Source organism: Oryctolagus cuniculus, chromosome 11 (genome assembly GCF_964237555.1).
Source record: "Oryctolagus cuniculus chromosome 11, mOryCun1.1, whole genome shotgun sequence".
In the NCBI taxonomy this organism is placed as follows: domain Eukaryota; kingdom Metazoa; phylum Chordata; class Mammalia; order Lagomorpha; family Leporidae; genus Oryctolagus; species Oryctolagus cuniculus.
In genome coordinates this window covers 21,064,850-21,134,083 of record NC_091442.1, presented here as the reverse complement: position 1 = coordinate 21,134,083, position 69,234 = coordinate 21,064,850, and the positions used below count along the sequence as shown (strand labels likewise).

General features: G+C 55.8%; 2 protein-coding genes across 7 annotated transcripts; one reads left to right on the top strand and one right to left on the bottom strand.

Annotated features, from left to right (window-relative positions):
• Positions 1 to 34,850: 34,850 nt before the first annotated feature.
• Positions 34,851 to 55,183, bottom strand: BLCAP (BLCAP apoptosis inducing factor). Of its 3 annotated transcripts, XR_011379914.1 has the most exons (4): positions 55,169 to 55,183; positions 54,754 to 54,920; positions 38,330 to 46,860; positions 34,851 to 38,068 (listed from the first exon to the last, which is right to left on the bottom strand). XR_011379914.1 is itself a non-coding variant. In XM_008256011.4 (2 exons), the coding sequence occupies exon 2, from the start codon at positions 46,683 to 46,685 to the stop codon at positions 46,422 to 46,424; it is 264 nt and encodes an 87-aa protein (XP_008254233.1). In that variant the 5' UTR covers positions 46,686 to 46,860; positions 54,754 to 54,910; the 3' UTR covers positions 44,855 to 46,421. The 3 variants fall into 3 exon arrangements, 1 of the variants encoding a protein (XP_008254233.1); XR_011379913.1 differs by lacking the exon at positions 55,169 to 55,183 and having other exon boundaries at positions 54,754 to 55,084; XM_008256011.4 differs by lacking the exons at positions 34,851 to 38,068; positions 55,169 to 55,183 and having other exon boundaries at positions 44,855 to 46,860; positions 54,754 to 54,910.
• NNAT (neuronatin) lies at positions 47,413 to 51,065 on the top strand. 4 transcript variants are annotated; one of them, XM_008256010.4, is made up of 3 exons: positions 47,419 to 48,812; positions 49,741 to 49,816; positions 50,051 to 51,065. In XM_008256010.4, the coding sequence occupies exons 1-3, from the start codon at positions 48,741 to 48,743 to the stop codon at positions 50,278 to 50,280; spliced, it is 378 nt and encodes a 125-aa protein (XP_008254232.1). In that variant the 5' UTR covers positions 47,419 to 48,740; the 3' UTR covers positions 50,281 to 51,065. The 4 variants fall into 4 exon arrangements, with proteins under 4 accessions (XP_069907959.1, XP_002710819.1, XP_008254232.1 ...); XM_002710774.5 differs by having other exon boundaries at positions 47,420 to 48,812; positions 49,741 to 49,821; XM_070051858.1 differs by lacking the exon at positions 49,741 to 49,816 and having other exon boundaries at positions 47,413 to 49,092.
• Positions 55,184 to 69,234: the final 14,051 nt, after the last annotated feature.

The window sequence follows — 69,234 nt, the reverse complement described above, 5'->3', positions numbered from 1 at the left end:
GGATTTTCTGCTACATTTGGTCCTGCTGATCCTGCTCTCCTAGAAACGCTCTGTGAGCTCAGTTTCCATGGCAACCTGCTCTCCGGCTCGGCTCACGTGGCCATGTGGTGCTGACATTTCTTTCTCTCTGCTACGTTAGTAGGTGCCCCTGAAATGGTGGGTGGAGGGTCCGTGGACTCCGGCGGGGTTGAACCGAGCCATGGTCAGCAGTGTGGCAGCCACCCCAACACCCTTCATGTGCGTGTGACATCCTCCCAACAGCCAGCCTGTGGGCCCTGACTCCAGGCTGGTCATCTTCCACAGTCCACAGGCCTCTCCAAGCCAGCCCTGGGCTGTGGCCAGGTGAGAGCCTCAGACAACAAAAAGTCTGTCCATGACTCTCATCTGCTCTGAACTCTCCCAGGGTTCTCCACTGCCCATGAGATGAAGCTCGAACCTCTTAACAGGCATGAGCCGCTCGCTGCTGGCTTTTCCTGTCCTGTTTCCCACCATTTCCTGTCTTATCCCAAACTTCAGGAACACCCAGCAGCCTAGAAGCACACACAACGGGTCCTGCCCTCCGTGCGCTGGTTCTCACTGTTCTCTCTGCCGCGGAGCCTTCTACCCGGCCCTCAACGTCCTGGGAAGGCCACTGCTGTGGCACTTTCTACAGAAAACTTTGTCCAAGCAAACCTTCCCCCGTTTCTGGGTCCCAACCTAAGGCTACAGCCCCCTCCTCGTGCTCTCTTAGCTCCAAGCAAAGCAGAACATCTCTGGTTGCAAGCAACAGAAACCACACTTGAAACAGCTTAAGGCAAAAGGAATTCCCCAGGTCAGGGCGGGCAGGGGTTCATGTGGGTTTCTGGAAAATAGAAAATAGAGTTGAGGGGAGGGGAAACATCTCTGATCCCCAGTTTCACCAATGCAACTCCTATGTTATGCTTGTATATATTTAACAGCTTCATGAGAAACAATTGACATAAAAACGGCTGATGTTTGAAACGTACAATCTGGGGTTTGTAGTGAGGCGAGTTAAGCTGCCAGCATCTCATGTTGGAGCACGAGCCCCAACTTCTCAGCCTCCAGTCCAGCTCCCTGCTAATGTGCCTGGGAAAGTAGCAGATGATGCCACCCTATCTGGACGGAGTTCCCGACTCCTGGCTTACCTCTGGCTGCTGTGGCCACGTGGGGAGTCAAAGAGCGATGCAAGATCTCTCTCTGCCTTCCAAATAAATAAATTTGTTTCTAAAAGTAAATAAAATGTACAACTGGATGAGTTTTGACATTTGCACATACTCATGAAGCCATCACCAGGCAAGATGCTAGGATAACGAACGCCCCTCTCGCCGCCCAAATTTCTTACTCCTTCTGTGGCCCTTCCTTCTCTGCCTCCCGCCTACCCCGTCCCTCCATCCAGGCCACCGCGGATCTGCTTTCTGTCACTCTATGTGGATTGCACGCAGTACTCTTGCATTGCTGGGCTTCCTCCGCGTAGCTGAACTGCTCTGAGACCCCTCTGTGTTGCTGTGTGCGTTAATGGTTTGTGGCTTTTTGCTGTTGAGTAGTACTTCATTGTGTGGGTTATGGTGGTTGGTTTGTCCATTCACCCTTGATGGAGATTGGTGAGTTTCTAGCTTTTGGCAGTTACAAATAAAACTGCTGCATGTATCCAGGTACCAGTTTCCTTGTGGATATGGGCTTTCACAGCTCTGGCTGAACAGCTAGAGGGGAAGGGCTGCATTGTATGATGCATGTGTATTTTGCTGCTTAAGGACCTGCCAAGCTGTCTTCCAAGGTGGTTGCACTATTTTACATTCCTACCCTGCAAAGTATGAGAGTTCTGGTTGGCTCCATACCTTAATCAACATTTTGTACAATCCATATTGTCATTTTTTAAAAATTATTTTATTTAGTTGAAAGGCAGAGTTATAGAGACAGAGAGAGAGGTTTTCCATCTGCTGATTCACTCCCCAAACGGCCTCAAGGGCTGTGGCTGGGCCAGACCAAAGCCAGGAGCCAGGAGCTTCGTCCAGGTCTCCCCGTGGGCACGGGCCCAAGCACTTGGGCCATCTTCCACTGCTTTCCCAGGCTGTTAGCAGGGAGCTGGATTGGAATGGAGCAGCTGGGACATGAACCAGCACCCATATGGGTTGTGGGCATCACAGGCAGTGGCTTTACCTGCTACGCCACAACACCAGCCCCAGTACAGTCAGCGTTTCTAACAGTAGACATCCTACTAGGCCTGTGTGGCATCCATGGTGGTTCTGATTTGCATGTCCCCAGTGCCTAGGAGTGTTGAATATCTTTTTGTGTATTTATTTGCCATTTGTTTATTTTTTATGAAGTGCCAGTTCAAGTCTTTTGTTCATTTCTTATTTTTTATTAATAAAAGTTTTAAGATATCAGTATATATTCTGGATACAAGCCCTGTATCTGATATAGGACTTGAAAATACTTTTTCCCAGCACATGGTTAGTGTTCTCCTCTCGGCAGTCTTTTTTTTTTTTTTAAGATTTATTTTATTTATTTGGAAGAGTTACAGAGAGAGGCAGAGCCAGAGAGAGAGAGAGAGAGAGAGAGAAAGGTCTTCCATCTGCTGGTTCACTCCCCAGATGGCCACAATGGCCAGAGCTGAGCCAATCCAAAGCCAGGAGTCAGGAACTTATTATTCCAGGTCTCCCACGTGGTTGCAAGGACTCAAGGATCAAGGCCATCCTCTACTGCTTTCCCAGGCCGTAGCAGAGAGCTAGATTGGAAGTGGAGTGCCCGTATGAGAAGCCGGCGCTGCAGGCTGGGGCTTTAACCCGCAGCGCCAGAGCACCGGCCCCTCTCAGCAGTGTCTTTCTACTTTTTTGATAAAGTTCAGTTCAGCGGTTTGTGGAAACCTTTGCCTAACCGAAGGTCAGGAGATTTTCCCCATGTTTGATTCTAGAAGTTTTCTAGCTTTAGATTTTAGCCTGTTTACTTTCACTGTTAGGCCGGAGTTGGAACTGGGCTTCTGGTGTTGCAAAGCACCCTGGCTGACACCGTCTCCATGTAACAGGAGCTGAGCCCTCCACTTGCCCGCACGGCTTCCTGGCTGGACTCCCCCACGCCCCTGCAGCTCTCTGACCCAGAGGCAGCGGCTGTGTTAGCTTCTCTAGAGGTACCAGGCTGCGAGGAGGGGCCTCCAAGGATGGGAAGGGGGATTGGTTCACACCACAGTGGCAGCTGAGGGGTCCCACCGGCGGCTGTCTGCAGGCTGATGGCCTCCCACCGGTAGCACTGCGTGGCTCAGTCCAAGTCTGGAGAAACCAAGGATTTGAGTCTCCATTCAAGGCCCAGAGCCTGCCTGGCAACACCGGGGCTGCAGGCGTGGCCTGCAGTCCACAGGGGCAGGTGATGTCCCAGACGGGAGCCGAGCGTGTCCCGGGTCTCTCACAGACCAAACTGCCCCTCCCCACTTGAGTCTCTCCTGACTCGCAGCCCACCCACATGGAGGCCACATCTTCCGGCCCAGCGCACACAGACTCATGGGCCAATCTCGCCTGGAAGCTCCTCGCAGACTCACCCCAGATAACGCTTCCCAGGTTTCTAGGTAGTCCTGATCCAGAGAGGCTGACCCCATCAAGTTAACGCCCACACTGGCCAGGGGCAGCTCCTTGAACTCGGTGCCACAGCAATCCGTTCTTGGAGCTTTGGGGCTGGACCAGATAACCAGCCTGGAGCCAGACCCTGCCCCTCTCCTCTTTGAGTGGGAGACCACGCCAGCCTCCTGTGGCCATGGGCCTCCCACTCTGCCAGGGACGCTAGCTCGTCCCGACCCCACGCTCTCAGGCCGAGGTCCTGACACCTGCTGCCTCCCAGCCTCTTGGTGCTCCCACGGCCCAGGTCCCCTCCTGCGTTCCAGTCGCACTGCGGCTTCCCAGCGGCCTTTCTGCTTTTCAGATCCTAAGACTATTCCAAGCTTTTTGTTCAAAATACGATTAGCTGATGAATAATGGCCCGTTTGACTGGATATAAAACAATTTGCTTAATGTTTTCCCGATAGTTGGCTATTTGGGTTGTTTCCATTTTTTATTGTAAACAAGGCCACGCGACGTCTCCTTGTCCGTGCGTCTTCGTCAGTTTGTGATGACTTCCTCCTGGTGCAGCTCCGTAAGTGTAATTACTGGGTCAAAGGATTCCCATCAGCAGTGTTGCCCGTTTCATCACAGCCGAGCCAGCAGGGGGTCTTCTCATTAAAATTTCCTTCTTCACTCTGTGATGGGCCAGAAGTGTTATCTCACTGTTGTTTTAATTTACTTTTTAAAAAATAATTAGATATTGGAAAATAGGTTCAACCTATGAGCCATAAAAAATTAATCTTCTGTTAATTGAGTGCTCCTGCCCCTTCACATCCATCCAGCAGTGAGCTGAATTTTTAAAACTCAATTTGTATGGATTCTTAAACACCAAGGAGATTAACCCTCTGCATGGCAGCCTCAGTGTTATTTTCGATTTTCCTGTGGTTAACTCTAAAATTTTAAATCTAGTTTCTTTTTCTTTTCTATGGGATGGCTTCCCTCACTTTCAAGCTTAGACGGCTCAGCCAGTGGCGGATGGGTGTTTACTTCTGCTTTATTCAAGTGTGATTTTTAATTTAAATCGTTAATCCTTCCGAACCTGACGCTGCTGCATGACAGGAAGTGAGGAATGAAGTGGATTTGCGTCTCCAAATGGCTCTGTGATCATCCAGCAGCTTCTACCGACTAAGCCTGGGAGCCAGGGTGTCCATTTTGAACAGTGCGGAGTGCGTAATAATTTTCTCGTACTCTGTGTGTGCCTTTCATATATGGCCTCAGGGACGAGGCTTCCTGGAGGCACTGGTCCTGGGGCGCCTCCGTGGCCTCGAGCCCCACTCTGGTCGCTGAGCGCCTGTGGGCTTCTGGGAGGCTATGGCGCAGGGAATGGCCTTGGGGACCGCTCGCTGGCTCCTGGGGAGCCCAGGGGACGGAGGGAAAGAGCACTACTGCCTGGCTCCCCGGGAAGGGGCTCCGGCCCCAGCACTTGAGCTGAGTGCCAAGGAGGAAGGTGATGGCACCCAGGCAAGGTAGGGGGACCACAGGGCCAAAGAATCCAGTCTTAGCTGGAGCTTGTGTCTGCAGTTGAAGACAGCATGGGCCGGTGCTGCCCGTAGACAGAGGCACGCGTCCCGGGGTCGGGCGCCCTCGGGGGACGGGGCGAGGCTGAACATGAGCGAGGGGCAGGCCCCGGGGACCTGGGACAGCTCAGGAGGGTGCAGCACCAGTGGAGACACTGCTGTGGTCACCAGCAGGCCAGGATGGGATCAGAAGTGGCAAAAGCCTGCGTGCTAGCGCTGGGCAGCTCATACATCCCGCCAGCGACGATGGGCACCCACAGTAGGCGTGCCGGGTCACCCGGGCCTGGCCCCACACCTTGCCTGCGTGGTGTCACAGACGTGGTTCGGGGTACACGCTGATGCCGGCCTGCCCTGGAGCTCAGCCAGTCTTCTCGTCCTGTCTCCTAACGACGGGGAACTTGGCTTTCACCAGCATGACCTTCACCTTCTGGGCCCCCCTTCCCCACCTCCTTCCCGCCCCTCCCCAGCTCAGTTTGGACAGGAGCCCCACAGAGCTCACCCTGGGATGCCGGAGCCAGAGGCCCAGAGCGCAGAGGCGGAGTCCGTGGTCTGCCACGCACGCCGAGGTCTTCAGCAGCCAGCGCGCCCTGCAGGAGCTCACCTGCCTTCTCCGTCCCCGTGTGGCGGCAGCGGCTTTCACCTGCTGTGCCCAGGCTGGCGGGCCGCCCTCTCTCCCGCAGGCCCTCGGCCCTGACACCTCCTCCCACCTTCCCCTTTGCTCTGCCCAGCAGCGTCTGGCACACGCGCGAAGCGTGGCCTTCGATGTCCCGCAGGCCACAGACTCCTTTTGGCTGAAAACGTTTTGAACCTTCCAGCTCAGACCTTTTATTTCAAACTAGAAAATATCCAGCTGCCTCCCGTTGGCTGCTCTGGGGTGGGGTTGGTTCCAGAATGAAGGAGCCAGGGTCCCAGCCTCGGGACGGAGGGAGGCTCCTGCCAAAGGAGACACAAAGGCCGCAGACAGACTCCCTGCAGGAACGTGGGACGTGGGTGACCCAGGCAAAGACCGCGCGAACTCCCCCGGGGAGGCAGAGAAGCCGCTGCCGTGGGCAGAGCAACAGATGGACAGATGGAGCATGGCTCTCCCACGTGGCCTCATTCCCTCCGAGGCCTTGTTCAGTTCGTTGCCCCACACTCACACCCCAGAGGCAGCCTACCCGGGGGAAAACTCATGCGTGAGTCCTGCTCTCTTGGCAACACCGTGACCAAGCCACAGGCTCTGCCTCCTTTCTCTCCTTTTTCCCTTTAAGGGACCCTGGGTTGCTCTTGCTCCTGACCTCCCCTCCCTGTCCTCCTATCCAAACTGGCTAAGGGCCCCAAAGGCCAATTAGGCCGCCCTCCCCTGCTCCCTGCCTCGGGCCCTCTGCCCTATGGGACTCTCGCCTCCCTGGGCTTGACCTCTGGCCTCTGCTCTCTCCCCTGGGCTCTGTCCTTTACTGTCACCCCTCCCCGCCACCTCGCTCGGTCTCTGGCCTGTAGAACCCAGACATCTGAAAACACCTCACCCCCAGTGTAGGCAACATACCCCTCTTCTGGCGACCCAGGGCTGGAGCCGTCAGGGCAGGTGCCTGGGGTCTCACTTGCCTCACACCCCATCCACAGTCCAGGTCTTTCCTGCCCCAGCATCCGCGTCCCAGTGGCCAGCAGCATGCACTGGTCAGTGGGCAGGAAGCGGTTTTCTGCAGCCGGGCCGCATCCACTGTGCCCGTGGGAGCATTCACTGCTGCGTGTCAGCGCCTCCAAAGCACCCCAGCCTGCTGACCCCTGGTCCCCTGGTCCCCTGGCCCTTCCCTCTGGCTGCAGGGCCGTGGCCTCTGCAGGGACGGTGCTTTCTTCCGCACCTCCTGCCCTGGCTGACATCTTCCTGGTCCCTCCCAGGAAACCGTCCTGGCCTCTCTCGCCTCTGGCAGTGGGGTCTCCTCACTGTTAACACCCGTCTTCCTCGATCACCAGTGATGGGGTGGGGTGGGGGGCCCTGCATATACGCCATGCTCCAGGTGGGCAGGGGTGGGTGTGTCCTGTCCCCCGGGGTCTCTCCATGCCCAGCCAGCAGCCAGGAGTGCCTAGAAGACATGGGTTTGGATTGAGCTGGGAACTTTCTCGACTCCCCAGCTCCCAGACGATCGATCTGTCTCTAAACTTTTCCAATTATCTAAACTTAATTATCTAAACTTCTCAAACAGGGCCGTCCTCCCCGCCCCACTATCTGTCATCCTCAGGCGCTGCAGGCGGGTTCTGCTCCACCACAGCCCTGGATCTGCGCTCGCTGAGGGCTCCGATAACCTCCTAATTACCACCTTTAGTGCTGTTTTTCCATCCCTGTCTTAGTGGAATTCTCTGCAGGGTCTGATATTGTTGATCACTCTCGCCTCCTTGAAACACTCAGCTCTCTCGGTTTCCATGACAACACCCTCTCCTTGTTTTTAACCCATCTCTATGACGACTTTTCCTTCCCAGTCTCATTAATCAGAGCCTCTGACTCAACCACCCTTGAAATGTTAGGGTCCCGAAGACTCGATATTGTAAAGATGTCAATTCTCTCCAAATGAACGCACAAATTCAATGCCTTCCTAATCAAAATCCCACCAGGAGTCTTTAATGGAACTTCATGTGCTGATTCTTCAAGTCACGTGGCAGAGGAGATGGGCAGGGATAGCCAAGATCACTCTAAGCAAGAAAAACAAGCGGTGGGAACACAGTAGGAGGAGAAGGACTGGATGTGTCCCACGAGGCCACGCCAGGGCCACGGCGGTTGTGCAGAGTGGCCGTGGCACAGGGAGAGCCACTGCCCGCAGAGCTGAGGGGCTCAGGATGGGATGTGGGGGCGGTTTTCTACATATCTGGGGAGGGGCACACCACCTGCTGGGCAGTGGGCACCAGGAACTCGAAGCCCCTCGCTCCCTGGCTCTGATGGTCTTGCGGGGCTCACCCAGGTAGCCCCCTTGCTGCTGCACCACTGTCTTTCCTCCCCTGCCCATCCTCCGCACTGACTCCAAACCTCGCCTGGTGCAGGTGCCATTCCCTCACTTATCTTCCTTCTTCTCGATTTTCCTATTCTAAAGGAAACACATGACCTTGGCTGGTGGATCTACTGTGTGTTGTGTTCATTACATTATCCTGGCTGTCTTCTGTGTTTTTGAGATATAAGATCATAAGGACAGTGACATCCAAACACAGCAGACAATTTGGAGAGTCACTGAAGGCAGGAAGAACCAAAAGAACCTCAACGAGAGGCTCAGCATCCACCGTTGTGTTCTGAAAAGTGTCTCTCCTCTTGGTCTTTTTCATGCCTGTATTTATACGGAATGCTTTTATTATCTGTCATCTGTCTGCCCAAGTATCTTCTATCTGTCTGTCTATCGGGACGTGTCATCATCCAGCAGCATCATCGTCTCTATCATCCGTCTACCTACCTTCCTCTCCCCCATGATTTTTATTCCCTTGTGCACGGAGTATATGGAAACACTGCCCCGTGCGAGCCAACATCCTTCGTAGTGGCCCTGTTGCACGGCTGCCCAGTAATCCGTTTAATGACTAGAACCTGATCTGGCTCATCATCCCCGGAGCTGGAGAGTTTCACAGCTTCCCTTTGTCTCGTTTCTGTCTCCCTGGCTCTTAGGACCAGAGCCGCAGAGCAGGGCTTTCCGCACCCGTCTCTGGACGCCGCGCCAGATCGTTTCCTTGGGGTGCGCTGCCTGTAAATGGAATTACCGACTGGAACCGTGTGAGGCTTCCTGAGGCTCTTCACGCCTCCTCGAGAGCTTGGCCACTTGACAGTCCCGCCAGCCGCACGAGAGAGGCCCGACGCCGTAGGGCTGAGTGAGCGGTGGGTGAGTGCCTGCTCCAGGGGCCGAGAGTGAGAGCTCCGCATTCCAATTTGCATTTATTTTCTTACGAAGAAGTTCAATGTTTGCAACTGAACTTGCCTGTGGATCGGCATCTTTCGTAAATGGACGCTTACCTCCTTTTTTATTTATTTATTTATTTATTTATTTATTTATTTTTTGACAGGCAGAGTGGACAGTGAGAGAGAGAGAGACACAGAGAGAAAGGTCTTCCTTTGCTGTTGGTTCAACCCTCAATGGCCGCCGCGGCCAGCGTACTGCAGCCAGCGCACCGCGCTGATCCGAAGGCAGGAGCCAGGTACTTCTCCTGGTCTCCCATGGGGTGCAGGGCCCAAGCACTTGGGCCATCCTCCACTGCACTCCCGGGCCACAGCAGAGAGCTGGCCTGGAAGAGGGGCAACCGGGACAGAATCCGGTGCCCCGACCGGGACTAGAACCCGGTGTGCCGGCGCCGCAAGGCGGAGGATTAGCCTAGTGAGCCGCAGTGCCGGCCTACTTACCTCCTTTTATGACCCCGACGTTGCGTTCTGAAAATTCTCACCACCTCTAGGAATGTTTTATTTGTGAGAATTTTCGACACACGTGCAAGCTTTGCATTTCCTATGGTCAGCGATGTTTGCATTTCCATTATGAGTCTCTCTGCTGCTGTAAGGGTTGCAATGGCCTCCTTCAGCCATGGTTTAGATCATAACTCATTTCAGTGTTTCTCTACTTATTAGTCTGCTTTTTTTGCATTTAAATCACTAACATGGATTTAGACACCTGATATAAAGGAAGGTAAAAGTTGGGTTTTGTTTCCAGGCCCTCGGAGTGACAAACCCTTGTAGTCCCCACTCCTGTGTGGTGGCTCCGCTCCCACAATTCAATGTGATTATCTAGGGTCTGGCATCTGCGCTTTCTATCTTGTTCCTTTGAGATGGCCTTCATTTTTCTGTAAAAATGTGATTCTGTTTGCTGTGAAGCTGCGGTGCCTGTTAGGGTCAGAGCACTGGACATCTCTGCTTCCTATCAGGTCGGCTGCCCGAGTGTCTGACACCCACAGCTGCCTTCCATGCTGGTCTCTCACGTTGGCTCCCACAGTGCCACCTTTTAACACAGGCATACATTCTTCTAGCAGCTTCCTCTCCTTGGAAGGCAGGAGGTGTCATCGCGCTCCGTAATGGCCTGCCCGTGCTGTGCGCAGGCCTGAGCTGTGCCCCTGTCAGCCGTGCAATGGGCTGGGTCAGGCAGAGACAGCTCCTGCAAGCCGGCCTCCCGCTGGCCAATTAGGGGAGAGTTCTCCGCCAAGGAGGGGAAGGGTGCCAGCCAAAGCCGGAATCCCAAGCGCCACAGAACGCTGGGGCAGCAGGGGCGGGCTGCTGGGAGCACCCGGGTGACTGGGAGCAGGTGCAGCCATGAGTGTGCCAGGTGTAAGCAACTGCAGGGGCTGAAGCTCCAAGCCGGGAGCCAGCGTGGTGCATTTGAGGAACTAGAAGATTCTGCGTCTCTCTCTCTCACTGTCTCTCTCTGTGTCCATCTGCCTGGCTCCCTGTGTGTCTCTGCCTTTCAAATAAGTAAAGAAAAGAAAGAAAAATAGGGACGGATATTTCATGCACCATTTAAGACACTGCTTGTGACAACCACAGCCCGGACTGGAGCACCTGGGTTTGAGTTCTAGCTCCACTTCCACTCCCACCATTCTTGCTAATGCTCACCCTGCAGAGTAGCAGGCGACAGCTCAAGCTGGTGGCTCAGTAATGCCTGCTACCATCTAGGAGACCTGGATTGAGTTCCCTCATAGTGGCTTTGGCCTGGCCCACCCACGCCCTTTGGGGAGTGACCCAATAGACGGAAGGTCTCTCTTCGTCTCCGTCTCTGTCTCTGCCTTTCAAATAAAATAAACAAATAAATACCAGACTCCCTTTGTGGATGGAGGGCAGCGCCTGGAGCAGCCAAGGGCACTGATGGGGGACAGAGCAGATCCGGGGGGCCTGGCAGGTTTAGCAAGAGACAGACACGTCCCAAGGGCAATGAGAGGTCAGGGGAGGTGGCGACAAGAAGAGGGATGAGGAGACCCAGGTCTTAGGGCATCTGCTTTCCCTTCTGGGAGACACACGGCCGTGGGGGGGGAGGGGTTGGCGTGGGGCGGGGAAGGGAGCAAGAAAGTGGGGGGGGGGCAGTGGGGCAGTGGGGCAGGGCCAAGGGCCAGCCTGGAATGGTTCTGTGGACGGGAGCTCCAGGATTCGCAGGGACTGGCTGGGAGTGAGCAGGGAGGGGACTGGTTGGGAAATTGGTTGAAGGGTAGACCCTTTGTGGGGCGGGGGGCAGAGTTTCGGGAAAGAGTTGTTGGTGCTCTGACTGGGGCGGCCCAGGGAGCTGGGAAAATGGAGTCGTTTGTGGCCACTCAGGGTGCCAGGGTGGACGACAGGGGATCCGACAGTGCCGTGGGGAGTAGGGTGTAGGTGTCATACGGAAGCCGAGGAGAGCTGCTCCGCGGAGGGGGTTGGCTGTGTCAGATGCTGCCACGAGGCTGAGCGAGCTAGGGCAGAAAAGCATTTTCTGGGCTGCACGGTGGGAGTTGTCCAAAAGAACAGGTGAAGAGGATGGGGGCGGCAGGGACGGGGGAGCCCCGGGCCAGCTGGGAGAGTGGGCCCCCGTTGGGTTGAGTCCTCCGGTGGCCAGCACATGCCCAGCTGTGCACTGAGCCAGGCCACACTTGAAGCCCCCGAACCCTCCACCCTCACCCACCGTAGTGCCCCTTTTCCTGGCATCGCCCCCAGTCATCATCACACCTTCGGTAAGAAGAAAGGTTCTGATCGTCCTTCCATTTCAAGCTGACGGCAGGCCTAGCTGGCTGCCTGTTGCTAGGTGCCCAAAGGTGCAGACGGGGCCAGACAGGGCCCCCGCCACAAGCAGGATGGAACGGCTGCTAATTAGGGCCGGAGTCGGCACCCGGGGCAGAGCAGAGGCCGCCCGGGGAACATGGAGATCAGGTTCCCCGGTAGAATGTACATGATTCAGTTCTGTCCCTTCCCACCAACACAGCTAATCCCTTGCCCGCGACACTTAATCCCAGCACCCCAGGCCCCTTTCACGCCTGTCCCTGTGCCTCCAGCTTGCTCCCTGCACGGGGCGGGGGTCGGGGGAGTGTGGGGGGGGCGCCCCTCCAGCCCCTCTCCCTCCTGCTCCCAGCCAGGCTGCTGTGCCCGTCATGGGTGCTGTGGCCGCACCTGGCCATGCCTGGCCTCTGCGGAGGGCCCACCTGCAGCCCCTGTGGTCTTCTACAGCTCCCTCCCTCCCTGTCTGTCCATTTCTGCTTCGCGCGTCCAGCTCCGGCCTGTAAGTGCCCATGTGGCGCGGGTTCAGGCCCCGGCCTTCTCTTCCACTGGGCGCCTCTGCCCCGATCTTGTGTACCCCCGAAGTTTTGGCGATCTCGGCGGGGCTGTTTCCCAGAACTGCTGCCCACTCGGGCCTTCTTGGAGCTCTCCACGTCTCCTTAGAGTCCACGCTCCTGTTCCAGGCCAGGCTCTCCTCTGAGCCCGACCCTGCTCCAACCACCGTGGTCATCTAGACGTGACCCAGGAGGAGCCCGGTCTGGTTTTCCTTTTCCACTGGACTTTCCCTTTTAATGAAGATGAAGCAGACCACGGGTTTCACTGGGGTCTTTTATTTTTCTTTTTTAAAAGATTTTATTTATTTATTTATTTGACAGGTAGAGTAATAGACAGAGAGAGAGAGAGAGAGAGAGAAAGGTTGTCCATCCGTTGGTTCACTCCCCAAATGGCCGCAACAGATGGAGCTGTGCTGATCCAAAACCAGGAGCCAGGTGCTTCTTCCTGGTCTCCCACGCGGGTGCAGGGGCCAAGGAGTTGGGCCATCTTCTACTGCTTTCCCAGGCCATAGTAGAGAGCTGGACTGGAAGAAGAGCAACCGGGACTAGAACTGGCGCCCATATGGGATGCCGGCGCCGCAGGCAGAGGATTAACCCAGTGCGCCACGGCGCCAGGCCCTCATTGGGGGTCTTTATACACCCACCTCTTACTTAAACCATTCAGCGGCTCTCAAAGACCAAACTTGAACGTCTGCAGCCTCATCCTAATCCGTGCCCCAGGGCCATGGGGGTCTGACCCATGGTCCTTTCTCCTTGGTTCTGTGTATTTTTTTTTCTTTAAAGACTTACTGAAGTGAAAGGCAGAGCAATAGGGCAAGGGAGACCTTCCATCTGTTGGTTTACTCCCCAAGTGGCTGCAGCAGCCGGCGTTGGGCCAGTTTGAAGCCAGGAGCCCAGAACCCCATCCAGGTCTCCCGTGTGGCTGGCAGGGACCTCAGCACCTGGCCCATCTCCACTTCCTCCCAGGAAGCAAAGGCAGGGAGCTGGATTGGAAGCAGAGCGGCGGGAACTCTGCTGCGGCATGCAGGGCTAACCCGCTGCCTCACAGCATTGGCTCCTCCGCTTGGTTCTTGCTATCAGAGACCGCTCTCCACGGCCATCAGAGGAGGCCTGGCCCTCCCAGGGGTCCTCTGTGGTGAGCGGGCCCACTTGTCCTGCTGCTGATTATTTAAGAGTGGACACTGATGGAGACCTGATCAAGGAAGGGTGTGTGTGTGTGTGTGTGTGGTGTGCGCACGTGTGTGTGTTGGGGGTCTTCTGAGAAAGTTTCTATCTTCAATAGAACTATAAAGAAGGGCTGCCTTTCATTCATCTCTGGACACTAGAATGTAGAAGCTCAAAGAATGTCTGGAATGACTGCAGCCATCTTGTGACCACGGGGACAAGAACCCATATGTTGAAAAACGGCTAGAATGTGGGTCCCCAGTGACGTTAGGGCTGCCGCCCTTGAGAGTTCCCATTCTGTGTGACGCTACATCTATTATTGGTCAGGCATTTTTGAGTTTGGCTTTCTGTCAGGTGTGTCGAAATAACGGCCGGCGCCACGGCTCACTAGGCTAATCCTCTGCCTGCGGCGCCGACACACCAGGTTCTTGTCCTGGTCAGGGCGCCGGATTCTGTCCTGGTTGCCCCTCTTCCAGTCCAGCTCTCTGCTGTAGCCTGGGAATGCAGTGGAGGATGGCCCAAGTGCTTGGGCCCTGCACCCGCATGGGAGACCAGGAGAAGCACCTGGTTCCTGGCTTCGGATCAGTGCAGCACCGGCTGTAGTGGCCACTTGGGGGGTGAACCAACAGAAAAAGGAAGACCTTTCTCTCTCTCTCTCTTTCACTGTCTAACTCTGTCTGTCCAAAAAAAAAAAAAAAATCACTGACAACTGTCCCAGCCAGGATGGCCCCTTTGCGCCTTTTGCTTCCGCCACTCCTGGCCAGGCCCCTGATCCAGGCAGGTGTCTCCGTGCCACCTGCCCGAGCCAGAAATGAAGCATGGCTTTCATCGCTTGATTGCCATCTGGGTCTCTCCTGGATGGCGAGGGCTCAGGTCTGGTTGCCTCACCACTGGCTACCCTCCCACTGTGCGAGTCATACAGCGTAGACCAGCAGGTTCACAGATTCACCTGGGGTTCTTGGGGGAGAGCAGTGGTGTCCCCTGCGTACGCTCCCCATTCCTCCTCCCTTGCTCACAGACAAGGAGAAGCCCAAATCGAGGCGCCTGCGCGGTGTCGAGGTCGGTCCAGGTCTCGGTCCCAGTCAGCTGGGGAGCCCAGCACGGAGTGGAAAGCTGCGGACCGGCCTTGCAGAGGCCGCTGGGGAGAGGGGTCCTGGCCGCTCAGGTCCAGGCACCTGCCCCTTGCTGAGTAGCCTGAGCCAGCCCGCAGGGCCGACTGCGCAGCCAACCCCGGCTCAGCTTTCCTGGGGTCAGCCAGGGCACCGCCAGGGGCTCCTCCCGCCGCGCCCTCTGCCCCCCGCCGCCCGTCACAGCCGCTTGCTTCCTTTCTGGGAGGTTTGGAGGGCGGATCCCAGCGCCTCACAAATATCATTTCATCCTGTCTGCCCCCATTCGAGACTGCAGCATTCTGGGGTCTCTCTAGTTTTCTCTTTTTTTTTCCCCCAAAGAAACTTATTTAAGGAACACAGACTTTATGCATTTCGTAAGTACAACTTTAGGAATATAGTGATTCTTCCCACCAGACCCACACTCCCACCTACTCTCCCACCCCTCCCCCTCCTCCCATTCCCACTCCCAGCCCCATTCTCCACTAAGATCCATTTTTGATTAACTTTATACACAGAAGACCAACTCTATGCTAAGTAAAGAGTTCAACAGTTTGCACGGAAAAAAAAAAAAAAAAAACAGAAAACAAAATAAAACAAAAAACCACTCCTCAAGAGTGGAGACAAGGGCTGTTCAAAGTCATTGCATCTTGAAGTTAATTTCGCTTTTTTTAAAGAAACTTAATTTACTTTAAAGAAGCATATAAGAATGATACATCTTTTGCAAGCACTTAGACATAATTATAATACAACTCTTGGAGGACAGAGGTCCTGCATGGGGAGTTAGTGCACAGTGAATCCTGTTGTTAATTTAACAATGAACACTCTTACATATGACGTCAGTGATCACCCGAGGCTCTTGACATGAGCTGCCTAGACTGTGGAAGCCTTTTGAGTCCACAAACTCTGTCAGTATTTGTCGCTCCCCGTCTTCGTGGAGGAACGACACAGGACCCTGCGCTGTTCTTTTGTCTGCTCGGCCCTCCCCGGGTTTGCTGCTGGTTCTTGCTGGGTTGGCTACTGTCCCTTCCACCTCCGTGGAAGGGCGGTTCCCCCTGGCCACATTCCCCACTTCCGCAGGGGAGCGGCACACCACCGGCCGGCTTTCTCGGGGGCTGCACAGGTGTTCCCCTTAGATGTTCCTCTTAGATGTTCCTGGTGCATGTTGTCTCTCTCCTCCTTTATAGTCCTCTTCCACCAATCCCAACTCTGCTACCCACACGCCGAGTATGCTGCTCTCCTCCAATCAGGAGCAGGTCCTACAGTTTATTGGTTGAACTGGAGGCAGCTGTGTAGAAGCTGCTTCTCCCTTCTCAGCGCCATATTGTGGGAGAGCAGATGCATAAAATAAGTCTTAATTCCAGTAACTTAGTCTAGTCCGAGTTGCTCCCCACAGATCCCCCTTTCTTTTTATTTTTGGCGTTGATACGCGCCTGTCTTCGGTGCCCCGCGGCACACACTCTGCTCTGCTTGCTAGAGTTGCCCACAGGTGCTTACAAGCCCTACCAATCAGGCAAACCGAATCCGGGTCCTCTCTTCGCCATGTTGTGAGGAGGTTTTTAGGCTCTGATGCGTGCCTGTGTTCGGTGCCCTGCAGTGCATGCTCTGCTCTGCTAGAACTGCCTGCAGGTGCTTACAAGCCCCATCAATCAGGCAAACCAAATCCAAGCCTTCTCATTGCCATATTGTGGGGAGACTTATTGGTGTTGATTCGTGCCTATCTTCGGTGACCTGCAGCTCATACTCTGGTCGAGCTGCCTACTGGTGCTTATCGCCTTACTAATCAGGCAGACCGAATCCAAGCCTTCTCATTGCGGTATTGTGGGGAGACTTATTGATGTTAATTCGTGCCTGTCTTCGGTGACCTGCGGTGCATAAGCTTCTAGCCGCCCGCAGGTGCTCACCACCTCCCTAATCAGGCAGACCGAATCCAAGCTCTCTCATTGCCATGTTGAGGGGAGGCCTATTTTTCTCTATTTCTCTACCTCCGGGCATTCCTATTTCTTCTATATTACTTCTATCTACCAGCATTCCTATTTCTCTCATTTTACTTCTAAAACTTCTGTTTCTCTTATCCCTGTGGCTTCCCGGCGCCCGCCCCGAGGCTGCTTCTCGGCGGCTTCCCGGCTCTGAGCCGCTTCAGCCCGCGCTTCTCTCATCTGCGCGGCTTCCCGGCTTCGCGCCCGCACCACGGCCTCGCACTAGCCCCACGTTCCCTATCTATTCACGCCGCGTGCTCTCTCTGCACGCGGCGGCTTCCACGAGTCACACAGCACAGTTCACGTTTCCGCCACCACCGGTATTCAATCTAAGTTCCCCGGGCTAACCTGGCGAATTCAACCTAGCTTACGCGTCTCCGCCTTATGGTTTGGCTTCCCGTCTTTTGCTCTCCGGGCTAATCTGACGGATTCCAACCTGGCCCACGTTTCCGCCTCTGGTTTAACTTTTCACCTTTTGCTCCCCGGGCTGACTTAAAGAATTCCAAGCTGGCTTACGTTTCCGCCTCGGCCTGCCCCCGCAGCTTCAATTTCCCTAACATTTTTCTCTACCCAGTATGTTTCCCTAAGTTTTCTTCCAACAATATTCCTCCCTCATTTCTCCTGGCTTCTCCCCACAGTCCGTATCCGAGTCTGTTTGTTCTAGCTTTCACTTTCGCTTTCGACCTTAGAGATTTCTCCCAGCTTCCCCCCGTAGTCCGTATCTGAGTCTATGCCTAGGCTTTCAATAGCTTCTTCCGGCACCTTTTTCGTCCAGCTTTTCCCTAGGCTGTTTGCTAGTCTCTCTCTCCGATATTTTCCCACTTCTTCCTGTTTCTTCCCTCCTAGGTTTCCTATCCGAGTCACGGCACCATTTGCTGCTCCTCCGCACGCGGAGGAGCCGCACCGGACCGGACACTTGTTGTTCCCTTTTTTTACAAGTCCTTTCTATAGTAAAGTAAGAATAAGTAAACAGCAAACTCCCAAAGCAAGAATGAGTAGAGAGAAATGAGAAAGAACGAAGTAACGAACTTCCCCGCGAACTCTCCAACGCACTCTCCAACCAACCCACACCACCATGCCGTCTCTCTCCTCCTATATATTCCTCTCCACCAATCCGTGCTCTGCTACCCACACGCCGAGCGCGCCGCTCTCCTCCAATCAGGAGCGGCTCCTGCAGCTTGTCAAGTTGGTGAGAGGCAGCTGGATAGAAACTGTACGCTCCTCTCCCAGCGCCACATTGTGGGAGAGCAGATGCATAGAATAAGTCTTAATTCCAGTAACAGTATAGTCCGAGTTGCTCCCCACAGTATTTAAGCAAGAATATAAGCAAAGTGGAAGCTCTCTCCTCCTTCTTTGATGACCGCTTCTTTCCACTGGGGTCTCACCCATCGAGGTCCTTCATGTAGGACATTTTTTGCCATAGTGTCTTGGCTTTCCCTGCCTGAAATGCTCTCATGGGCTTTTCAGCCAGATCTCTTGTTTACAAAGCCCCTCCCTTGGTGTCCCACACTGTTCTAGCTCCTCCCTGCCCCATTCCTCCCCTGGTCATCACTGTCTCTAGGGAGGGGACTGTGGCTCCCCTCCCCACAGCTAGCTGTCAGCCCTGTGCCCCTGAAGCCCTTCCTGCCAAGTCTTACAGTAGCCCCCTGATTGCTGGATTTGGAGGGGGCGCCTGCCCAGAGCCGTGCTGGTCCTGGCCTCCTGGAAATCTTTCCCTAGCTGGGTTGCCATGGCAACACCTCTCCCAGTGGCCCCTGCTTCTCTACGGCCCTTCCTCCCCCCTCCCCTTTGTTGCCCACCTGCACCGGAGCAGCCTGGAGATGTCTCCAACAGCTCCTGCCCCGCCCCCGGCCCCCTCTATGGGGCTCCCACTGACCCCTGTGTTGGGGGCTGGTCCCTCTGACTCTAAGGCTCTGCCTGCGGGCTCCACCCTGCTGTGCTGGCTGGGCCCCCAGCCCCTCGGCTCTCGCTCTCTGAGACTGAGCCCACTGCCGCTGCTGGCACACTACCCGCTTGCTGTGCCTCTCTCCTGAGGGCCCCCGCCACCCACCGAGAGTCCCCCCAGGAAATGCAGGTGGCCCCTGGCTCGGCCTTCTCTGTCACCTCCCAGCCAAGCCTCCTCCTGCGTTTCTGGGCTCCTACCTGGACCCCGTCACCTTTCCAACGTAGCCTTCACAGCGGCCACCACGGCCACCCCCAGCCATCCATCTACCCAGCCATGAGGCTGGAGGGCTCACTCCCCTGGCGTTCGACTTCTACTGGTGCTGCTGACAGCAGGACGGGGTCCAGGCTCCTCGCCACGGGTGCCGTCCAGGGCCTGGGCTCTGCCCGTGCCCTCTGCCTGCCCTCGTGTTCCAGGAACACCGACGGCCTTGCTGCTTCCCGCTTCCAGGATTCTGCTTGTGCTGGTCCCTCTGCTTGGAATGTCCCCAGTCCCTCTATGTTGCCCATTCCCGCTCACCCAGCCAGACCAATGGTCACCCCCATGTCCCCCACTGCTCCTGCCGCTTCCATGTGGCCTGTGAGGTGCGACGCCGGCTCGCAGCGCGCTCCCGGGCCCAGCCCTGGGTTGCTGCATGACAAACTACCCAGCGTTTATTGTTTCTCATGTCTGGGGAAGGCAGGGCTCAGTGGGGTCAGACGGTGGCTGTGGCCTCCTGCACACTGCCGACAGTCAGCTGGTGCCCACACCGGGTGATGCTGCAGCTCCCGAAGGAGATCGGGGCTGGCCCAGAGCACAGGGCACAGGAGGCTGGCTGCTCGGTGTCTCCCGGCCTGCTTCTACCTGCACAGCTTCTCTCTGTCTGGCGTTTAGCTCAGGCCCACCTCGCTTCTCACCTGGCCGACAGTGACGCCTCTTAGGGGTCTCCCTCCAGTGGGGCCCCTCCTGACTTTGCTGCCTGCGGTTAGAGGGCTGGCGAGACCACCCACCTTCTTGATCCAGGGCAGTGCCAACCCCCACCCCCTCCACCAGTCACTGCCCACCCCAGCCTTTTGCTTGGAATGGAGCGCACCTTCTGATTGGCCAGGGGTGGGCTCCGACTCAGGCTGAGCCAATGGGAGCCTGGGTTTCTGGATCTGGGTGTGGACAGCGACATTTCTGGAGCCCTGACTGTGGGTGGGGCCCAGGCTCAGCACTTAGCAGGCCTCTTCCCCTTGACCTTCTCATGCTCCAGGCTGGTGCAGAGGTCATGGTGCGGACACCAAACACAGATGTCAGAACCAGCGGTGAGGGGCAAGTAGCACCTCCCGGAGTGTGGCCTCTCAACCAAGCTCCCGCCCTGCTCCCTCAGCGTTGTCACCGTCATGAACTTGAGGGATGGGGAACACTGGCAGCCCTGCCTGCTGGGCTGTGAAAGCAGCAGGCCTTGGGGGAGGGAGGCCCGGCCCATGGAGCCGGGAGCTGGGAGCCAGGAGCCGGGAGATGGGAGAGGCAGGGTCTGACGATCCGGGAACCGGGAGGCCCAGCCGGCCCTTGCCTGCTCTGTGCTTCGCTTACGGACGCCAGTGGAATCCCCGTTCTGCCTCCGCTGGTTTGTGTGAGTTTCCTCAGTGGCAAAGAAGAGACTGGACAGAGCGGGAACGAGCCACTGGGTCACCTCGGGAGAAAACGCAAACTCCGTGGCCTGACTCCGGCCCCGCTCCTAAGGCTCTGGTCGTTGACACTCTGCTTGGAATTAGACAAGTGACACACGAACCTCTTAGGGAACTGCAGGGTGCCCAGAGGTGCCCACCGCTCACACTGTGACATACTTCTTATCAGACTTGTTACAGGGTCTGTCGTTGTGGCATAGCAGGGAAAACCCCTGTCTGCAGTGCTGACATCCTATATGGATGCCAGTTCGAGTCCCAGCTGCACCACTTCCAATCCAGCTCTCTGCTGTGGCCTGGGAAAGCAGTGGGAGATGGCCCAAGTCCTTGGGCCCCTGCACCCAGAAGAAGCTCCTGGCCGTTGCGGCCAACTGGGGAGTGAACCAACCAATGGAAGACCTCTCTCTCTCTCTCTCTGGCTCTCCTTCTCTCTCTGTGTAACTTTGACTTTCAAATAAATAAATAAATCTCGAAAGAAAGAGCTACAGACAGAGAGAGGGAGAGGCAGAGAGAGAGATCTTCCATCTACTGGTTTACTCCCCAACTGGCCACAATGGAGCCAGGAGCCAGGAGCTTCTTCCGGGTCTCCCATGTGGGTGCAGGGGCCCAAGCACTTGGGCCATCTTCCACTGCTTTCTCAAGCTCATTACCAGAGAGCTGGATCAGAAGTGGAGCAGCCGGAACTTGAACTGGCACCCGTATCATTTATTTCTTTCAAACAACAAGACGTCCAGCGGCAGGGATTCTGGGGTTGAGCTGCACTTCTGCTGGCTGTCCCCTCCTGGTCACAAGACATCGCCTTTGCATCCTCCAGCGCCTCGGTAGAAAGGAAGGGGCAGCCCAGGAGCCTCTCAGGGTACAGAGGGAGAAATGCGCTCCCTTGAGGCCCTGCGGATTCCCCTCGCAAGCCCAAAGCCAAAACTGAGTCACACGCGTTCTCCAAACAACGTGCTCCACCCTGTTTCAAGTTCATGAGCTCTACAGCTGTTCCACGTCCCAGATTAGGCTCCCTCAGCCCTTGCTTCCTTCCCACGCCCCCAGCTCCGAGGCAGCTCTACTGGCATCTTCTTAAGACATCCATTTGCCACCTTGTCCCTTGCTCTGCCGTGTGCAAGCGGTGGCTCCCGCTTCCTGCTGTTGTCCCAAGAGCCCCTCTGCCCCTCCCTGCAGCCGCCTCTGGCTTCACTCTCCCTGCACACTGCGGAGATGGCCACATGGGATCCTGGTCTGTACCCACAGTGAGATCCAGGTCACCAGAGCAGTGAGTGCCCACAAAAGCCAGGCAGGAAAGGGGACGCTCCCCACTTGAGAAGCTGCACCGTCTAGTTCCCGTGGGCTCCTATCCACACATGTGCGTGTTTGTAGGTCCAGAAAAGCACGCGCCAAGCCCATGGCGGTGGCTGTCCCTGGGGGGACGAAGGAAATTGGCCAGGCAGGGGGTGGCCAGAGGGGACCTGGGCTTCAGCGGCAATGTTATGCTTTTTAAATGGGACAATGTATTCATGTTTTGCTTGTGTCGTTCAACTTTAATTTGAAAAAATTCTCATTCATTTGCAGCCAATGATGCGGGCTCAGTGGATTTGGCTGCACGCGCGTGTTTGTGTCCCGGGAGCGAGAAGGTTTACTTTGTGTGTGTCTGTGAATGGAGCGCAGTGATTAGCCAGCAGATTACACGGAAATGAAACAGGCAAAAGCCAAACAGAGGAGGGTGCAGAGACAGTGCATTCGCAACACCAGTCAACCCTGCAGGAGTGGACGTGTCCCGGGCTGGGCCCGCTCTACCCGGAGAAACGTGAAGGACCTGCTCAAGGACCAGGCCCAGCGCCTGGGCCCAGCGCCTGGGCCGCTGTGCTTGGGCAGAGGTCAGAACATGAAGGGAGGATTTGTGGCGCAGTGGGTTAAAGCCCTGGCCTGTGGCACCAGCTTCCCATATGGGTGCAGGTTCGAGTCCTGGCTGTTCCACTTCCCATCCAGCTCTCTGCTATGGCCTGGAAAGGCAGTAGAAGATGGCCCAAGTCCTTGGGCCCCTGCACCCACGTGGGAGACTTGGAAGAAGCTCCTGGCTCCTGGCTTTGGATCGGCCCAGCTCCAAGCTGTTGTGGCCATCTGGGGAGTGAACCAGCAGATGAAAGACCTCTCTCTCTCTGCCTCTGCCTCTCTCTGTAACTCTTGTCTGTCAAATAAATAAAATAAATATTCTAAAAAGAAAGAAAAATAAAAAGAATGGGGAAGGAAAGGCTCGGCCTTGCACTGATGTCAACTTTCCCCAAATTCGCCTGTAAGTCGACAAGATGCTTCTGAAATGCGTGTGGAGGAGCTGACAGGCAAGGGAATGCATGGAATGTGGCATTTTATTTCACAAGTGATAGATGTGGTAGGACAGTCTGGGGCCGTGGCTCACTTGGTTAATCCTCCGCCTGTGGCGCCGGCATCCCATATGGGTGCCAGGTTCTAGTCCTGGTTGTTCCTCTTCCAGTTGAGCTCTCTGCTGTGGCCCGGGAGTGCAGTGGAGGATGGCCCAAGTCCTTGGGCCCTGCACCCGAATAGGAGACCAGGAGAAGCACCTGGCTCCTGCCTTCGGATCAGCGCAGTGTGCCGGCCATAGCGGCCATTTGGAGAGTGAACCAACAGAAGGAAGACCTTTCTCTCTCTCTCTCACTGTCTATTACTCTAATTGTCAAATGAAAAAAAAAATCTGGTAGGACATTTAGCAAAAAAACAAAACAAAACAAAACAAAAAAAAACTGTTCCTGACAGGAATACACAGATGGGTGAGGGAATCAGGGACCTGAGCCTGGGAGGGCAGGGAGGGGAGGCACCAGCCAGCCCACCAGGCTGTGCATCTGGGGGAGACTAGAGCCCATGTAAGCACAACCACAAAATCTATTCTAGGTGTGATCACGGAGCACATAAAGACACCTTCGTAAAACCAGCAGGAAGGAATAATACACTTAAACACTGGGAGCAGGGAAGACTAAGCATACATCCAGACACGGACATACAGACGGGATAAAGGAGAGACTGATGCTTGGAACCACGGCAACGTTGATAACTCTTGTTCAGTCAAGGATGCCAGGAAGAGCTAAAGGCAACACACTGCAGGGAAATCTTGGTCACACGCCCACAGAAGATTCTATTAGGAAATTCCACAAACCAATGAGCTAAAGACAATCTACTGTTTAAAGTGAGCACAAATAAACTGGTATCCAGGAAAGCAAAAGCTACGAACGCCCAATACACAGAGCGGAAATCTCACCAGCAAACAGCACGATACAGGTTCCAAGCAGGATTCAGCTGTTCCCCCATCGGCAAATATTTGAGGCTGTCGCTGAGGGCTGCAGCTCCCAGAGGACGCTGTGGCTTGTCCGCTGGAACTCAAAGTGTGGGGAGCCGAGGGGAGAGCCCGCGCTCCGTGTCCGCACCGTCCCGCGAGCAGCGCGCCCTGCTCGGGTGGCAACCGAGGAAGCCCCGCAAGGTGCGCGCTCCCTGGGGACGATTCAGTGTGGACTGAACACAGGGCAGCCATTAAAGGGCGAGAAGTAGGGGTAGCAATAGGGGCCTATGGTAAAACCTACAGGACCGGGCACAAAACGCAGTTTAAAGTGAAATCCCCATAGCGTGGTAGCGCTCATCCAAAATCCCGGAGACGCACACAACTGTGAGAGTGGCCAAAGGACGTGGTAGCCACACTTCCTCTCAACCGCCTTCTAAAGCGCGGAATGTGTTCCTGCTCTGCCTGCTTAATGAGCGCACAATGTGAAAGATGCTCATTTATTTCCGGCCAGTCTGCCACCCGAGTGTTCGTCCGCGCCCGCGTGTTTGCGCCCAGGGAGGGAGAAGGTTTACTCTGTGTGTGCGCGCCAACCGGGCATAGCCGTAGTAAACAGGCCGAGCTGGGAGACGGGAAACAAGGGCCAAGCAGACGAAGCCGGGCAGGAGCGAGACTTTGGCCGCGCTGGGGAATAAACGAATCAAGAAAATCGCCTAAGTGTAGCTGGCGAGCGCGCTAAGGCTGCTGTCAAGACCCAGCAGACGGCAGGCACCGGCAGGACGAGTCTGCGCAGTGAAAGCTGTCCCCGCTCTGCAGTGGAAACCCCAGCAGAAACTCCCCTGCCATGAGACAGGCTGCTTCTAAAATTTAGCTGGTGGGACGATTCGCAAGAGCGAGCAAGGCAGTTTTGTAAAAACAGCAAACAGGAAAGTATTTGCCTTTCTGGTGAGCACAACGCCCAGAAGCAGACAAACAGATCTGCGTACCAGCGAGAGCCCTGACATGCACCTGCCTTCGGATTTAGCGACAGACAGTGGCAGCAGCTTAGGTTAGTCAACGAACGGTATTGGAAACAAAATGCATTACCCACGTCACAATTTCTTAGCATTATTCCTTTTCAATTATTTATTTGAGAGGCAGAGAGAGAGAGAGAGAGAGAAACAGACAAGAGTGAGCTCCCTTCTGCTAGGTCGTTTCCCAATGCCCAGGACAGCGGAGACTTGGCCAGGCTGGAAGCTGACAGCTGGGAACTCAATCCAGGGCTCCCGTGTGGGTGGCAAAAACCGCTTACCTGAGCCGTCACCCTGCCTCCTGGGGTCAGGAGCCAGGGCTGGGCATGGAGCCCAGGTTCTCCCCCGTAGGACGAAGGCATCTTCAACACTAAATCTAACATCAACACCAACACCATACAAAAATTTAGCCTCATATACAGGAATAAATGAGAACCGCAAAATCACATAAAATGTAAAGCAAGAAAGAAAACCAAGTTATAGGGAAAAAATACAGAAAATGTGGTTGTGACCTGGGTCTAGGCAGAGCCTTCTTCTGGCAAGATACCGTTCTAAATTTAGCACGGAAATAAAGACTTTTGTAATAAAAGATATAGCATAGTTAAAAGGTAAGGGTCTCAATGGCAGAGAATTGAATGCAAAGCATAGAACAGATAGGAAATCGATATCAAGAAATACAAACACTGCCCATGAACCCAGAAGGAAGATGGGCAAAGGATATGCACAGATGATTCCAGAAAGAGGAAGTGGACACAAGGAGTGAACCTGCAGGCAGGCCACAGCATGACCAGCCACGGAGAAAACACAAGCCGCGGAGAAGCCATATTTTCACCCATCTGATTTGTAAAGTTTGAAAGCTGGTAGGCAATGCTCTGGGAAAACGAGAATCCTATGTTCTCGCGTGTGCCGTGGGCCGTTTAAGTTGGCACCGTCACTTGGGAAGACACCTTAGGACCCAGAGTTCCACTCTTGCTGCCAACCCAAGAGGCAATTTCCAGAGGCAGCACCGAGACGCTCTCCACGCATTCTTCGTAGCAGAGAGGAGATCACTAGGGGAAGGTCCGGGCACGCTGCAGACGGGGGAAGAAATGCGGACCGTCGGTGCGAAGCGGTGTGACAGAGCTGTTCCAGGGACAGAGGAAGAGCTGCCAGAGAGCTGACATGGACGGATCTCAGAAATAGACTAAGTGAAAAACACAGGGGTGGCAATTTGGCACATTGATTGCTTTTAATTTTTTTAAAAATTTATTTGAAAGGCAGAGTTACAGAGAGAGAGAGAGAGAGAAAGAGAGGATCTTCCATCGAACAGATGGCCACAACAGCTGGAGTTGAGCTGATCTGAATCCAGGAGCCAGGAGCTTCTTCCAGGTCTCCCATGTGGGTGCAGGGGCCCAAGGACTTGGGCCATCTTCTACTGTTTTCCCAGGCCATAGCAGAGAGCTGGATGGGAAGTGGAGCAGCTGGGACTCGAACCAGCACCCATATGGGATGCCTGTGTTGCAGGTGGAATCTTAGCCCGCTACATCACAGGGCTGGCCCCTTTGCATATTGTTTAAGACACCACTTGGGACATCTGCATCCCATATGAGGGCATGGGTTCAAGTCCTGGCTCTGTCCCTGATTCCAGCTTCGTGTTTATGGGCACCCTGGGAAGCAGCAGGTGATAACTCAAGTGGCTGCTTCCCGCCACCCAGGTGGGAGCCCTGGCTGGAGTTCCCAGCTCCTGGCTTCAGCTTGTCCCAGCCCTGGCTGTTGCAGGCATTTAGGAAGTGAATCCGCAGGTGGGAGACCTGTCTGTCTTTCAAATAAAAAACAGATTGATTAAAAAAAAAAACAAAACACAGAGTATTGTAGAATATCTATGATGGGATAATTTATTCAAAATATTTACATCAGTAGTACACTGTGTAAGAGGTGTTTTCTTTTTTATTTATTTATTTATTTATTTTTGACAGGCAGAGTGGACAGTGAGAGAGAGAGACAGAGAGAAAGGTCTTCCTTTGCCGTTGGTTCACCCTCCAATGGCCGCCGTGGCCGGCGCACTGTGGCCGGTGCACCGCACTGATCCGATGGCAGGAGCCAGGTGCTTCTCCTGGTCTCCTATGGGGTGCAGGGCCCAAGCACCTGGGCCATCCTCCACTGCACTCCTGGGCCACAGCAGAGAGCTGGCCTGGAAGAGGGGCAACCGGGACAGAATCCGGCGCCCCGACCGGGACTAGAACCTGGTGTGCCTGCACCGCAGGCGGAAGATTAGCCAGCGCCAGCCAATAAGAGGTGTTTTCAAAAAGTTCATGGAAATGTGTTTTATGAAAAACTATGCATGGATTTCAAATTTTCTTTTGCAATGAGATAAATGTATCTTTTAAATCCAGTTCTCCACAAACTTCTTCAAGGACTCTCACATCACTGTAGAAGGGATACACAGAACTCTTGGTGGGGCTGCACCTTGGGGTGGGACCAGGCTCCCGGGTGGACCAACAGAACTTTAGCCACACTTCCTCTCAGCCTCCTTCTACAGCGCGGAATGTGTTCATGTTCTATCTGCTTAATGAGCGCATAATGTGAAAGATGCTCATTTATTTCCCGCCAGTGCTGCCGCCTGTGTTCGTCCACGGAGGGAGAAGGTTTACCCTGTGTGTGCGCCAACCGGGCGTAGTTGTTACTAAACAGGCCGAGCTGGGAGATGGGAAACAAGGGCCAAGCCAACGAGAGCCGGGCAGGAGCGAGACTTTGGCCGCGCTGGGGAATAAGCGAATCAAGAAATTCACCAAAGTGTAGCTGGTGAGCGCGCTAAGACTGCTGTCAAAGACCCTGAGCTGGGCAGAGCGGCGGGCAATGGCAGGAAGGCCTCCAGGATTGCGATACTGATTTTATTTTATTTTTTTTATTTTTTTTTATTTTTTATTTTTGACAGGCAGAGTGGACAGTGAGAGAGAGAGACAGAGAGAAAGGTCTTCCTTTGCCGTTGGTTCACCCTCCAATGGCCGCCGCGGCGGGCGCGCTGCGGCTGGCGCACCACGCTGATCCGATGGCAGGAGCCAGGAGCCAGGTGCTTTTCCTGGTCTCCCATGGGGTGCAGGGCCCAAGCACTTGGGCCATCCTCCACTGCACTCCCTGGCCACAGCAGAGAGCTGGCCTGGAAGAGGGGCAACCGGGACAGAATCCGGCGCCCCGACCGGGACTAGAACCCGGTGTGCCGGCGCCGCAAGGCGGAGGATTAGCCTAGTGAGCCGCGGCGCCGGCTACGATACTGATTTTAAAGCCTGTACATAGGCTCAGTGTGCACCCAACTAAAATCCCAGCGGGAATTCTCTGGAAATTTGACAGGCTAACTATGTGTGAGACGCATACCCAAGAGGGACCAAAGCAGTTTTGCAAAAGCAACCAAGAAGGCGAGATTTGTTCTGCACATTAGTGGAGCTTATTATCAATCTCGGGAACACACAGACCGCTGGACCCTGAGAGCCCGGCAGAGACCCACACTGGGATTCTGTCTCAGACAAACATAGTGATTTTATTATATTTTTAAAAAGGTTTATTTATTTTATTTGAAAGTCAGAGCAACAGAGTGAGGGGAGACAGAGAGAAAGATCATCCATCTGCTGGTTTACTTTCCAAGTGGCTGCAACGGCCAGGGCTGGGCCAGGCTGAAGCCAGGAGCCAGGAGCTTCCTCCAGGTCTCCCACACGGGTGCAGGAGCCCAAGGACTTGGGCCATTCTCTGCTCTTTTCCCAGGCCATAGCAGAGAGCTGGATCGAAGTGGAGCTGCCAGGACTTGAACCGGTGCCCAATGGGATGCCGGTACTGCAGACAGCGGCTTTACCCACTGCGCCACAGCGCTGGCCCCAAAGTAGCAATTTTAAATCAGTGGGGAAATGATGCCTGATTGCTGGGACAGTTTCCTACCCACTGTGTGTGTGTGGTGGAAATTAAGGTTAGATCCTGAGATTCATGCATATGGAATTTATTTTTAATATGGTATAAAGGATTAAATCTATATATGTAAACTATAAATATCATAGAAGAAAATACGGAAAAATGCTTATCTTGATGTAGGAAAGGCTTTATTAAGATACTAAAAAAGGTATAAGAATAAGATTCATAGATCCAACTGTATCAAAATTTAAAATTAAATGAGAATCACAATGATGAAAACATTTGTAATATATTGAACAAAGTGTTGGTATACAAAATACATAGAGAATCCAACACATCTGCAAGAAAAAACAGCTGCCTTAAAGGAAGCAATGGACAGGAGATACGGACAAGCACCCCAGGGTAAGGACTCTGACAGTAAACATGCACAGATCTGAACCCTACTGGCAGCTCAGGAAAGCATCCCCTAAAACCAGATGCTGTGCCCCCATCAGATCAGTGCAAACGTGAGCCTCAGAGGCAGCCGGGGACACAGGTGCTCACACAGCGCTGGTGGTGTAGCTTCCACTACAGTTTCAGATGTGTCTGTCGTAGGCCCATGAATCCCAGTTCTAAGGGTGAGGCCGGAGAAACACCTGGCCGTGAGCAAACGGGTCTGCTTTAGTGGAGCCACGACGGCAGCATTTCAGTAGCTGATCGACAGACGACAACTGAACACCACGCGGCCTGATCAGTGCCAGTTGCCAGCGGCCCGATCCCGTCCAGCAGGGAAGGTGACAAGAGGCAGGTCCCTGAGCCCAGGAGTCGCCACATCAGCACGGCTGTGCACAGACAACGTGAACCAACGGCACAGGGAGACGCTGGGGCTGCACACAGCGCCTGAGAGGAGCTGCGGCCACGGCAGGGGCCGGGGGAGGGTGCGGGGAAGGCCCCTGGGGACTTCTTTATCGAACACTCTAATTTTATTTAAAGGACATGTATTCGTGTATTACTTGTATAATTAAAATTTAATTCAATTTTTAATTCATTTCTAGCCAATTAACTTTGATTTACATGTGTGCTGTGTTCTCATTTGTGTGCCCAGGGACAAAGCACATTTTTACTCTGTGTGTGTGTCTGTGGATGAGGCACAGTGATTAGGAAATTGATTACAATTTGGAAAGCCAAATGAACACACACAAAAAGGGAAAGCTTCCCTACTCACAAAAGCAACAAAATGAATCAGGTACTCAGGAATAAGCCGATGAAGACAGGTGGAAACGCTGTGACTGCCCAGCTCTCTGCTGTGGCCCGGGAGGGCAGTGGAGGATGGCCCAGGTCTTTGGGCCCTGCACCCCATGGGAGACCAGGAGGAAGCACCTGGCTCCTGGCTTCGGATTGGCGCTGGCCGTAGCGGCCATTTTGGGGGTGAGCCAACGGAAGGAAAACCTTTCTCCCTGTCTCTCTCTCTCACTGTCTAACTCTGCCTGTCAAAAAAAAAAAAAAAAAAAGAAGAAGAAGAAAAAGAAGAAGAAGAAAGAAAGAACGGACTGCAGCGACCAAGCTTTATTAAAAGGCAAGAACGGAATAAAACACATGAGGCTGATTAAAAGGGGGGCTGATAGCTGTTCACAGAGGCAAGAACTGACACCCTAAAGATGTATTTTTTTCCTTTCAATGCAAGTCCACGCAAAATCCCAGCAGGGTGGCCTCGCAGCTGAGACATTCCGCAGGGCCCGGGCTGGATGTCAGTCACCGCTAACGCAGAGCCTGCGGGGCAGCAGTGCTGGCCAGGTCCTCGGGTCCCTGCAATTCACACGGGAGACCTGCGTGGAGTTACAGCTCTCAGCTCTGGCCTGGCGCGCTTCCAGCTGTTGCAGGCACTCAGAGAGTGACAGCGGATGGGCGTTCTCTGTCCTCTGTGTCTCTGCCTCTCAAAAACGCAAAAAAAAAAAAAAGAAAAAAACCAAGATTTTTTGGAGGGACTTTGCTAAGCAGATCATAGTATGCCTATGAAAAAGCCCAGGAACACCATGACCAACATAATTTTTTAAAAAAATCTTTATTTATTAGAAAGGCAGAGTTAGAGATGGGCAGAAGGAGAGAAAGAGAGAGAGAGAGGATCTTCCATCTACTGGTTCATTCCCCAGATGGCCACAATGGCCAGAGCTGTGCTGATCCGAAGCCAGGAGCCAGGAGCTTCTTCCGAGTCTCCCACACGGGTGCAGGGGCCCTAGGACTTGGGCCATCTTCTACTGCTTTCCCAGGCCATAGCAGAGAGCTGGATGGGAAGTGGAGCAGCCGGGACCCGAACTGGCACCCATATGGGATGGCAGCACTGCAGGCAGTGGCTTTACCTGCTACGCCACAACGCCAGCCACCAAGATAATTTTTTACAAGAACGGGGAGCTGGAGGGAGGGAGGAGCTTACCTTTCCAGGCAGAAGACACTATAAACTTGCTCATTACACTGTGGCGCTGGCCCAGAAATGAGGAGAAGTAAAGGGTGTAGTCTCGCGGACAATAGATGGTGCTTAGCAAACCGGATGTGGTTTGCAGACAGATCAGATGGGATGTCCGTGTCGCGCTGTATGAAAACACAGCTCAGATGGGCTGAAGGCAGAGGCATTTCCAACAGCAGTAGATGTTTTAGATGCAGACGCAGTGGCCGGCCCAGCGTGGCGGGCCCTGCCTGCCCCAGCAACAGCCCCACAGATGCCATCGCACCGTGCCAGCTGCTGTCATATCCGGGAGTCGCCGGTCCTCTCGGGCCGGGCCCCGCGCAGCCCTCGGCCTCTTCCTCTCCAGCTCAGCCTGGTCTGGGGCAGAGGGACCCAGCCTGCTGCCACTGTGCTGAACTTAGTGTGTCTCCTCCTCTATAAAATGGGGCGACACTGGGTTTCTCGGGGAAGGGTGCGAAGGTCCCGCGAGACAGTGAACGTGAGCATGGCCTGGAGCCTGCGAGGACGAGGGGAGCAGACGCCTCCACCCCGCCGCCCCCCCCAGACCCCCTGCTGCCCAAGGCTGAGCACCCGTTTCTCCCGCTCGCCCTGTGACTTCTGGAGACCTGTCAGAGGTTCTCTGCTGGCCAGAATAAGTGAATGTCGACTTCTACCTTCTCACATCAAGGCAAAAATAGTGATTGGGTACCCGAAGCGCTTACTGCCTGTTGCTAGGCGGTGAGAAACACAACCAGTCAGACCCGATTCCGGCCCTGAGACAGGATGAAGCTGGTGCTAATTAGAGCTATAGTCAGTGCACACACAGGTCAGAGAAACCGCCCCAAAGAACACAGAGATCAAGTTACTCGCTAAAAGGTAAATAATTTAATTTTGTCCTATTCAGTCAAATATACATTATTGCACCAAACTCATTTATCTGCCTGCCTAATGATCCCGGCCCCCGGGGAGCCCATCTCACCAAGCGTCTCCCCGCCATGGCTCAGTTTCCGGCTCCTTCCGTCGAATAGTCAGACTCTTCCCTGCACGCCGGAAACGCACGAGCCCCAGTTCTTGCTCCATCCCCGTCTCTCCTTAGCTGGCTCCCTCCCAAACTGCTCTGGGGTGCCGGTCAGCAGGGCCCCCACCCTGCTCACTTCCAGGAGTGCTGGGGGATAGTGCAGTTGACTCTGGAGGGGTTCAGGGGTCACCCTGCCCCCTGACCTCCCTACACATACTCACTGCTGGCCGGCCCAGCTCTCTGCTGAACCCTCCCAGTCTCCAAATGTTGGTGCTTTCTGGGCTTGGTTTCTGGTCTCTTCTTCCTCAGCCATCACCATGGCCTCAAAATACTGCCTGGAACCTGTCTGTGTCCCAACCCTCTTCTGTGCTCGGATCCCCGGGAGCCCTGAGCCAGCCTCTGTCACTGTCACTGCTCACTCCGGGCTCAGGAGCCACGCATCCACCACCTTCTCACCATCCCCGCGAAGGCACCACCAGACGTGGGGTCTGCCTCACACACGGCTCCCCGGCTCCCTAGCAGGGCAAGCCAGCCGCCTGGGGGGTCATCCTAAACGCCCCCTCCTCTCACTGCCTCTAGCCAGCACCAAGGCCAACGGCAACACGGCAGATCAGGTTCAAATCCTGTCTGCCATGACAGCCAACGCTTCCCAAGTGGTCTCCATGAGTCCGCCCCTGCTTCTCTGATGACGTCTCCACAGAACAGCCGGAGTGTTGGATACTAGGGACACAGCGGGCAGGCCCCTGCTCTCAGGAGGCAGCCCTGCCCAGCCGTGGCCAGCGCCTCTCTGCCCTCTCAGGTCAAGCTCTTTGCACGGGCTGTTCCCTTTGTCTTCCCCCAACTGCCTTTGCCCAGTGAACTCCCTGCCCCCTCTCGACTTGGTTGGGGGTGTCGCCCCCTTGGAGGTGGGGTCTCTGGGCCCTGGCTGTGCACCTCCTGGGCTCCCCATCCTTCCTGCAGGTGCCTGTCGGTGGTGGTGGTGGGACGGCCCCTCAGGCTGTGGGGCGATCTCACCGCCTCTTGCTCCCTTACGGAGAATGGGGATTCTGCCTACTTTGAGTCCCTCGCCGAGGTACCCACAGAGCAAGGCACACGGTGGGGCACACGCACGAGCCTGTGGCACTCCGGCAGGTGCCTACCACACTCGGGGCTGCCCCTGGCCACTTGATCCTCTTTCCCGCCCTCGAGTCTTCCTTCCGGACTCCAGTCTCCCTCACACCTCATCCCCACCACGCCCCAAGACGCTTCTGATACAGCCGCCAGAAGCCTGCCAGTCACGACGGCCAAAGGAACAAGTCCGCCTTTATCTTGCTGGAATTCTCTGCTGCCTTCCTGGTCGCTTTCTCCTGGAAACCCTTCACTACCTTGGTTGCCACAGCAACCCCCTCTCTGCCTTGTTTGTTGCCTCTCTCAGGCCCCTGGTTCTCTCCTCTGCCGCCTGCCCGCCCACACCTCCTGAGGCTCTGCCATGTCTGCAACTCACGATTCTCGTGGCCCTCTCCCGTCCCCTCTCACCCTGACTGCCTCGTGCCACTTTTCTCTAGGTCCGCTCACTCGGAGTGGCCATGGCCTTGGGCCAGCGTTTCCTGAGTCCCTTTCTGAGCCCTAGCCCAGGAGCCTGAGTCCCTTTCTGAGCCTAGCCCAGGAGCCTGCAGGGCCCAGCTGTTAGGCTGTCCGCTCTCCTGCCCCTAGACCGGCTTTGCTGGGTCCCGTTCCCAGCGTCCACCCAGGACACACGCTCACTGCCACCTGTGGCTTCACTTCTCTCCTACAGCTCCCACCCAGTGCCCGCTTTTCTCCACCACGAGCCTCTGCTCTGCTTCTCCCAGACTGCACCGACGCAGCCCAGGCCTCTGCTACCGGGCTGGCTCTGCCTCTGGGCTCGTCACTTCTCACGCTGGACAGCTGCATGTTTGGCTCTCTCGCTTCCCTTATTCTGCCTGTTACCGTGAAGGAAATCCCCTCTTCCCCGTCTTGTGTGGCTGTGGTGGGACCTGGATTTTCTTTCACGTGGAAGCCACAGAGTCCTCTCCTGCAGGTCCTGCCTCTTCTGGCACAGGTGCTCCTGTGGGAGGGGTGGCACAGGCCTGGGCTCTGCCAGCCAAACCCAGGCTTTCTCTGACTTTGATGTATCCAGTCTCCAGGAGCTACCACCAGGTAGAACTGCTGTTGAGGCCCTGAATACAGCATTCAAGGCTGTGATCCAGGCACCAGCACTGCGGCGTAGCTGGCAAAGCCTCTGTTTGCGACATTGCTGGTTTGTGTCCAGGCTGCTCCACTTCCGATCCAACTCTCTGCTGATGGCCTGGGAAAAGGAGCAAAAGATGGCCCGAGTGCTTGGGACCCTGCCACCCACGTGGGAGACCTGGATGAAGCTCCTGGTTCCTGATTTGGCCTGGCCCAGCATTGGCCATTGCGGCCACCTGGAGAGTGAACCAGCAAACAGAGGCTCTCTCTCTTTCCTTCTCTCTGTAATTCTGACTTTCAAAATAAGTAATTTTTTTTATTTTTATTTTTTTGACAGGCAGAGTGGACAGTGAGAGAGAGAGACAGAGAGAAAGGTCTTCCTTTGCTGTTGGTTCACCCTCCAATGGCCACCGCGGCCGGCGTGCTGCAGCTGGCGCAGCGCGGTGATCCGATGACAGGAGCCAGGTGCTTCTCCTGGTCTCCCATGGGGTGCAGGGCCCAAGCACTTGGGCCATCCTCCACTGCACTCCTGGGCCATAGCAGAGAGCTGGCCTGGAAGAGGGGCAACCGGGACAGAACCCAGCACCCCGACCGGGACTAGAACCCGGTGTGCTGGCGCCGCTAGGTGGAAGATTAGCCTAGTGAGCTGTGGCGCTGGCCAAAATAAATAAATCTTGAAAAACAAAACAAAACAAAACAAAACAAAAAAACTGTGATCTAGAACCTGTCATTGCTTATTATTCCTTCCCTATACTACACTGCCTCTCTGGGTCTCAGTTTCTTTCCCTGCTTCCCTAGAAGGGACTTGAGGGGCTGTGATGACTGGAAGAGAAAATGGCCTTGACCCCAGGGCCTAAATTAAGGAACCCATAGAGTGCACAGTGCCTTTCCTGAGACTCAGAGGGTCTCTCTCTTTTAAAAAAAGATTTTATTGTATTTATTTGAGAGGTAGAGTTATAGACAGAGAGAGGGAGAGACAGAAAGGTCTTCCATCCTCTGGTTCACTCCCCAGATGGCTGCAACGGCTGGAGCTGAGCCCATCCAAAGCCAGGAGCCAGGAGCTTCTTCCAGGTCTCCCATGCGGGTGCAGGGGCCCAAGGACCTGGGCCATCCGCTGCTGCTTTCCCAGGCCATGGCAGAGAGCTGGAGCAGCCAGGACTTGAACCGGCACCCAAATGGGATTCTGGCACTGTGGGCAGGGGGTTAGCCCACTACAGCACAACGCCGGCCCCCAGAAGGTCTCAAGTTGGACATTTATTTCTCATTTATTCCCTGGAAGTTGTCGCAAGTCTTAGTGATAAAATACATTTGGTCACCTGTTTCAGACTTTTGATTTCAAGCAAAAAGCAATGATCCTACCCCTGCCTAGCTGGATGCCTGTTGCTAGGTGCCCAAAGGCGCAGACGGGGCCAGACAGGGCCCCCGCCACAAGCAGGATGGAACGGCTGCTAATTAGGGCTGGAGTCGGCACCCGGGGCAGAGCAGAGGCCGCCCGGGGAACATGGAGATCAGGTTCCCCGGTAGAATGTACATGATTCAGTTCTGTCCCTTCCCACCAACACAGCTAATCCCTTGCCCGCGACACTTAATCCCAGCACCCCAGGCCCCTTTCACGCCTGTCCCTGTGCCTCCAGCTTGCTCCCTGCACGGGGCGGGGGTCGGGGGAGTGTGGGGGGGCGCCCCTCCAGCCCTTCTCCCTCCTGCTCCCAGCCAGGCTGCTGTGCCCCTCATGGGTGCTGTGGCCGCACCTGGCCATGCCTGGCCTCTGTGCGGAGGGCCCACCTGCAGCCCCTGTGGTCTTCTGGGAGCTCCCTTTGCTGGGCTGCTGGGTCCCCTGCTTGTTTGGCCTCCTCTGCTGTTCCTGGACCCACCCCAGCATCAGCCTCTGGCCTCGCTCCTGTGAACTCAGGGCCGTCCCCTGGTCCTGCATCTATGCTTGCTGCGAGATGCCTACATTGCTCTTGTGGGCTCCAAAAGGACTGGATGACAGCTCCAGTCAAGGTCACCCACGATCAGTGCCTCCCTCACTGCCCATGTCCTTCAATCTGGCCTGTGACTTTACGGGGCTACAGGTGATGAGCCCGTGGACTTCTCCCATCATCTCAGTCCAACCTTCCATCTTAGCCCAGCTCCAGCTCAGAAGCTGTCCCTGGCCAGAGCACGACCCAGCAGCTTCTCCTGGGAGGCGGCCACGGGACCTGCTCCCCCTTCCCTGTTCACTGCCCCCTTCCCCGCGCTGCACAGGAGATTGCTCTTGCAGCGGGCCTGGTGGCCCCTAATGGCTGCCTCCGTGGGCTCTCTGGCTGTATCGATCCAGCCTGCATCTCTGCCTCTTGTTTATTCTCTCCACACGCCGGGGTTTCCATGCCAACGCAGGCTTCAGGTGCATTTTCCGTGTCTCTTCTGTTTCCCCTTTGTGGGCTTTGTTTTCTGTCTGCTTCTTAAATGGGGGTGAGACTCTTATTCTTGGGCCTCTTCCCTCTTTCTTCTCAGCATATTCTAGGGCCAGTTCACCCAAGTCCATGGCTACAACCACTATCAGTTGCAACCCAAATCTCTTGCTTAAATCTTATGCAGGAATCCAAACCCTTTACCTAGCTCCTTGCAGGCTACCTCCACCTGGATGCCCACCTCTGACTCAGTGTATCCAAAACTGAGCTCAGTCCTCCTCCAGTCCTTTCCTCCGGGTGGTCTCCCATCCACCCAGCGCCCCAAGATGGCAGCAGGCAAGGCAAAGGCATCCTTGACTCTCTCTAACCCCAGTCACCAACAGGTCAGCAGTCAGTCAGGTTCTGCTAACCTTACCTGCTACACCTGATCACTTCTCTCATCCTCTTGGCCTCTGCCCTAATTCAGGCCTTGTCCTTCTACCGAGACCAAGGTAATCACTTCCTCACTGGCCCTCGCACCTTTGACTTCGTCTAAGCAACCAGTTATCACCTTAAGCCAGACATCTCACAGTGGCACCCGCTTGCTCAAAATACTCTGCCAGCTCCCTGCTGTAACTGAAACCCTGCTCTTCAAGCAGACACAGGCCCTGCTTCCTCCTGGCCTCTTGTTTCCCGCTCAGCTCAGTTCCCCCTCAGCTATCGATGAGCTCGTCCACGGTGCTTCTCACCTCCACCTGCGCTAACTCCTGCTCCTGCCACCTCTCCAGGGCCTCTCCTCGGGGCTCCCGTGAAGCTGTACACCCGACTGCGGAGCCAGGCCGCCCTCTGCGCTCGTCCCCAGCCTGTCTCTGGCCTCCCACTTCCTAGGTGTCATTTTAGAATCTTCCTTACCTCTCTGTACGCCCAAGTGCACGCATCGTGTCTCATTTACCTTTGCACTTTAACACCCAGCACGATGCCCGACACAAAGCACTTGATAGACGATGGAGAGATACAGAGGCCATCTACCTTCTCTTGACACTTTCATCCCCTTTCTACCATCTTCCTTTCCGAAAAGTGGAAATCGATTCACATTCCCCCGGTAGCATCGAACAGTGCCTATTTGCATCCTCAACACTAGATATTCTCAAACCCTTTCCCCCGATTGGCTGGTGAAAATGTACTTCTGTATTGTGGGTCTTTGTTTATTAGTGAGGCTAAATATTAAACTATATATATATATTTTTTGGTAATTCCATTTCTTCTTCTGTTGAGGTCCTTCCCAAATTACCTGTTGTGTTTTCCTGTTGAAGTTTTGGGTGAGTTCTCTCCCACGTGGTGGACCTGCAAATATTTCAGCCTCTGCTTTCTGGTTGTGACATTGTTTGTCTTTGGTAATGTTTATTTTCATGTAGCCAAATTGATCGGCCTTTGCCTCTTGATGTAATTCTGTTGGTTTTCAGCTTAGATGGACCCCCTCCCATTTAGACACTTGCCAGATATTCAGTTCCTTTTCTTCCCGGTTTTTAACAGGCTCATATCTCCTTTTGACCTTACACAATTATTTTTTAGTTTGGGTGTGTGCTCCAAGGAGAGGTTGGATGGCTTCCCCCCTTCTTTCTAGCGAACGCAAACCCCAAGTCCAAGCTTCCTTTTTGGACGAGGCTGCTCCTCTGGGCTCCGTCTCTGAGCTGAGCCATTCCTGGGTGATTATGGCATTCACGGCCACAGTCTTCTCAGAGAACACGCCACTGGTCAGGAACTGGAAGGCCACAGGGAGGTATAATTAAGGCATGGTGACAATGAAAACGGGGAGTCATTTAAGGAGTGGGAGAGGAAAGCGGGAAGTGTATGTGGGAGAATGGGTCTAGTTATCAACACAAACGCTCAATCTATTTGGCATCACCAGGCCTGGAGGCTTCCAATGATGCAAGGAGAACTCAGGGCCGTCCCCTGGTCCTGCATTACTCAGGGGTCACGAGAGAGGAAGCGCCCCACCCCCCTCTCACCTGCACCGACCTACCTGCATGGATTCAGCCAGCTTCCGCCAAGGTCAGCTTCCAGGGGCCACAGCCATCACCAAATTCCTCTCTACTCCAAGATGTGGACTTGACCCACAGCCTGGAGTCACCATGTCCCATGTTCATCTGGGCAGCTGAGGGTGATGCCAGAGCTGGAAAGGAACTCAGGGATTATGCAGCCCAATTGCCTTGTTTTACAAATGGGGAAAGTGAGGCACAGTGGGGGAGGTGACTAACAGCCTCCAAGCAAGCGAGGGGAAAGCATCCCTGCTGAGAGAGCTCAGGACAGGGACTTAGTCCATCTCATCTTGATCACCGAACATCCAGAATCCTTGGTTCTAAAAGAATCCCATAGTTCACCTGGCTGTTGTTCAGAGACGTCGCGCAGTGTATAGAGGGGACACCAGTGTTCAAGAGAGACAGGTCTGTGTCTGGCAATTCTTGCCGGGACAGCTGGACTGTGCTCTCTCTTCTGTGAAACGGGATAATCAAGAATCCCAGGTGATGGAAGCAAACTCGCCCAACAGGTGGTGGTGAGGCTACATAAGGTCCTCAAACCTCAAGGCCCTGGGTGTGTGTGAGACCCTTGCAAGCATAGAGACTGTGCCCAGGGGAGGGGCTGATCATCGGAATCCTGACCACCTTGTCGACCTATCTGAAAGCCCCAGGCAGCCCCACCTGCCCGCCAAGGATGAGGCCCGTGGCTCCCTTCTGCCATAGCTTAACACCAGGACATTCCCTCCTCAATCTGATGTATCATCTCAGATATTTGCTTCACATCAGCAAATACTTACTCAGCACCGCCCAGTGATGGCTTGAACCAGACCACGTCGCTCACCAAGTGCTGGGCCTCACAGCGATGCTGGCTCTCCAAGGCGAAGACCCTACCTGCCCGTCCAATTCGGTCCGCTCAGGCATCTTGGGACACGGCCGTCACACGCCCCTCTTCACTGTGGGCCTTTGCCTTCTTGATGTCATTCCCTTGCTCTTCAGCCCGGAGGAGGGCCCTCACTCAGAAACGTATTCAATATTCAACCCCCACCCCCTTTTTCAATGGGCTCCTATTTCCCATTTGCCTTTTAGCTGGCTTCTCCCTTGCACCTCTTTCCCCTCTGAGAAGTTATGTGTCTAGTTGAGTCCCATGTGAACCCCAGCGACGTCCCGCGGGCTCCTCCCTGCTTCGCACCCTCCACCTCGGCCTTGCCCTCCTGGCTGGAGGGAGGACAAGGTGGCGGTCAAGGTGGGCGGTGGGGCTCTGGAGCATAGTGGACTGGGGTGCAATGCCAGCCCTGCCCATCCTCATCTCTGGAACCCCCTCCGTGGGACAGGCATAGCTGTGCCGACCTGAGCACGTCCTGTGACCACGGCTTCCGGGAAGCATTGCTGGCAAGATGCTTATCCAGCCTGATCCAGAAAGGAACTTGCCAAATATTAGCTAAATAAAAAGAGAGCGGTGCAAACGGGCCACCTCCGCCTCTCCCCCGTTCCTGCCTTCACTGGGAGGGGCACTGTGTCCCTCTCCTCTCTACTTCTCCCTCTCCCTCTCGGCCCGCGGGCTGACATCTGCATCTGACACTGCTAAGCCCAGTAGGGAGGACGAGCCCTCCAATGGCCTCCTCGGCAGTGGGAGGACCTCACCCTCTTTCTCAGACCCCCTGGATGAACACCTCCCCGGGCAGTCTCGTGGGCTCCCCTAGGGCATCTCTCCAGGGAGAACAGGCAGGCTCACTGGCCCTGGCCCGCTGAGACAGGAGCCCACCCACGCCCCTGGTGCTGCTGCTGAGTCAGGGGTCTGAGGGAATGGGGAGGGGAGGACTGGCGTCTCGGTGAGGGGCTCGCAGGGGGTCTGAGGGGTGGGCTGCGGGGAGGGAGTTCTGAGAAGATCCTACAGAGGACCCCCATCGGCTCTGAGGGAGGGACGATGAGCAATGCGGAGCCCAGTGCGGGGATCGGAGCTCAGGGCTGAGGCCAGAGGGGCCCAGCTGCACGCCCATGGGCAGGACAGCCTCTGGCCGGGCTTCAGCCGGCTCTTGGTGAAGCAGTGCCCTGCCCTCCTGTCAGCTCACCTGCCTGCCAGGGGACAGGAGGTGCTCGTCCAAGTGGGAAAGTGTGGGGAGTCAGTCCCATCTGGGGGGATGGGGTGTAGGATGGAGACGGGGGAGAAGAGGGGAGCCCCTCAGCTTACAAGTGGGGAGGGAGCCGGGAGGTCTTACTGGGGGGGGGGGGGCGACTCCCGAACCACACGTACGTACGTAGACAGCTGGCCAGGGGGAGGACCTCTCACACGGCTCTTCTCACGGATCCTTCTCAAAGCACTAGTCTGGCCCTTCTGAGTTGCCAAGAGGGGACTTAGGAGGCAATTCCCTTCTTTCTAGGACAGACTGGGCCACCTACTTCCTTAGGGAGTCTAGTGATTAACTGGGCCTTGCACCCGCCAGGCCAGCAACAACAGGTCCTGCGTCAGGCCCGGGCAGGCAGATTCTGCACCTGGGCATGGGACAGAACCTAAGCCTGTCTGCAGGGGCTGCACAGGGCCCGAAGGAACACGCTGAGGAACAGAGAGCACAGGCACAGGGGGCCACTGGAAGGTGCTCTCTCTCCCCTGAGACCCCTCCACGTCTGTCTTGGCTCTGAGCCCAGGTTCTTGACAGTGCTGTACCCTCGAGAGGTAAAGCAATGTTTCTAAGACTGAAGAAGCAAAGATACAGTTCACTGCTGTTTCAGGAAAGATGGACGCCTTAAAGACCTCCTGTGCCTGGCCGGTACCTGGGGAGTGCTCTTCTACTCCTAGGAGAGCAAGGTCACATGGGAAGTGGGCAGCCACTGGGCCTAGGGCCTTAGCTCCTGCCCTTCTGGGAGGGCGGCCTCCATGGGGCTGGGGCGAGCCTGGGCTGGCAGAGTGCTTTGGTTGGAAGAGGCGGTGAGCTACGTAAGTGCCCAGGAAGAAGCGGGAGGCCAGAACCGCCCGAAGGACTGGTCTTTGGAGAGGGCTCAGGCTCTCGGCGCTGACAAAGCTCCACACACTGGCTCCTCCCGGGCAGGAACTGGACAGGCGGGCATTACTCTCTCAGAGAGGGAAATCTGTGGGGGATGCTGGGCAAGCTGATGGCCAAGCAGAGCCTCAGGCCCAGGCCTCCCAGGAATAAGCTGTGTCTTTTAGCAGAGATGTAGGAAATAAGTAAGGGACTTCACGCTGAGTGACTGACATGGTCATCCAAATCCCGTCTCTCCCTAACCCTACCAGAGCGTAGTAGCTATCTGCCTACAGCGTAGCCTCGGGGCCTCCCTCCTTCTCCAGGGGGGCGTGCTGGGGTCCTTTTCTGTTCCAGCGTCTCAGAGCTTGGTGGGAAGCCTGGCAAATGCTGGTAGCGTGAATGGTCAAGCGCATGAGTTGGAGGATCCGAGTCCACCCCTGAGGCCTGAGGCCTGTGAGGGCTGGGAGAGGAAGCCCCGTAGAGGCGGCCTTGTGGCGGGCATTTCACAGGTGAGGAAATTAAGGCTTGTGGAGGTGCAGCCACAAAGGCCACCCCTAAGGCCTGGGCTCCCTGAGGCCTTGAATCAGGGCCCGGTCCCTCTCAGTGTTTGGGCCCCTTTCCCATCCCACGGGGAAACCAGGGACTTGTCTGCCGCTTGCCAGCCTCGCAGCCTCCCCTGGCATCTACTCTGCAGGGGAAAATTCTCACCCACGGAATTGACCGCCCAAAGCCTGGCACAGCACTGGCCTTCCAGGAAGCCCCTGGGGGCAGAGGCTGGCCCTCAGTCAGGGTCTTCTGCCAGCCCTGCTGAACAGTGCCCCTCCTACCCATGTGGGGGGAGGGGTGAGCTGTGCACTGGAAGCCAGGAGGCTGGGCTCTGGCCTTCCCGAGAGACTAGACACAGGTGACAGCACCCGCAGGTTCCCTCTTGTGCAGCTCCTCAGTGGGAGCTCCCTCTCCTTCCTTCGGGGCTCACCACCCCTCCTGGCCCACAGTTGCCCTTGGACCCACTACTCCCCATTTTCAGGGATCAGGACAGGGCAGGGCCTCCCCAAGGGCCCGCCACGCTCGCTGTTCAAGGCTGTCCTGTTCCCTGCAGAAGGAATCCCACCTCACTGGTCACCCCCTACCCCCAGCAGGTCCTTCTCTGCGATGGCGCCAGTCTGCGAGACGTGGGAGCGTCGTGGGGACTGAGTTTTGGGGCTCGTCGCCAGCGTTTCCACCCTAGGCCCCCGCCCCTTGGGGGCCTCCAGCAGCCCTCCAGAGTTAAGCAGACTGGTCTCTTTAGCTGAAAAAGCCTTTTGAGGTTCTGGTTCTAGGACAGCCACATACTCGTGGTGCCGATGTTAGTGGTCAGCCCAGTCCCTTTATCCGAGATGCCTGATCAGATGGTGAGAACTAACATCTCATCTGTGACTTCACTGCTCAAACATGTGCACTTGTCCTCCCAGGCTTGCACCAGCTGCCCGCTCCGTCTGCCAGCACCTGCCACAGTCCTCAATGTCACCCCTTTCCCATCCACGTGGAGGCCTCCCTGACGGCGGGAACCGTCCCACCCTGTCCACCGCGTGGTGATGCCAAGGCCTTGTGCCGCATGGGATTCTGACTTTCCCTCTGGATGGCAGGGGATGATGGCCGGCAGAGGGGGAGGCAGGGGCCACGGCCCCCAGGACTCAGTCACTAGGAGGGGGCAGTCTGCCTGGCTTGAGGCAGGTGGGTCTCCAGGGAGAAGAAATCCAGGAAAGCTTCCTGACAGTGGTGCTGTCTAAAGCATAAAGCACATGCAGACTGTCCTGAAAGTGCACTGCCACTAGTCTGAGCTCAGCCACCTTCCAGCAGGCCCAGGAGGTCCCTCGATCCTGGGAGAAAGGATCTCGGGACGTCAGGGCTGGGAAAATTGTGTGTGTTCCAAAGCCCGCGTTTTAGGAAACTGGGGCCCAGAGCAAGGCTCGGACTAGCTCCTAAAGAAGTCCAGACCGAGGCCCCCTGGGGGTCTTTGCTTAGTTACCAGGCGGCACAGGAGCAGCGGCACGGTGACCAACCTGTGGAAGGTCTGGTGCCCCTGCTCTTTCCCACCAGAGGGACCTACTTTTCTTGTTCCTCAAAACAACAAAACCACTTCCTGAAAAGCGCTTCAGGGTGAGGGAGGTGCCTGGGAGGTGGAATGCACTGTAGGGCTGAGACCGCGGATCAGCAGTCACCTGGGGGCATGTGGGCTGCAGGCTCCCTGCTGGGAAGGGTCACACATCTTCCAGAGGGAGGCCTCTCTGGGACTGAAAACAGAGAGCTGCTTTCTTGGGGAGAGCAAAATAAGCAATCATCTTGGCTTCATTTATCACCCAGGTGCCTCCGCAGGAGAGGAGTGACACCCAGGCCTTTCTGGTTTGTTTGTTTTGTTTTCTGGAATTTGTGATCATCTATTTTGTTAAGTCTCCACACCAGGCTAGAATCATGAGCTCCGGGAGAGTCGGGCCTGGGTCTGGCCCGAGACCCCCGTGGGCCGAGCACAGCGGCGCTGCGTAAACGTGTGTGGAACAAACCACGCTGTCTGTCGGTGTTCGTGGCTCCTCCGCTGAAGACTGCACAACCCCGAAGGTGCGCAGCAACTCAGAGAAGAATTCAGAGATCAAAGCACAAAGGAATCAGACAGGAAAAACACCCAGCAGATAGAATCGATAAACGTTTGCTTCTTTGCAAGTACCTCTGACACAGAGAAATCTTAGGCAAGTTTTGATCAAGAGGAGAAAGTAGTGGTAAGCAAGACCAGGCATGAAAAAAAAAAGGGGAGATCAAGTGACAACGGGGAGATTTAAGAGAGCAGAACACTGCACACAATTTCATGGCAACAAAGTCGCAGTCGGGTAGAGCAGGTAATCTAGGCAAGGACCAAGTCCCTTCACAACTGTTATCTCCAGAGAGCCTCCCGCAGCCCCACACCTTGGCGGTGCTCTCAGATGCTTTCTAGAAGAAAGGAGGAGAGATGCAGAGGTGGGCGCCTGGCACAGCCCTAACCATCCACGCTGCTTTGCCTCAAAGTCACGGCCAGGGGAGCACACTGAGATCCGCCACGGGGAACCGCTCCACGCGTGCACTGCTAGCCGTCGGCTCAAGCCCACTCGCTGGACAGCCAGCCTTATTTATTTTTCCACTTGAAATGCCATGAGGGGTTCCGCTTTATTTTTATTTCAAAAGCAGCACCATAAAAAATCCTTGATGATTAGAGCTCCAGCTGTCCTCCGCTGTTTGTCGAGGATCAGTTACTCCAGTCTCCTATGGAGGGAAACAGTTTCGGGCGGGAAGCCACAGGCGCTGAGAAACGCAAACGTCTCATCTCGGAAAACTTCCAGGCTCCCTCCTGTTCACGGCCTGCTCCGGCCCCCGAGCCCCCTCCCCCAAAACCCACCATCTGCTCTCCAGAGAACAGATCAAATTCTCGGGCTAAGGTACTCTGGCGCCAAGGACTCAGCCCCTCCGTGCTTGCCTCTGGCCTCCACCAACTCAGAAACCCAACACCACCACTCAAATGGACTGCAGCCACACAAAGCCACAAAGTAAAGTTTATAAAGCTTTATTAAACATTTCAAACAGCTGTGCAACGAACACACCAGAAATAAAAGCTCCAGAACAGCAGTCCAAATGTTTCCCAAGTGTGGCCTCGCAGTCCCGTTCCCTAGAGGGACTGCCTCCAGTTCTGTCCACTGCCTGGCCCGCCTGCCTCCCTCCCTCCTCGGGCGAAGAGAGACGGACGGCTCCCAGCAGAAGGACGACCATGCTGAGCCCCAGTGGGCAGCGGCCAGAAGAAAAGTCCCATGGGCCAACACTTGTTATGGAAGCGCAGAAAAAGAAAGCAGCAAGTGACAGTCACAAAGTCTTCCTGTGGATTCTTCATCATGCACAGTCCCCACGCGCAGGGATGAAGAGGCTCCTGGCCTGGAGGACGACGGCCACGGCTCCCCTGCGTCTTGTCTGAACACCTCGGAGTCCGGCGTGCTGGTCACTCGGCAATCCCCATGCTAAAGAAATACTGCAGCGGCACTAATACAGCTAGCTACTGCTAAACCTCGAAATCAGAACACGTTCGGTAAAGCTTCTTTAAAAGGAAGTACACGTGCACCTGTATGCATACGTCCACACGCGTGTGCGCATGTGCACACACACACACACACACACTCACTCACTCACGGCACACCAAGAAATATCCAAACACCTATCCAGGGGATGGTGTCGTGGCTGCTATCAAACACACACGTGCTCGCTCATTCACTCGCTGGGGACTGCTAGATCTACACGAACACGCCATATCTCAGTCCCGCGGAGCATGCATGGGACACACGATGAGTGGGGCCCCCCCTCCTGGGGATGGCTGAGAAAGGCAGGAGGCAGGGCAAGGGGGAAGGGAGGCTGGGCGGGAAAGCATGAGCCCAGACACCAGGTGAAGAGCAACATCTCTCTGCTGCTGCTTCCTTAAAAATGAAGTGGGGGAAAAATACTGGAGACTTCGGGACACAGTCAAGACATGTTTCTGTCTAGCCTGCCGAACAGGGAAAGGGGGATGGAAAAGCGAGGCTCTCGGGCGTCAGCAATCTCTTCAAGTTCGAGATAAGTGCAAAGACGAGCCCTGTCATGGACAGGTGCTCCCCCAAAAAGGAGAGGGGCAGAGGAGAACTAAAGGGAAGCCAGGAGAGGGAGTGCAGGGTCACAGTAACACCTTGGGAAGGAAGGAGACCCTGACAGGTGGGGTTGGACGGGGGGCGTCACGGGGAGGGGATGGTGAGTCTGGCATTTAATCTGCCCAGGTCGTGCTGGGGCGGTTGACCAGGATGGGCACAGATTCCTCGCAGTAATGAGGCAAGGGGGGTGGCCATCCCGCCAGCTGGGACCAAGGTGGGGACAGAACACACACAAACACAAGACCACCCACAACTATAGGACTCTACAATAAAAGCACCGGGCAGTGCCATTATTCACATTATAAGGATAAAACATCACAGGCCAACAAGGCGCCGTCAGGAATGTAGCACCCGCGGGGCTGCGGGATTTGAAACTCCAATGCTTTATGACCTATGTCAATGCCTCCCCTCCCGTCTTCTGCTTCCTCGGAAAGCTAACAGGGCGGCTGTTAGGTGCCCACCACGCCGGGGTCGTGTGCCGATTCCGGAAGTGGGGAATCGGAGCAGTGGTACAGGAAACAGTTTCCCCAGCAGCTATAGCAGATGAGGAACAGGGCTGCTAGGAAGACCAAGGCACAAATCGTGCAAGGCTTCCGCTCCAGGAGGAAGCTGAGCAGGTAGAAGCCCATGAACATGGAGTGGCTAAACCACAGGGCGGGGTTGAGGGGCTTGGGGATGAGGAGGACGGGCAGCAGCCACTGGAGGCAATACATGATCTCTGCTGGGCAGGACCTCGCCAAGGCTGCCGGGCACCGCTGCAGGAACCGACCCAATGGGAGTCAGCGGGCACAGGCGGCTGCCCTCCGCTTTCTTCAACCCTCACTCTCCAGGAGCTGAGCCGCTGTGCTCTCTGGCTGTCAGCCTGGGATCACCAAGGCAGCAGGGATCCTGAAGAGAAAAGTCAACACAACAGACAGACAAAGGACAGACAGACACACACACACAAACAAAAAAAAAAAAAAAACAAAACACAAAACAGAAACAAAAAACAGGAACAGAATGTATACTTATTTGGGAAAATGGATCATGGTTAACAACAGCAAATGTGAGTCCCTTTCCTCCCTGCCCACCCGTGGAGGTTCTATTCCTCTCCAAGTCACCAACTCGGGAAGCCTCCTGGGTGCCTTCCTTGGGCCTCTCCTGGGGGCTCCCGAGAGGGCTCTGTGGCACGGTCTGCACAGTGCACTGGCTTCGCCTGGGCCCTGCCCAGCAGAGATCATGTATCGCCTCCTGGGGCTGCGGCCCGTCCTCGGGGGGCCCAGACCTCTCAATCCCGCCCTGCGGTTGCCACAGGACAGCCATGGGCTCCGTGCTGTGCCCGTGCCAGGCGCGACAGGCTTTTGTACCGAGCATCTCTCCCGCGGTAGGCAAGGAGTGGCGAGCTGAAGCACTGAGTGGTGCACTGTGGGCTGGAGACCGCAGGCAATGAACGCATCCTCCCGAGGGCGGGGAGGTCGCCGCCACGGCAACAGCGCAGCCCCAAGAATTTTAGCACAGCAGCAGACTGGGCCAAGCTTGCCTTTTTCAAATAGCCCAGCACCGTTTTGCCAAAACCAGCCAACTTCTTCGAAAGTCAATGTAGGGGGAAAAAAATCACTGTGCTACTTCATCCAAGCTGAACTAGCTTGGACCATTACACCTCCATCTGCTGCTGGCCCTTTACAGAAACTGACCTCTATGAGCTTTTAATCAAAATTAATTTTCTATCCACACAGGGGCAAATGCCAGTTGGCTCCTGTGCCAGGCGACTTGTTGGAGAGAGGTGCTTTGTGAAAGCGCTGCGGCCGGGCTCATAGCCGCCTTTCGCCTTTTATTCTTCCCACCCGCAAAACCCGCGCTCTGAAACGGACCGCCGGACGGGCGTCGTGCGCCACCCGCCTCCCCGGGAACCCAGGCTGCAGTAGCCACGACCCTCTGCTGGTAGTAGCGGAACTCCGCTCAGCGCTCCAGCCACCACCTAACGCGACGGGTGCAAAGAACCGCGCCGGCGAGGCAGACCTGCCAGGGTCCGGGAGTGGGGGAGGGGAGGGAAGGCAGAGGTTGAAAGGACCTGGCCAGGGACGTCTCCCGGAGCGCAGCCAGACCACTTCCTGGGAGACCTCATTCCTTGGCTGCCCCACCCCTCCCGCGGGCTCCCTACAGAGTCAGCGCAGCTACCAAAGCTCCTGCTCTCGCCGCTCCCTTGAATCGGGAAAGGGATACACGCTCGGGGACCCTTGGGCAGCAGAGAACTGGGCTTACCACTCACGGAATATTGGGAAAAGAGGGTTGAGCGCGGTCTCGGGCAGATGACCCCTCCCTAACTCGGGTTTTCCATCCAGGCCTGAGGCGCTTTCTGCAGCGCCACTGGGCTGCGCTCGAACCTTTCGGCCAGGGTTCAGAAAGAGGGGCACCACTCTAAGAGTCTCTCCCTACCCTCGCCCCTTGCTCTACCCAGGACCGTGGCACCCCTCCCTCCATTTTACACCAAAATTCAAAAGCGGGCAAGGCGGAATCTTCTGGAAGGGGGCGTAAATGGAACTCAAGAGGCGGGGGTCGGTGTGGAAAGAGCAGATGGATTATTTTTTTTTCTCTCCTGGCGAATGAGCGCCCCGGGCTACCCCTCCTCATGAAACCCCCGCCTCAAGCGCGCATGCGTACTTAGGCGGCGGGCGGGTACTTAAGGCACGGCCACCGCGGCTGCGGCAGTGCGCCCAACAGCGGACTCCGAGATCAGCGGACCTCGGCGAACCCTCGCTCTCAACCAACCGCTCTCCACTCTCGAAACCATGGCGGCAGTGGCGGCAGCTTCGGCCGAACTGCTCATCATCGGCTGGTACATCTTCCGCGTGCTGCTGCAGGTAAGTGTGTCGCGACTCCCGGTGGGGACCTGCTCCCCATGCGCGCACCCTACTCCCGCAAACCCGCGTCGCGATTGCCGCCTTCCCAGCCCGTCCTACCCCGATTGCCGCGATCCCTGCCCAATTGCCGCTGCCGGCATCGCGTGTCCCCCGCCCGTTCCCTGCGCCCTCCTCCTCGCGCAGACCCTCCCTAGTGCGCCCGCGCCAGGCCGGGAACAAAGACTCGGGCGCGGCGGTCGCCTGCCGCGGACGATCGCCGAGGCTTTTAGCTACCTACGCGGTAAGAAAAACCCGCTATGCCCAGACTCGACCCCAGGAGGGAGGCGGGGGCACTTCTGTACTGTGAGACTTTACAGCTCTCATAAAGAAAATTTTCCATCTTAAAAATTGCGCACTGCGGGGAAATTTAAAAAAAAAATTGTGTGTGTGTGTAGTGCTTGCAGAAGTGGGACGCAAAACAAGTTGGAAAAAGGTACTTTTTAGGAAAAAATACTTCATAAAAAATCCCCAATAAATTAGAGGAAAAGTAATTCACAGGGAAAAAAGGAGAGGAGGAAAACGCGCATTGCAGGAAAAATAAATCAGACAAGAGCACGTGGCACAAAACAAATGCATTAGATAAAAAGCGCACTGCAGAAAAATTAAGACAAAGGAGCTAACAGGTAAAAATAAGTCGGACAGAAATGCTTTATAGAAAACACAGGAAAAAGCTCTTCGCAGGAAAAATGAAAGGGGGGAAAGGCGCTTCCAGAAGAGGGCAAAATGCTTTATAAAGACAAAAATCACGGAGATGAAAGTGCTCTGTATAAAACAAAATTCGGAAGAAAGCACTTTGCCCATAAAATCATGTACCCTAAAGGCTCCCTTTGCAGGAAGAATTCCCTGCTAAAGGGATCCTTTGCCAAAGGAATCGCATATTTCCTTTAAGGTGTTCCTGGAATGCTGCATTTACTGGGTAGGATTCGCTTTTCGAAATCCTCCAGGGACACAGCCCATTGCGAGAAGTGAGGTATACCTAAGTTGTGGGTCCAATCAGCTTGCCGCCATGCAGCTCTCAGCACAGTTGGAAAAGCTCCAGCTGCCCTGACTCGTGGACAAGCTGTGCCCTGCGCCCGCCTCTCTGGCCCGCGGCCGGACAGGCGGGCGGGGCAGGGGGCGGGGCGGGGGTGGGCACGCAGCACGGCAGGCGGGCTGCGGGCGCTCTCCGCTAAGGGCGGGTCCTGGGTGTCTCTCCGCAGGTGCTCAGGTACTCCCTGCAGAAGCTGGCGTACACGGTGTCGCGGACCGGGCGGCAGGTGCTGGGGGAGCGCAGGCAGAGAGCCCCCAACTGAGGCCCCAACTCCCAGCCCTGGGCGGCCGCGTCATCAGGTGCTCCTGTCCATCTCAGCCAGCATGGGAGCCAGTGCCGCGCAGGAATGGGGGGTCCCCCGTGCTCCCTCGCCAGAGGAGCACTTGCCAAGGTCAGTGAGGGGCCGGTAGGTCCTCCGGAGAAGCAGCACCGACCATGATGACCAGATCCCTTTCCCCTGTGCACCGGTCCCACTGTGGGGGCAGGGGCGGGGGCAGGGGGGTGGGGGGAGCAGACCCCTGAGATCTGGGCCTAGGCATCACATTCTGATCTGGACCAAGTCAGGACAGCGCCATCCCAGCCCACAGCCAAGGCCATGCCAGCAGACCCCACCACGGAGATCCAAGCACCACACCAGCCAGCAGAATGTGCCTCCGGACATCAGCAGCTGAAGCCCAGAATCTCGGGGCAGCAGAGAAGGCGCCAGATTGCGAGCCCGAGTGCCGGGACTGGAGGGCGGGGGGAGATGGTTAGGAACCAGTGGGAACCAGTGAGGGCCTTCTCGCCGGCCCCTGCTAGGGCACGTGCATTCCAGCCTTGCTGCCTTTTGCTCTCTCCACTCCCCTTTCCCTCACTGCCTCCAGTGCTCACCCCGCACCCCCCCCCCCCAAATGTGCCACTTGATTTGGACCTGTTCAACCAGTAAACGAATCCCGCCTTTAAAAATACCTTCTCTGAGCTGCCCCTCACTGATCTTGCTTTTCCCTGGTCTCACGCAGTTGTGGTCAATATTGTGGTATTCGCTAATTGTACTGATTGTTTAAGTGTGCGTTAGTTGTGTCTCCCCAGCTAGATTGTAAGCTCCTGGAGGACAGGGACCACCTCTACAAAAAATAAAAACCAGTCCCTCCCCTGTCCCGCACAGTGTCCCAGGACCCTGCGGGGCGGTGGAGGCACACCAAAAACCTGTCTCTTGTGGTTTCTTCTGCGGCCTCTTCTAAGACCGGGCTGGTGTGTCTATTGTGGAGGGGCATACTGGTGGGGGCAGGACTGGGGATAAACTGGGGCTCTCACATACCCAGCCCCATCTCAGGTGTCCTCACATAAAACACTGTTTCCCCCTCCCCAAAGAAAGCTGGACACCTCCACCTGTGGTCCCAGAATAAGGGCCACTTCCCCTCCTCGGAGAGTGGGGGTGTGTCCCGGGCTAAAGGGCCACAGCAGGTCATTGCTTTGATCAAGATGGGAGGAAAAGAAGTGGCAGCAGCCCTCAAAATGGGGCACTGAGGATCAAGGGAGGCCTCAGAGCACAAGGCCTCGCTCCAGGCCTCATCCTGCAGCCCTCAAGGAAAGGAGCACTGGGCAGGGTGGACACCGGCCTGGACAAGCCTGGGGCAAGAGGTGGCGCCTCCTCTACCCAATTCAATGTCCCAGGCCCCCAACCCCCATCAAAGCACTACAACGGCACCCCGCCTGGCCTGGCTGCTCTCCAGGGCCTCCCTCACCCTGTCCCAGAAACCTCTTGGCCATTCGCTCTCCCCATCGCTAGGCTCCCTGCCTTCTCAGCACCAGCCTCTCTATCCTCAGAGTGCTTACCAGGTCTCTGCACCCTGCTCCAGCCATCACAGCGGGGTGGGCGGGTGGGCTGGCCTTCTGTGCCCCCACTTCTCCATCTCCCACTCCTCAGTGAACCAGGGATCCTTTCACATGGGGTCAGCTGACTGCTTCACCAAATGGCCCTACCGCCTGTTCAGGCTCATCTCTGTTTTTTTTTGTGTCCCTGTCACTACGCACCTGTTCCTGGGTCAACACCAAGGAAGGGAGTTGGAGGCCATAAATCTTTCTTCCTGCCAGTTCCTCAAATCCCTTAGTCACAGCTGTCATGAAGGTTCTGGAGCATGAAGCACCTCACCCCCTTTGAGCCGGCTCGTCCCTCCCTTCCCTGTCTCTCAGCCCCATCACCAGCACCATGAAGGCACCTCCACCGGCACTCACATGAGAATGGTGGGGCGCAGATCTGCCCAGGGGACTAGGTGCAGTCACCTCCTACCCTGTACCTGCCTTCCCCTCTGCAAGCCGGCCTCTAAGAGCCTGGTGAAGCCCAGCATACCAAACCTTCTGCCATCAGCATGCCCACCAGCTGGGACGTGCAATCTGACACTCCATCTTCAAGATGGCGAAAGAGGCTCTCACAGCCTAAAGGTGAGGCAGGGCTCCTCCCGCCCCAGGTCACTCACCCAGTCCCGCCACAGCCTGCAGAAGCTTGTATTCCGACAGGCCTCAAGACTGGGAGTTTCTGTGCCTTTCCACACTCAACTCACGGAGCCATGAACACATTTCAACCTGTGTTTGCAGTGAGGGCTGCCCTTTGGAGCCTTGGAGGGGCGTGCCCGCTGCCCTACTGCCTGAGACGCTGTGACCTCAGTCCAGATTACAAGCGAGCCAAGTTCAAGGAAGGAGGCCAGGTAGCATGGGAGGATGTGGCTGTTCTGGACACAGGACGGCCCCCACCCTCCTCAGAGGGCAGGAGGCAGCTGGTGGCCCGGGACTTCCCAGGTGGTCTGGCAAGGCCCTTTCCTGCACCCATCCACCAGCAGGGCTCTGTGACGTCACATGACACACTCCTGGGGAGGGGCAGCATGGGGGGCGTCAATGTGTAATGTCAATTCCCCACTTTTGTCCCCCCCGAAGACAGAAGGAAGGTGTGCTTTTTCCATTCCCACGCAAAGCCTAGAAGTCTCGTCTTGTTCATAAACTTCTCCACAAGCTATACCGTGAAAACATTTTATTCTGACAGAAAGCAACGGGAGGAGTTCCAAACGACTAGCGTTTTCTTGCAAAGCCCGTAGTCCTCGGAGCTTTTCCCTAACTGTCACCACCACCATGCCCACAAGGCCAAGGCCAGAAGAGGCAAGTAGTGAGGGACTAGCAGTGGGGGTGGCTGGTGGGGGTGGGGGCTCCAGCAGGCAGGGTCATGGGACGAAGCCTGAGATGACTGTTAGCTTCAGAAGCTCACCGGCTGAAGCGGAGGCCCGGAGGGTGTGTGCAGCGGCCCTCAGTTAAGGACCCGGGCTGTGACTGAGGAAGGCTGGCTGTTCTGGGGCAGGGCAGAGGCCAAGTTTCTGGAGCTTCAACTGGGTGTCAGCGGCAGCTTATTACGTGGGTTGGACGGGGGAGCAGGTTTGCTGAGCCATTTACTACATACGTATTTCCAAACTTGGCCCGCCTCAGGAGCCAAAGGGAGATTCGGATTTTGCAGTCAACCATCCCCGAGAGACTGACACACACACACATCTACTAAGTCTCTTCTCCCCTGCGCCCTCCGACTTCCTCTGTGCACCCCAGAGACGTGCTGTCACCGTCTTCTCCGGGAACGTGCCCTTCATCCTCCCTCCCTGCCCTCCCACGGGGCCCAAACCCCGACAGGATCGGGATTCCTGAGAGTCCCCAGCTGCAAGTCAGAGGCGCGCAACACATGGTCCTCAGTCCATTGCACAGTACCCGGCTTAAAATGGAAATGTGTGTGTTCCAAAGATAGCAGAACAACACACACAGACAGCCTAGCCCAGATTCCTCTTGGAGACGAATTCCAGATAAAAGGTTAAACTGTTTTTGGCAGCGACTCTGAGATCAATTTTAGATACGGAATTCACTCGGTCAATTCCACTGGAAGGCTGGTTGCTTTCCAGCGCCTGAGCCTTTTAACAGATTTGCTTGACATTCATTAGTCTCTGGTTTAAGGCAAACCAACCAGATGGAACACTTGGCATTAGCACGCTAGCTGGAACTTTTCTAGGTAGGCGGGGTGGGGTGGGGTCCCTGCTTTGGGGGTGCTGTCCAGAAGGCTGGCGGGGTGGCTGGACCGTGTCAACGCACCAGAAAGGGGTGAAAGGCTGTTTATTTCCTAGGCCAGACCCCAATCCCCCAACACTTAGGGTTGAAAAGAGACAAGGCAGCCAGGGAGGAAAGAGCGGAGGGAAGCGCACCCGCCCCCATCCCCCATTCTTCCTTTCCAGGCCTTCACCGCCAGGCATTCCGTTCCTCCAGTTCCCCTGGCGGCCACTCCCCTACGGACCGGGGAGAGGGAACGGATGCGTAGACTTGGTGTCAAGTTCGGAGCGGGAAGCACCGGCCACCGAGCCCAAAGCCAGGTTATCACTCCAGACGCCGAAGCGGGGGGGCCCGGGGCGGGAGACCCCTTTCCCCCTTCTCTCCCCACGCCCCTTCTCATTAAAAAAAAAAAAAAAAAAAAAAAAGGAAGTGAAGTGGAGGGAAACAATGACGGGCGTCTCACAAGCTCGGGCCCCTGCCGCGGGACCCCGGACGGAAGAGGTGGTGGTCGCGCTCCGCAGCCCCGCGCCCCTCCTGCTTTGCCACATCCCGGAAGGGCGCTGACCTTGGGAGGTTGGAGCCGAGAACCAGGAGCCCGGTGACCCACCCTCGGGCCGGGAGGGGATCCCTAAGGCCCAGGCTGGGGCCAAGCAGGGCAATCACCTGACGCCGGACAGGGGTGGTCCCCCACCCCCGGGTGCGGGCAGGAAAACCCCAGTTAAGGACCCAGCGACGCCTAAGGTGACCCCGAAGGGACAACATGGCGGCGCGGCCGCCTGGAGGGCCTCTTATCCCGCCCCCGGGAGGCTGACGCCACGGTACCTGCGAGCCCTGCCATGGCGTCGCCGCCACTGTGTCGGTCGCCGCCGCAGCCTCCCTCCACCTCAGCTCGCCGCCGACGCCGCAGGAAGCTGGGGAGACGCCCCCTTGGTCTTCTAGTCGAGCCGGCTGAAGACCCGGCTTGGGCCCGGGCTGCCCACAGCAGACGCCTGATCATACGGCCAAAATTGGGGGGGTCATCTCGCCAGTTATCTCCAAATAGTCTCCACATACGACCCTTGGGAAACTCTGTTCGTACTTTGGAGCAATTCTGGGTGGATCTAAGGCTTCCAGCGGGAGAAATTTTTAATCAGGCGCAGCCTGGGCAACCCCGAACCCGGCCCTCCCACGGTCCCCTCATGCATATGCAGCAGATTGTGATCTGTACTCATTGAGAGCCTGGCGGCGTAACACAGACCTGGTTCGCGAGGCCGGGGTGCGTGATCTCTGCTCTGGGAAAACCTCTTGGGTCAGAGTCCGTCCCCTCCCCGCTCTTTCACCAGCAGCAAGGTCCGGCCCCAGGACTTGGGACCACAGGACCTGACTTCTTCCCTTGCCTTGTATCTCGGGAGAGACAGCTGCTGGCGCACCCCGACTCTCTCAGCTCCTTGCTGTCTGATAAAATGCCCACCTCGGGGTCCTTAGGGGGCCTTGAATAGGCTAGGATCAAGCACGTGCCTGGAGCGCTGTGTCCGGCACAATGCTAAAGGCAGGGTCCCACCCTGACCTCAAGGCGCTGGAGGTGTTATGTTGGGAAAGACAGGCGTCGAATAGTCACTATGTATGAATTCTTTAAATAAAATCAACACGTAGCTAAAATCAGCCAGTGCTGCGAGGGGGAAGAGAGATTGGTGAGAGAACCGGAAAGCGCTCACATTAATGTGGGCGAGGGGTTGGGGAGCACCCCCTTGGGGAGCCGGCATTTAGCTAGGAGCCTGAGGAGCTGCAAAGGGCCAGAGTCGGGGGCAAATGTTCAAGGCAGAGGAAACGATTTATCCCCCATGTGGAGGTGGTAAGGAGGCGAGGACTGGGCAGGTGGCACTGCACAGTGAACTTGGCTCTTGGGAGGAAAGGGGGGGGGGGCTGTGGTCATCTGTGGTCGGGAAATGATACCACCTTTGGGTTTCGGAAAGGCCACTCTGGCTGCACTTGGGAGCAGGTGTGGGGAGACCCGTTAGGAGGCTACTACAACTTCCCAGGCTCCAAGGAAGGTGACTGAGTCAGGGAGGCAGAGAAGGGAAGAGTGTGAGGTTGGAGGTGACACCTGGGATTCAGCCGTGAGCAGGTGAAGAGGTGAAAGAGCAGCCCTTGACCCACGTGGGGGTGCAAGATGACAAGCTTGCTCGAAGTGAAGTTTGAAATGCCTGGGCAACGCGGAGGTGGAGAGGGTGCCCAGGTGTCGTCGGAGGCCGGGGCTGGAGACAACAGGTGGGCATATGGTGGTGCTGGATGGGAACCCGAGGCGGGAGCTGGACCGCAAAGTAGGCAGAAGAGGAGCCAGGAATGGAGGCTGAGAAGCAGTGGTCATGGGGCAGGGGCAGCCCAGGGGAAAGGAGTACTCAGTGGGACTGACCGCCACGGAGCACTGGGCACCACTGGGTTGGGCAGAAAGAGACTTGGTGGACTTTATATTAGAAGTTAAAAAAAAAAAAACCTGAATTGGCTTTAAAAAAATAAGTGCCTGCACTTAGTGGCAGATGACGAGTGTGTTGGCAACGTCAGGAACCCAGGTTCATTCTTGTGCTGACGGAATGCCCCTGGCCACCGGGTTTCTGGGGCCGCAGCCAAGTCAAGGTGATGCCATTCATGCCTAGCTATGGCCGCTCACCGTTGCGCTGCTCACGGGCTGTGAGATCAATGTGCCCACGCTCAGCACCTCCAGTGCACCACACTGCTGGGACGAGGTCTCTTGGAGTGGAGGAGAGGGGCTGATATTGACAAGGAGGTGCAGCAATAAGATTCTCCTGTGGCAGAGGCTGCTGGGGCAACCCCTTGAGAAAACTGTCAGGTGAGTTACCTCTGAACACACACCCAGCTGTGACCGGGAGTCTCCACTCCTAGGCTCAGGCGTTTACCCAAGAGCAGGGGATGTGCGTATGTGGGCATCCAGACCTTGTGTGAGTTTGTTCACAGCTCCGCTGGGCTGGAAGTGGCCTGATGCCTATGAACAGGAGAGGGGGTGAGCGGCAGCAGGCTCCTCCGTGGGTTAGGGTTGGCCTTCGCATCTGCAGGTCCTGTCTCCATGACAATCAAAATTATTTTAAAATATCGTGTCTATGAGGGGTGGGCGCTGTGGCTCAGCGGGTTAAGCTCCCACCTGCGATGCCCGCATCCCATATGGGCACTGGTTTGGGCCCTGGCTGCTCCACTTCTGATCCAGCTACCTGCTAATGGCCTGGGAAGGCAGTAGAAGATGGCTCCAGGGCTTGGGCCCCTGCACCCACCCATGTGGGAGACTCATGCAGTTCCAGGCTCCTGGCTTCATTCAGGCCCAGCCCCAGCCATTGCAGCCATTTGGAGAGTGAACTGACGGATCTCTCTCTCTCCCTCTCTCTGTAACTCTGCCTTTCAAATAAATAACTAAATTTTTTTGTTAAAGAAAGGACTCCTTTATTTAAAAAAAATTGTGCCTGTGAAACATGTAAAAACATTTTTCTCCCTAAACAATGCAGGATAGCAACTTATTTACACATCATTAACACCAGGAACTTTTAAAAATTTTAAATTCATGTTTATTTATTTGAAAGAGAAACAAAGATCCATCCATTCATTGACTCCCCAAAGGCCAGCAACAGCCAGAGCTGGGCCAGGCTGAAGCCAGGAGTCTAAGACTCATTCTTGGTCTCACTTGTGGTGGCAGGAACCCAAATATTTGAGCTATCACCTGCTGCCTCTCAGGGCAGGAAGTTGGAATCGGAAGTGGAGCTGGGACTTGAACCCAGGCACTCTGACATGGGATATGGGCATCCCCAGTGGCTTCCCAACCACAGCACAGGATGCCCCCACCCCTGCCGTGTCCTGTGAGTGACTTGAGCACCTGCAGATACTGATGTCCAAAGGAAGCCCTGGAACAAGTCCCCCACGGGTCCCCAGGGTGACTGTGCTGTGTTTCACATAGAAAAGAACAGCCCACTGACGATATAGCACCAGGGATGAATGGCATGGACTTCAAAAAGTTGGAGAATAAATTAAGAGATAAGGTTGGGGCTGGCACCATGGCTTACTTGGTTAATCATCCGCCTGCGGTGCCGGCATCCCATATGGGCGCCGGGTTCTAGTCCCGGTTGCTCCTCTTCCAGTCCTGCTCTCTGCTGTGGCCCTGGAGGGCAGTGGAGGATGGCCCAGGTGCTTGGGTCCCTGCACCTGCATGGGAGACCAGGAGGAAGCACCTGGCTCCTGGCTTCGGATCAGCGCAGCACCGGCCGTAGCGGCCATTTGGGGAGTGAACCAATGGAAGGAAGACCTTTCTCTCTCACTGTCTATAATTCTACCTGTCAAATAAAATAAATTTAAAAAAGATTATTTTGGTGCAAAAAAAATTTGAAATCTTTGCATGGATTAAGAGGAGCCAGGCACAGAAGCAGCTCATACTGTACGATTCCATATAAAGTTCAAGAGCAGTTTTCACATTCAAGTTCAAGTCTTATCTATGGTGACAGAAATTAAACTAGTAGTTACTTGGTCCAGGTCAGGACTGGGGCTGGGAAAGGAGCAAGAAGGGCTTTTCTGGAGTGCTGAGAGGGGCCAGTGTCTTCATCGGCTTGGTGACTACAAGGAGACTCACTGTAGGTCACGTTTCGAGAACAATCAGAATAAAAGGCAGGGGCTCCGTCACCCCGGCTGAGCCAGGAGCAGGTCTGTTCTGGGGGGACGCCACCTCCTAGTGAACTCATGCCAGCCCTGAGCGCCAGCAAGGCCTCCGTGGCCCACCTGCTCCTCAGCGAGGAGGCAGGGCTCTGTTCAGCTGGCCCCTCTCCTCCGTGTGCCCGGCGGGCACTGCCCCCCAAGCTCAGTTCCAGGTGGCAGGAACGCTCCTGCAGGCTCTGACTTGAGGGCTTTCTGCCCTCTAATGAAGCCGTGCAGGCCTCAGCTTCCCCCAAGGCCCCAACTTGCCCCCATCCATCAGACCCCCAAACCCACCGGGGACCTCTGCCCTCTCCTGCTCCTGTCCCCTCTGCAGACTTGGGCCCAGGCTGCCATCCTCCCTCTCCTGGGCCCTGCCCCAGCCTCCTCACTGGTCTCCTCCAGAACCAGGGTCTTCCCCACAGCAGCCAGGGGGATTCTTCTCAAATGCCCCTGTCACTCTTCCCCTTTAGGGGGCATCCCCTCCCCCCTACCTGTCGAGATCTTTCCAGGCCCCAAAGCCCAAGGTCAGAGGCCACTGCCTCCACGAAGCCTTTGCAGCCATTCAGCAGCTATGTCTCGGGCACCAGAGCTGCCCCAGGCACTGTGCTGGGCATGGAGGCCAGAGCAGACCACGCATTCACACAGGAGGGTGGATGGGGGAGGGGAGGGGGAGAGGCAGACCATGCATTCACACAGGAGGGTGGATGGGGGAGGGGAGGGGGAGAGGCAGACCATGCATTCACACAGGAGGGTGGATGGGGGAGGGGAGGGGGAGAGGCAGACCATGCATTCACACAGGAGGGTGGATGGGGGAGGGGAGGGGGAGAGGCACACCATGCATTCACACAGGAGGGTGGATGGGGGGGAGGGGAGGGGGAGAGGCAGACCATGCAGTCACACAGGGGGGTGGATGGGGGAGGGGAGGGGGAGAGGCAGACCATGCATTCACACAGGAGGGTGGATGGGGGAGGGGAGGGGGAGAGGCAGACCATGCATTCACACAGGAGGGTGGATGGGGGAGGGGAGGGGGAGAGGCAGACCATGCAGTCACACAGGGGGGTGGATGGGGGGAGGGGAGGGGGAGAGGCAGACCATGCAGTCACACAGGGGGGTGGATGGGGGAGGGGAGGGGGAGAGGCAGACCATGCAGTCACACAGGAGGGTGGATGGGGGAGGGGAGGGGGAGAGGCAGACCATGCAGTCACACAGGAGGGTGGATGGGGGGGAGGGGGGGGAGAGGCAGACCATGCAGTCACACAGGGGGGTGGATGGGGGAGGGGAGGGGGAGAGGCAGACCATGCATTCACACAGGAGGGTGGATGGGGGAGGGGAGGGGGAGAGGCAGACCATGCAGTCACACAGGGGGGTGGATGGGGGGAGGGGAGGGGGAGAGGCAGACCATGCAGTCACACAGGAGGGTGGATGGGGGAGGGGAGGGGGAGAGGCAGACCATGCAGTCACACAGGAGGGTGGATGGGGGGAGGGGAGGGGGAGAGGCAGACCATGCATTCACACAGGAGGGTGGATGGGGGAGGGGAGGGGGAGAGGCAGACCATGCAGTCACACAGGAGGGTGGATGGGGGGAGGGGAGGGGGAGACCATGCATTCACATCAGAGGCTTGACAAGAGGAAGGGGAAGGAGGAGGGGGGAGGGGGAGCAAGATGAGGAGGGGAGAGGAAGAGGATAGGACAGGAGGAGGAGGGGGAGGAGGAGGAGGAGGAGGAGGAGTGGGAGAGACATTGGAGGAATGAGCAATCCTGCAAGGCCACACAGGAGCTGTTTCCTGTGTGTGCGAAGCCCCCCTGCCCCGAGCTCCCCGAGGCTCATGTTAGAGCCCGGAGGAGAAGGAAGTGGGGAGAGCTGAATGGCCAGGCCCCGCTCCTCCTGCTCCCATCTGTGCTCCGAGTTAGCCACTAACCAGGCCCAGGGAACCCGCCTGGATCTGCATGGCAGAACTGGGCTAAATGATAAGGAACCGGGGCCGCCCTGTGGCACAGAGGTAAAGCCTCCACCTGAGGTGCCAGTATCAGGTGCTGGTTCAAGACCCGGCTGCTCCTCTTCCGATCCAGCTCTCTGCTGTGGCCTGGGAAAGCAGTAGAAGATGGCCCAAGTGCTTGGGCCCCTGCACCCACGTGGGAGACCCAGAAGAAGCTTCTGGCTCCTGGCTTCGGATCGGCACAGCTCCAGCTGTTGCGACCATCTGGGAAGTGAACCAGCAGATGGAAGACCTCTCTCTCTCTCTCTCTCTCTCTCTCTCTCTCTCTCTTTCTGTAACGCTGCCTTTCAATATAAATAGATAAATCTTTAAAAAATGAGGAGGAATCGGGAGACGGTCCCATTGAGAACAGAACAGCGTCTGCGCCATCACAGCACCTGCCTTCTATCCCAGCTCTCTGGGGACGATTCCTTTTCCTTCATTGGAAAACCGCGTGACTTCCTCACCCAGGCTTAGATTCAGCAAACTGAACCCGTAGTGGAAGGAGAGTTAATGTTAAAGCCCCGAGGAAGCTGTGTGAGTCCAACAGACCTCGAATGTCATCAGAAAGGGTGTTACTAAGGTGACTGAAGAATAAAGGAAGCCCCGAGACAGCACAGACTGTACCAGAAGGCTGGGGCTGATAGTCCCAATCTACGCTTCTGTGTGTCCTTGGGCGAATTCTGCAACCTCCCTGTGCCTCACCTTTCCCATCTGTAAAATGGGAAGAATGTGACTCTCCCACAGACGGTTGTTTGTTCGTGGGGAGCCGATGCGTTCGTATCTTCATGTGATTATGAGAGCACCTATCGCACAGTTCTGTCATGTTAACCCATTGTTCCAAGTGGAGAAAAGAGCCTATCTCGGGGCGGGGAGGGGCCTGGCTCAGCCTCTTTCCTGTTGCTATCAGTAAACACTGGAAACTGGCTGGCTTGCAAAGACAAGTGCACTGGGCTGCCAGTGAAGTTCCAGACACAGCCCTGGCGTCGGCTCTGCGGCGGGGCAGGCAGGGACGGGCAAGCCGCCAGCTCTGGTCTCTTCCTCTTCTGCAGAGCCACCAACGCCATTGGGAGGGCCTCCTGCTCGCGGCTGCATCTCAGCCAAAGGACCGACCAAAGGCCCTGCCCCAAATACCATTGACGCAGGAATTTGGAGGTCATGAACTTTTAGGGGAGACTTCCGGGCTATAGCAGCCCCTCCTAGCCATGGAGGCAGAACGATTGTGTTCAAGCCCCCAACCTGCTCTCACCACCTTTGGAGGTCCTAGCTTCAGTTTTCCCGGCTCTGGGGCCGTTTTGTGCCAGGCTGCTTAGGGCTTCCTCTTTGGAAAGAGCTGTCATTTTAGCCAAGCCTGTGCTGCCACCTAGTGGTAGAATGGGGAACTGCCTTACTTTAATTTTCATCAACTTACTAAAGGCAAATCATAATGATATATTAAGCTCTTACTATGTGCTGGACACTGGCTGTAACAGGACTGTCCTGATAAGTTGTCAATGTAATTGTACATAGACAGTTATTACTTTAGAGAAATGGGAAGGAAGGCTCAGAAAGGTGAAGAGAGGCGCTGCAGTCTGCACAGCCAGAGCGGACTGCTGGACCTGAACCCAGGCTACCCGGATCTGAAGTTTGACCTTGAACCCCTTTATGTAAGGCCCTTGAACGAGGATTGGGAAAACATGGTAACCCCTTTCCTGTCTTCATACAGGTCATAAATGCAGGGGGAAAGAGGGCCAGACTCCCGCACTTAGATCAGCTGTAGAATCCCCTCCGTGGAGGGGAGAAGTTAGGATGCAGGGAGCTCTTCCCTCCTGGGGAGCCCAGTCCTCCCCAGGGGACAATGAGACGCTGCAAAGGCCCGGTGGTGGAACCTCGGCCCTGGAGTCCCAGCTGTCATCCGCCCATACCCGCCATTCGCCACCCCTGTTGCAAACACGGAGCGAGCGCCTCCTGTGAGCCCAGCACTGTGCTGAGCACCAGGGAGACAGCGGTGGGCAAGACAGAGCAGCTGGACGTGGGGCACAGGACAGAGGCGTGGCCCTGCGTGACACGGGAGCATCATTAACAGGCGGGCTTCGGACCGTCGGCCAAGACTGGAGCTCTGGGTCGTGACTATGGAGAACAGCGTGATAGGCAGAGAGAGAGAGAGAGAGAGAGAGAGAGAGAGAGAGTGAGCGCTGAGCCAAAGACCCAGCTGGACCTCTGGAACCGAGGAGGCAGCAGGCTGGGTCATGGTCGTGTCACACGGGGTCTTACAAGCTGAGAAAAGCATTGGAGTTTTGTCCCGGAGACGACGGAGAGTCAGTGGGAGGTTTTGGGCAGAGCGGGGGCGCGATGTGGTTGGCGTTCCAGGTCACTCTGGCTGAAGGAACTGCTCGAAGAGCAAGAGAGGAAGTGGCTGGAGCAAGGCTCGGCTGAGCCGGGGGCAGCGGTGACCAGGGAGGCGGTGGCCGTGTGACTTATTCTGGAGGCAGAGCTGTGGGGGCCGGCTTGAACGCGAGGGCGTGAGCAAAGGATGCCCAATGCTCCTTGGGGTTTTGGCTTGGAAATGGGATGCGTTTCCGAAAGTGGGGGGAACCGAAGGGGAACAGGCCTGGGAGCACCAGAGTGCATATCTACCCCCGTGGAAGGCAAGACTCTTTTCTGTTTGGCTCTGAATCATCCCAGCACAGATGTGCAAAGAGGAAGTGGGCGCCGGAAGTGCTGCTCCAGGAGCCCCTTGGCTTCTACTGTCCAGGCCCCTGGAGGGGGCCAGGGACTTCGAAGAGCCAGTCCTGAAGCTTGGCTGCTCCAAAGGATGCCTTGGAATTTTCCTTGGAAAAGCGGAGGGGTGCACCATCCATTAGCACGAGACCCTTGAGGTAGGAGCTTATCTGAGACAATCTCACTGACGTGACCCTGAGACAGGCTGCAGGAACTAAGGCCAAAAAGTCCAAAGTATATTCTTTATTCCGTTGGTGGAAATCAGTGGAACCCCAGTTCATTTTAGAAAAGAAAACCGTCAGCAGGCTCTTGGGGCTTGTGGAACTGAGAGGCAATGGAAGCAGCACACTTGGAAGGCACTAGGAGCCCACAAGGCTCCCTCGCTGCCCCAGGGCTATTGCATGTGCGGCTCCGTGTCAGACTATCCTGCCTGCCTTTCTCATCTGGTGACCCCAACTCACTCTGAAGGTGTTAGCATTCAGCAAAATCCTTGCCAGCTTGTGGAAGAAGTCAGGCACCCATGGCTGCTGCTATTCCAGGATCAAGCCCTCTTCCTCTGAAGCTCACAGCATAATTGCGGCCGAATGTGATTTGCATCTTTCTTCCCGAGCAGACCATGAACTTCACAAGGGCCAGCACCAAGTCCGCGTCGCTTCCTGTTGCTCCTCCAGAACCCAGCACGGAGACCGGCCCGGAGGCGACGCGGCAGGGACGGGCAACTCCCCAACCGCAGCGGCTGCCGGCAGCAGAAGAGTATTTCCAGTTCAGGCTCCAGGTGTGCTCCAGCTGGGGACCCCGCTGGTCTGGCAAGGGTGGCTGTGCCTCAGCCGTGTGTGCCCAGCCCTTGGCCCGGGGCCAGCGTGGGACGCTGCCGCGGGAAGTCAGTCGTGCAGGGTCGCGCTGCGATCCGGGAGGGACACGGGGGCTCGTCCTGGCACAGCTGGGCCCCGTAGTGTCTGTGCTGTGACCACGTCGGCCACTCCTGTTCTTCCAGCGGCACTGAGGTGCACGGAGGTCTGCTTTCGCCTGGTGGATCGTGCAGGTGCTCAGTGGTGGTTGTTGAATGACTGAGTGAATCTGAGAACTTCCTGAGTGGATAGCCAAGGGGACGGAGACTCTCACGGCTGGATATTAAAAAGAAAATCGGAAGGCGAGAACCATCTAGTTACTGCTTAGACTCCCATCTTCATCCAGGGCTGAGCCGCGCCGGGCCAACAGGGTTGTTCTCATTCGTCACGACTGTTTCTTTCTCCTTACTGAGATGCCCACGCCCTAACATGCTCCTCTCTTTTATTTATTTATTTAAAAGGCAGAGGGTCGGCGCTGTGGCATGGTGGGTAAGGCTGCTGCCTGTGGCACCGGCATCCCATAGGGGCACCGGTTCTGGTCCTGGCTGCTCCTCTTCCAATCCAGCTCCCTACTATGGCCTGGGAGAGCAGTACAAGATGGTCCAAGTGCTCGAGCCCCTGCACTCACATGGGAGACCCGGAAGAAGCTCCTGGCTCCTCCTGGCTTTGGATGGGTGCAGCTCTGGCCGTTGCGGCCATCTGGGGAGTGAACCAGTGGATGGAAAACTTCTCTCTCTGTCTCTGTCTCTCTCTGTTTCTGTCTCTCTCTCTCTATCTCTGTCTCTGCCTCTCTGTAACTCTTTCAAGTAAATAAATAAATCATAAAAAAGAAAATAAGTTCTCGCCAAGTTGACCTTCCAAATTAAACACAACATCACGCACAATTCCAGAAGAGCCTTGTAGAATGGATGAGATAATGCTAAAGTCTGTGAAAAGGCCCTAAAGCAGCCAAAGTACTTTTTTTTTTTAAAGAATAAAGATGAAAGATTAATTCTAGCTGATCTCAACCCCGTTATAAAGTTGCAGGAATCAAGACGGCTTAGCACTGGCAAAAATACAGAATGCAGAGATCAGTGTTGGGGTGCAGCGCCAGCATCCCAGATGGGCTGGTTGTGTCCCGGCTGCTCCACTTCCAATCCTGCTCCCTGTAATGGCCTGGGAAAAGCAGCAGAGGATGGCCCAGCCCTGCGTCCGCATGGGAACCCTAGAAGAAGCTCCTGGCTCCTGGCTTTGGCCTGGCCCAGCCCTGCCTGATACTGCCATCTGGGGATGAACCAGTGGATGGACAGTCTCTTTCTCTCTGTCTCTTCCTCTCTCTCTGTAGCTCTGCGTTTCAAATAAATAAATCTTTAAAGACAGATACCTAATGTAGATCAGTAAAAGAGATGCAACTCATTCCTTCTGATGGCATCAAAGTTTCCATGGCATTGATTATGATTTTTCATGACTTAAATTATTATTTATTTTCAATTTACTTGAAGGGAAGAGAGACAGAAATGAGATAGACAGAGAGACAGATGGAGAGAGGTCTTCTATCTGCTGGTTCACTCCTCAAACAGCTGGGAGTGGACCAGGCTGAAGCCAAGAGGCAGGAACTCCATGCAGGGCTCTCATAGGGAAGCCCGGACCCAAATAGTTGAGCCACCACCTGCTGCCTCTCCCAGTGTGTGTCGGCAGGAAGCCAGATCATAAGCAGAGGAACCAGGGCTCCAACCAGGCAGCCCAAGGGGCACATTAACCACTGCACCAGATGTCTGCCCGGGAACCATGGTATTTTTGGAAATCAACCTTATTAAGGTGTGTTTTACATAAAATCGAATGAGCCCATTTTAAGGAAAGATTTCCTTCTTTAAGAGCCACGTGGAGGTCCACTTCCTGGGACACGGGAGCATCGGGGAGACCGTGGTTCTAACCAGGCTAGTGAACCTTTCCGGCAACATTTGGCAGCGTCCTCGCGTGCCTTTGTAACCTGCTGCTGTCTGTGCCCTTGTCTCCAGGCAACCGTGGGCAGGTGTTGCAGAATTATATAGCAGTGGAATCCGGCAGAGACGACCATCTATATTCCTGTCTTTTCAGTTTGCATTGATTGAACCAGCGCCCAGTTCCCGGAATAAAATCCACCTGATCATGATGCATCATCCTCTTTATATTTTGCTGGATTTGATGTTATTATGGGTTGTATCTACATTATTTTAATGTCTGTGTCTGTTCTCCTATTCGGGTAACATGGCTCTCACGGAATGAGTTGTGAAGTATTCCCTTGAGTTGTTAAGAAACATTGTATGGGGGCCGGCGCCATGGCTCACTTGGTTAATCCTCCGCCTGCGGCGCCGGCATCCCATATGAGAGCCGGGTTCTAGTCCCGGTTGCTCCTCTTCCAGTCCAGCTCTCTGCTGTGGCCCAGGAGGGCAGTGGAGGATGGCCCAAGTGCTTGGGCCCCTGCACCCACGTGGTAGACCAGGAGGAAGTGCCTGGCTCCTGGCTTCGGATCAGCGCAGCACCGGCTGTGGTGGCCATTTGGGGAGTGAACCAGCAGAAGGAAGATCTCTCTTTCTCTCTCTCTGTAACTCTACCTGTCAAATAAAAAAAAAAAAAAAAAAAGAAACATTGTATGAATCGGCATCATTTCTTCATTGGCTATTTGAGGGTAGCTGTGCTGTAGTGGGTTAGGTCACTGCTTGGGGAAGCCCACATCCCATATGGGAGTGCCTGGCTCAAGCCCCAGCTACTCCACCTTTCCAATTCAGCTTCTTGCTAACGCGCCTTGCAGGCAGCCATGGTGGTCCTGCCCCCCGCGTGGAGTCCCAGATGGAGTGACTGGCTCCTGCCTGCATCCGGGCTCAGCACTGGCTGTGTAGCTATTTGGGGAGTGAGTCAGCAGATCGAAGGCTCCTGTTTCTCTCTTTCAAATAAATACATGAATAACATTGTTAAAAATGATTGGTGTGCATCACCAGCAGAGTCAGCTAAGCTTAGATTTTTCTTGGTTTCAAGCTATGAATTCAACATTTTTAATAGTAATAGTAGGGGCCAGTGTTGTGGTGTAGCAGGTTAAGCCTCTCCCTGCGGTGCCGGCATCCCATATGGGTATTGGTTCCGGTCCCGGCTACTCCACTTCCGATCCAGCTCTCTGCTATGGCCTGCGAAAGCAGTAGAAGATGGCCCAAGTCCTTGGGCCCCTGCACCCACATGGGAGACCCGGAAGAAGCTCCTGGTTCCTGGCCTCAGATTGGCGCAGCTCTGGCTGTTGCAGCCATAGGTTGGAGGGTCTCTCTGTCTCTCCCTCTCTCTGCCTGTAGCTCTACCTCTCAGATAAATAAATAAAATCTTTTTTTAAAAATTAATTTTATTGATCTTTTCAAAGAACCAGCTTTTTTCACCATTGATTCTTTCTTGGCTTTATGATATTTTTTCATTGATTCTGTATCCATAAGATATGATGGTTTTTCTCTTTTATGTAGTCACCTGCTCTGTGGCTGGGTAGGCGATGTTGCTTTGGGCTCCAGCTGGGCACCATGGTAGTCTCCACGTGGCTTCTTCAGCTACAACTGATGGCTTTGGGTGCCCTGTCTGGCCACGGGCTCAGAGAACCTGTCTGTCTTCACAGGTGCCCAGGGCTCCCACAGGACTAGGTGGAGGGAGGCCGGGGGATGGCACAGGTTGCGTGCTCTGCTACAGCTGGCTCACATCGCTTTCTGGTTCAAGTCCTCTTCGTGTCAGGGCAGCTGAGCCTGGGTTTTGGGTTCTCCATTGCCCTGGAGGAGTCTCTCCTGGGCTACTGACAGCGTCCACGCGGCCAGACGCAAAGCTCCGTCTTCTGTCTGTGTCTTACTTCACTGATTCCAGAAACGTACTGCTCACAGTTCCACAGCCTGCGAAGTTCAAGATCAAGGCCCTAGTGGATTTGGTGTCTGGTGAGGAACAGCTTCCTGGTTCACGGTTAGCACCCACCAGCTGCGTCCTCACCCAGCGAAGGGTGAGTGAGCTCTCTGGGACCTCCTTGTAGGGGCCCAGGTCTCCACTGGAGTTCTGGGGGCACAAGCACTAAGACCCGGGCACTCAGACCCCGGCACTCAGACCCCGGCACTCACTCCCCGGCACTCAGACCCCAGCACTCAGACCCCAGCACTCAGACCCCAGCACTCAGACCCTGGCACTCACTCCCCGGCACTCAGACCCCGGCACTCAGACCCCGGCACTCAGACCTGGGCACACAGATCCCGGCACTCACTCCCCGGAACTCAGACCTGGGCACTCAGACCCGGGCACTCGCCTTGGTGGCGGCTGCCTCATCTTCATGTGTTCTGCTGTTTGTGGGTGCACAGCCGTTCTCTGGGTCGTTGTGAGCCAGCCCAGTTTTCCCTCTTTTCTTGCTTGTCGCTCTCACTGACAAGTGTAGAATGTCCCGGGAGGCGGCCTCCTGGGACCCGGAGGCATGGCTGCACCAGCCTCCTCTAGAAACAGGTGCCTCTCTGTGCTGCCGCCCAGCATGTCCTATTCCCCCAGGGCCTGAACTGACTTATTTCTGGGTCCCTTCACAGCGGTGCAAGTGGGGCACGCGTAGACAGGACTTCGTCTACCTGGGGCAGCTTCCCTGAGCCTGTGAGAGCAGCTCAGCGTGAACCCCGGGCTTGTGCTGCCCTCTGTTGCCTACTTGAAACTAACGATCTGCTGGGAGTGACTGAGTGTTTGTGCATGTGTGTGCATGGGTGCGTGCAGGTATGTGTGCATGTGTGTGTGTTGGTGTATGTGTGCATGTGACCAAGTGTATGTGTGAGTGAGGGTGTATGACCAAGTATGTGTACGTGTGCATGTGTGTCTGTGCAGGTGTGCAGGTGTGTGCGTGCATATGCATGGGTGTGTGCTGGTGTGTGCATGTGAGTGGGTGTTGATGTCTGTGTGCACGTGTGCATGTGCGTGTGTGGGTGTGTGTGCCTGCAGCTGTTTGGGGTGTGCATGTGTGTGTGTTGGTGCCTGTGTGCATGTGACCAAGTGTATGTGTTCATGTGCAGGTGTGTGTGCCTGCAGGTGTGTGCGGGCGTGCACATGTGTGTGTTGGTGCCTGTGTGCACGTGACCGAGTGTACATGTGTGTGCATGTGTGTCCGTGCATGT

Coding starts and splice junctions, on each gene's coding strand:
- NNAT (XM_070051858.1), top strand. CDS start 48,741: ATGGCGGCAGTGGCGGCAGCTTCGGCCGAACTGCTCATCATCGGCTGG. Junction 49,093..50,050: donor GGCTTTTAGCTACCTACGCG/GTAAGAAAAACC, acceptor GTCTCTCCGCAG/GTGCTCAGGTACTCCCTGCA.
- BLCAP (XM_008256011.4), bottom strand. CDS start 46,685: ATGTATTGCCTCCAGTGGCTGCTGCCCGTCCTCCTCATCCCCAAGCCC.